This window comes from Acinonyx jubatus, chromosome D4, assembly GCF_027475565.1.
Source record: "Acinonyx jubatus isolate Ajub_Pintada_27869175 chromosome D4, VMU_Ajub_asm_v1.0, whole genome shotgun sequence".
Taxonomy (NCBI): Eukaryota; Metazoa; Chordata; class Mammalia; order Carnivora; family Felidae; genus Acinonyx; species Acinonyx jubatus.
This window is the reverse complement of record NC_069391.1, coordinates 66,075,861-66,140,201: the sequence shown is the minus strand read 5'-3', so window position 1 is coordinate 66,140,201 and position 64,341 is coordinate 66,075,861. Positions and strand designations below refer to the sequence as shown.

The 64,341-nt window shown below is 42.8% G+C and overlaps 2 long non-coding RNA genes across 2 annotated transcripts; one reads left to right on the top strand and one right to left on the bottom strand.

Annotated features, from left to right (window-relative positions):
- Positions 1 to 23,152: 23,152 nt before the first annotated feature.
- On the bottom strand, positions 23,153 to 31,441 carry LOC128312213 (uncharacterized). Its single transcript, XR_008291219.1, has 2 exons — positions 31,156 to 31,441; positions 23,153 to 23,596 (listed from the first exon to the last, which is right to left on the bottom strand). It is a non-coding gene; the product is annotated as an uncharacterized LOC128312213 (long non-coding RNA).
- Positions 31,442 to 40,299: 8,858 nt separating this feature from the next.
- LOC128312214 (uncharacterized) lies at positions 40,300 to 45,952 on the top strand. The gene is made up of 3 exons (XR_008291220.1): positions 40,300 to 40,805; positions 45,055 to 45,144; positions 45,410 to 45,952. It is a non-coding gene; the product is annotated as an uncharacterized LOC128312214 (long non-coding RNA).
- The last annotated feature ends 18,389 nt before the right edge of the window (positions 45,953 to 64,341 follow it).

Genomic DNA, 64,341 nt, shown 5'->3' with positions numbered 1-64,341 from the left:
TCTGTCAGCGTGGGTGCCTCACTTGGCCAAGGAACTTGCTGCTGATTCCCCCGACTCCTTTCTTGCCTGGAGTGTAAATTTTGGTCTATTCCTTTCACATCTCTTTTGTGCCCAGTTTTCTCTTGATTGTGAGCTGGAGTTAAGTCTGACCCATGGGAGTTATGGGGATTTAGTCAAAAGAACAACAACCCCCCCCCACCCCATTCCTCTTCACCCCTCTTTCTTTTATCATGAACTGAAAAAGTGGATCTCTGGATCTTGCCTGGAACTTTTTTCTCAGGTGGCCAGGGTCGCAACACCAGGGGCCAAACTTCAGAGAGATCCTCTGAATGATTCCAGGTTCAAGCACTTCCGGGCGAGGCAGTACCAGGTGCCCAGATTATCATGGTCAGTGTATCTGGAATGTGAACCGAGCCCAGAGTCAGGCTGGTTGAGAAGAAGGCAGATTTGCGTTAGGCGTGGTGGTCAAGAGTTCAAGTTGATTACATTGGCATTTTTCTTTGGAAAGTTGCAAAGCAGTGACATTAAAATATCCTCCCCGCTAATGAAAGGTTTTAATAGAGCAGGGGCAAAGGACGTTAATGAGCATCGTGGCACCCTGGTTGCTGAATTAATGACTAAGTGAGGGAGTCCCAGACGCCAGGCTTATCTGCCATTAGGCATCTCTGAGTGGGCAGGAGGATCAAACTGACAAGCATCACCGTGGAGATGATTGAGTTTCTCAAGCAGCCTGTGTTATTTTAATTAGACCGGGATATTGAGAACATGGTGCATTGATAAACTGAAGAATTAACGAAGGCTGTTTCTTCTCCCTTCGTCTCTTTTCACCCCCTTCAAATGAAGCAATTATTTCCCTGACCTCAGGAACTGAATTTCAAAGAGGTCTGAAGACAGGCTGAGGCCTGCTGCTCTGGTGAATTCTGCGGGGCCCAATTACTGACCTCAGGAGTCAGCATTCCGAAGATTAGAGTCACGGGGAATTTGCTTCACAGACTCACTGCTAATAATATACCTTCCGCGCAGACACCATTAACCTGCCTTTTCCAGTTAGCCGGTCAGGTATGTCTCGGGGCAAAATTGTTATCAGCTCTCAGGGGGTCAGGCCCCGGGCTCTAATTAGAAACAGAGGCACCTGCAAGGGAATGTAATAAAAGCAGCCAGCGAGTAAAGGAGTAAAGGCTGACAGTGAAGGAAGGCAAGGTGAGAAGTCGTTCTCCGCCTTGGAACCCACGGGAACAATGCTCCTCTGGTGCTGAAAGAGTCGCGGATCTTACGGTTTCTCCGGCTTCTTCAGACTAGCTCTGATCTTCCCTGCGAGATTTAGTCCAAGAGGCGGGCAAGGGATATTGTTGATATTGACCTTACTTAGAGGCGACTGAGAACACAGTGAATTCTTCCCCTTGTCCCCACACCTGGACACCTCGCTCGCTTATAGTTGAATGAACATTTGTTGAGAGATGCTGTGGGCTCTGTGCTTGGATGGACAGTGGGCCCTCCCGGGGGGTTCCCTGAGAGAACTGAGCGTGGATGTCCGGGGTGTCCGCAGTGGCTCGGGAATGAGCTCGTTTCCTATGCAACGTGTCCTCCCTGGGAGGATTGAGAACACGTGGACTCTTTTTCTGTAGGGCTTAATTTCTCAGGTAACATCCCCTGTGAAGGCCGGACCACAGGCACAATGCTGTTCCCCGACCCGCCCTGCCATAGCCCAGAGGGACTGGCAGCTGGCCCGGCAATGATGTGGCATGTAAAGGTGACAAAGACCATGGGGTCTGGCAATGATGTGTCATGGGGGTGTGACAAAGATGAGGAGAGGGGGTGCGTGCTGTGGGAGCACACGGATGAAGAGCCAGCTTGCTCAGGGAGGGTAGGAGGGTGAAGGAAAGCCTCTGGATGCTTCCATCTGAAGGAGGTGCAGGAGGTGGTCAGCAGAGGGGAAAGGAGTGTCCAGGCAGGGGGGGAGTGCGACAGCAGGAGTGAAGGGACAGAGAACAGATGATTCTAGGTGGACATTTGGGGACTCCTTGGTATTTAGCACAGAGTCTATGTACATGACACGTAGCAGGTGCTCAATCGACACTTGGGTAAATCAATTGAAGAAGGGAACGAAGTGTGCCTGGAGAAGACAGTGTGGCTGTGGGGAGTGACTAGGAGGGTGGTGAGGGCGGGGAAGGGGTGGGAGGTGAGGGACATGTCTGGAGAAGTCAACAGGAGCCTCGTCAGTCACGTTCAGCAATTCAGGCTTCATCCCAAACGTCCTCAGGGGCTGCTAACTGCAGTGTGGTCATGTAGCCTCTCAGTCATGTGCTGGGAGTATGAGCAAGTATGAAAGCACGCTTCTTCGCTGGAAAGCAGGCCTTGCAATGAGCTGATAACGAATATGCCCTGATCCCCGGCTGAGTCCCCCCTCTGATGGGCCTCTTGAGGTTTCCTTCTCTGTGTGGGCTTTCTGTGTTCTCCCTCTTCTTCTTCTCTCCATCCCTCAGCTTTTCTTACCCCTCTGTTCTCCCCCCAGGGCCCTGGCTCCACCTGGAGAGGAAGAGCCAGAACCTCAGGTCCCGTGGTTTGGGAGAAAGGTCCAGTTCTTCACATTGTATGGCAAAGCAGCTCCGAGTCGACCCCGTAGTGTAACTCTGCTGTGTCACTATGCCCAGGGCCTTATTGAACATTGTATGATTCCACCCCTGTTGTCTCTCCACTTACCAACTTTCCAAAAGTACCAAGTAGGTAATGGCACTGCGTTAGGGCCGTGGAATTAGCAGGAACTCTTCGCAAAGCTGTCACGTTTCTGGGCAGGTTAGCTTTATTTAAACATTCATTTTATAACAGAAGCAGTGTTTCAGAGTGGTTTTTGCCTTCACTGCAGGACTCTGCTCTTTCCAGTGATCAAGAATCTTTTCTTGACCCTTTTATAACATTCACACCGAATTTATTCCATCGCAGACTCTGAGAGACTCTGAGAGACTCTGAGACTTAAGGTTGGCTTCCAAATGGACCCCTAGTGGGGAAGCTGGTCCTGGGGCGGGGGGGGTGAGGGCAGACTCCGGGCGCTCACACCCCTGCTTCGACCACAGGGACTTGGCACTGCTCCGGAGCTACCCTTGGGGTCAGGTTCTGTCAGAGTCCGGGGTTCCACAGTTGAGCAAAGGCTGAGAACCGATGCTCCAGAGAGCAGCTCCAGGCTGACTGCCTGGAAATGGGCAAAGAGCCACTGAAAGTCAGCACCATTGAGTGCCCTGTCTTCAGCCAATGGCCTGGAGCACAAGTGCCCACGAGGTTCACTACAGCTGCACTTTAAGGACCTGCGATCATTCTCCCGTTTCTTCTGAGAAGTCTTGTGACAAACCACCCAAGAGATTTAAGAGATGAATCCAACTGCAGGAAGCAATCAACATTTTTGACCTTTTCTAGGTATCAGGCCTCGTGCTAAATGCTTTATGAGGGTTATTCCTCTTACCTCCCTCAGAAACTGGAGGAAGAAGTTTGGGGAAAGAAGCGGAAGAAATGTGGACGTTAAGTCTAAGAAGTCCTCAACGGAGCACAGATGAGCCAGAAAGAACATGGTTTCAAATTCCTCAATTCGAAGCTGCTAGATTGGAAAGGTCAAATTGGAAGCTACGTCTTTAAACGTTTCAACTTGTCTTTAGTAGGGTCATCAACAACAGATGCCATGGAGCAATGGTGTGCACATTCTAGAATTGAGGCTCTCACATTTTCATCCGTAAATATCACCTGGAAGTGTGACAGAACTAGAGACTTTCAGTCTCCACCCGCAGAGATACTAATTCAGGACACTTATTATCAGGTGAGAATTGCTGGCAGACTGTACTGATAGGAAGGTCAAAGTGACCACCATTAAACCTGCAAGCTGGCTCTGTTTTAAGTTCATTTGCATCCGAGAAAGGCATGGCCGCTAATTACTTCAGAAACCGGATTGATCCACTTTTGGTCATTTTACTGTGAAGCATTGAGCAAGTGTGGCTGGAATTCAGGATGGCCCGGTATGTTCAGCATTTATCTTACTGTGATAGAAATATTCGTCCTTGTCTTCTTTCGTTATTTTCTTATAAGCTGCAAGCTGTGCTAATAAGTAGCCAAGCCTTTCTTCACAGCTGATTATTTTGTGGAATGTGTCCCTGTGCATACAACCAAATCAGCCTTGAAACTATATTTCCCATATCAGTAAGCTTGGAGACCATTTGGGAAGACCCTTTCTTCACTGGGGCCAGAGAACTCCTACTCTTGTTGGTTTTGAATGTTTCTTTGGCTGACCATGCCCTCGTCACCCTGTCAAATCTTATTGATCCTTAAAGGCTTATTACAGATGTCAAGTCCTCCTAAAGCATTTCCTGATTTGCCTCTTCCATATCCCTTTTCCTGAATAGTCAACTCTGACTGTCATTACCTTTGAACCCACAAAACTCGTGGTTATAATTCTTTAATGGAGCATCTTTTCTTTTTTCTTTCCTTTGTTTTGCTTTGCTTTGCTTTGCTTTGCCTTGCCTTGCCTTGTCTTTTCTTTCCTTCTCTTTTTTTCTTGCTTTCTTCCATTTTTATTGCTTTATTCACTTACTTAGAATGCTTATGACAATACTTAAGCGCTACTGAAATAGATATGGTTAGAAGTGAAACCTCAGTCCTTCATGTCAGTTTCACTCCCCACTATAGACCTTTCAAAAGGTATTTGCAATATGTATGTCTCCACATATCCACCCCTTCCTCCTAAACACACACAGACTTATTGTGCTTTTGGGGGGGAGTTTCGATCTATAACAAAGTAGGCTTCCTTTCAGCTGCTCCAGCACGTGTAGAATTTCAAAGAAGGTTCAGTCTGTCCTTTAATTTGGATTTAAACAACAGTGCAACCCATAGATAAATTTGTGCATGGGTTTCCTAGTCTCTCCACCTCGCTTCGACCTTTTTGAGGGCACAAGGCTTTCTCTGTGGGCTCTCCTGGTGCCACCTCCCACCCCCCCAACCCCCCCCCCCCCCCCCCCGCAGATTCTTACAATTGTAGATGACAGTGCTGCCGGGACCGGTTCCTCACCATCTTTCTCTCCCTCCTCAGTTCTTTGGCTTTTTATTCTTCACCTAGGGCTTGGAGAACCTTGTCTGTGAAGGGCCAGCATGTAAACGTGTTAGGCTTTGTGGGCCATGGAGTCTCTGTTGAACTGTTCACCCCAAAAGCAGCGGAGGCAATGTGTAAATGAATGGGGGTGTCTGTCTTCCAATAAGCCTTACTTACAGACACTGAAACTTGAATTTGATTCCTTTTATCTTTTTCCCCATTCGACAATGTGAAAACTGTTCTTAGCCTGTGGGCCATACAAAATTAGGCAGTGGTCCAGTTTGGCCTAAGGAACATAGGTACCAACCCCTGCCCTTCCCCAAACTTCACATCCTTTTGTATCTGGCTCCTGATGAAGTTGCCAACAATTTTCTATTTGCCTTATAATGGGTGGAGCTGGGGCATGGATCTTCAGATTCTGGGGCCTGAAGAGGGAAAGCAGAAGGGCTCTCACAATGTTCTGGCCTTCAGGTAAGTATCTCAGATGCAACAAACAAAAAGCAAGATTAGAACTTCTGATCTTTCTGCTCTTCTGTGTTTTTCTTACATTAAAGGAGTATTTCCTTCCAGTCTTGATTTAAAGCATCATTGTTTATTGTACATATTTTATTCTACTTGACTCCATATAATTAGTTTCCTGAAAATAAGGGCTTTTAAAACCCTAGTGTCTCTGCATCATCCGTCCAAATGTCTGGTACAAATTCAGTCCTCAAATCTTTTGAAAGGAACTGATCGTAAGAATTCCTATCAACCCTTTATTTCTCAACCAACACTCTTTATCCACATTCTATCCATTTCTACTCCTTTCTACTATTCTCTCTATAAATTAGCAAATAGAAAGCAACCAGAACATGTCTTCAAAATTCTTTTACATAGACTTTCTTGGAAACCAAGAAAAAAATGGCATATGATGGATGGAAGATATATCTACCTCTCTAGACATAGTTTCATTTCTTTCCCCAAATCCCAAGGCTGCTCTCCCTGGGAACGCAGGGCACAAATGTGTTCACCTGCTGTCCTGGGATGAACCTCAACATGGTGGATTTGTGTGGGCTTTCTAAAGTGTTCAACACTCACAGCCACTTATATGAAGATGACAATAAGATTGTGCTCGTGCTTTGGTTGAATGTATCTTACATCTGTGACTGAGTCTAACGCTGCTCTGATCCCCCACCTCCACCCTAGATCTGCTTTCCCTGCCTTTCTTGAAAGCAGATGTGGAATTCATAGTAGACAAGGAGTCTTTCTTTATGTGATTCATGTCAGAGTTGTAGTGACCATGGAGAAATGTACATAGATCAGAATGGCAGCAGGGAGTGGACTGGTCAGAGAGAAAGGTGCCCTGACGTACTTAAACATATCTTTGGCTCTGGAATCCAAGCTAACATATCAGGGTCTTCATTTACAAAGTTTTCCCTGGTCAAAAAATAAAACATCTAACAAGCCTAAAGTATACTCAGTAGCCGTATTAAAGTTCTCATAAATCATTTATGAGATGCAAAGTAAACATGCCTGGCTCTTTGTATTTTACTTCCTTGGCATAACACGCGTTTCAGCTGGCCTCACGTCAGCATGAGTATTTTCCTCAAACATTCAAACTCCTCCTTCTAATGTGATATTTTATTTTATTTTATTTTATTTTATTTTATTTTATTATTTTTTTGAAATGAATACTTGACTTTCCATCCTCTAGACAGCCAACCATGTGGCCCATACGGGCAGTTCCAAAATGCAGGCTGCCATTCCTGACAGTGTGATGTCCTACTGCTCGTAAGCCAAAGAGTAAGCACGTGCTATATTTGTCTACACTGGGCCTTTCCTGGACACAGTTGCAAGAAATCATGGAAACCTGTGGCACTTCTTCTTTTTTTTTCATTTAGTTTATTTTTTTAACTCACATACAAATTAGTTAGCATCTAGTGCAACAGTGATTTCAGGAGTAGATTCCTTAATGCCCCTTACCCATTTAGCCCATCCCCCCTCCCACAACCCCTCCAGTAACCCTCGGTTTGTTCTCCATATTTAAGAGTCTCTTATGTTTTGTCCCCCCCCATTTTTATATTATTTTTGCTTCCTTTCTTTTATATTCATCTGTTTTGTATCTTAAAGTTCTCATATGAGTAAAGTCATATGATATTTGTCTTTCTCTGACTAATTTCGCTTAGCATAATACCCTCCAGTTCATCCATGTAGTTGCAAATGGCAAGATTTCATTCTTTTTGATTGCCGAGTAATACTCCATTGCGTGTGTATACCACATCTTCTTTATCCATTCATCCATTGATGGACATTTGAGCTCTTTCCATACTTTGGCTATTGTTGATAGGGCTGCTATAAACATGGGGGTGCATGTGCCCCTTTGAAACAGCATACCTGTATCCCTTGTAAATACCTAGTGGCGAAATTGCTGGGCTGTAGGTAGTTCTATTTTTAATTTTTTTTAAACTTAATTTTTTTTAAATGTCTTATTTATTCTTAAGAGAGAGAGAGAGAGAGAGAGACAGAGCAGGAGCAGGTGAGTGGCAGAGCGAGAGAGGGACACAGAATCTGAAGCAGGCTCCAGGCTCTGAGCTGTCAGCACAGAGCCCGATGCGGAGCTTCAAGTTATAGACTGCGAGATCATGACTTGAGCCAAAGTCGGACACTTAACCGACTGGGCCACCCAGGCGCCCCAACTTTTTAAAATTTTTTGAGGAACCTCCATACTGTTTTCCAGAGTGGCTGCACCAGCTTGCATTCCCACCAACAATGCAAAAGAGATCCTCTTTCTCCATATCCTTGCCAACATCTGTTGTTGCCTGAGTTGTTCATATTAGCCATTCTGACAGATGTGAGGTGGTATCTCATTGTGGTTTTGATTTGTATTTCCCTGATGATGAGTGATGTGGAGCATTTTTTCATGTGTTTGTTTGCCATCTGGATGTCTTCCTTGGAGAAGTGTCTATTTATGTCTTTTGCCCATTTCTTCACTGGATTATTTGTTTTTATCGGTGTTGAGTTTGATAAGTTCTTTACAGATTTTGTATACTAACCCTTTATCCGACATGTCATTTGCAAATATCTTCTCCCATTCCGTCGGTTGCCTTTTAGTTTTGCTGATTGTTTTCTTCGCTGTGCAGAAGCTTTTTATTTTGGTGAGGTCCCAATAGTTCATTTTTGCCTTTGTTTCCCTTGCCTCCAGAGACATGTTGAGTAAAAAGTTGCTGTGGTCAAAGTCAAAGAGGTTTTTCCCTGCTTTCTCCTCGAGGATTTTGATGGCTTCCTGTCTTACATTTAGGTCTTTCATCCATTTCGAGTTTATTTTTGTGTACGGTGTAGGAAAGTGGTCCAGGGTCATTCTTCTACATGTCGTTGTCCAGTTTTCCCAGCATCATTTGCTGAAGAGACTGTCTTTATTCCATTGGATATTCTTTCCTGCTTTGTCCAAGATTAGTTGGCCATACGTTTGCGGGTCCATTTCTGGGTTCTCTATTCTGTTCCATTGACCTGAGTGGCTGTTTTTGTGCCAGTACCATACTGTCTTGATGATTACAGCTTTGTAGCACAGCTTGAATCTGTGTCACTTCTCTTGCCATAATATGGTTAAGAGTGAGTGTTGGCAAATGACAGCAATGTTTGCTTTGTACGGCTCATGAGCTAAGAATGATTTTAATATTTGAAAATTCTTTCCAAAAATCAAAAGAAGAATATTTAGTGATCTGTGGAAACTGCATCAAATTCAAATTTCAGTGTCCACAAATAAAGTTTTGTTGGCTCAGAGCCACCCCCATTTGCTGAAGTTGCTTTTGCTTACCCTGGTGGAGCTTAGACCTTTGGCAAAGGCCTGGAAAGTCCTTCACAGAAAGAGCTTGCTGAACCCTGGTTTAGAGCTTGGGGTTTGGATCAGACTTTCTTGGCTTGAATTCTGGCTCTGCCTCTCACCGTGTGAAACCTGTAAGTTTTTCTTGTCTATAAAGTATTTTCTGGTTTGTAAAAGATGGTCTTCTTCATTGTTTTCTTGTGGGAAAAGAACTAAATGGGCTTCTCTGGTTTCCTCATTCCCTCTAGATGTCACTGTTCCAGTTGGGAGAATTCCACTCCTTCCTGATCAAGTCCCAAATGTTCACTAAGAGACTTTGCTATGTTGTGGACTTAACTGGTATTCAGATTCGTCGAATAACAGCCTGTCAATCATTTGGGGTTGGTTTTCTATCAGGTCAGCTCTAACCTGATAAAGGAATACTTTTAGCACTCACAGAAAAACCATGTTTTTTTCTTTGTTGCCTGGAGGTGGGAATTCCAAGGTTTGTGCATGTATTCTGTAGTTTTAATTCAGCTTGTGCATTCAGAAGCAACCCTCTGGGCCTGTGGTCTTGGCATTCTTCCCCCTGAGCAGCGAACTTCCCAGTTCCTGAGAGCCCACCCACCGTAGGAGTGCTGTGTCCAGGGCCACAGGCACTGGTTTGATCAGGTTCATCAGTGCTTGTCGACCTTCCAGCATCACAGATGGGAATCTCACTTCCTGTGTCCATTTCAGGATGATAATCATGCTTCTTTCCCAGTGTTATTCAGTATTAAGTTATCCCTTATGGTTATTTGTTTGAACACAACAGAAATTCAGTCTGGTAAAAGAACACTTGTTGGAAGGATGCTGCGTGGCAAACCAAACTAAAGGGAAAAAATAAAGAGCTGCCTACCAGGCCTTAAGAAGGAGCCAGGGAAGTTGTGTGAATTGCAGAGCACAGAGCTCATTTCAAGATATTGCTTTCATGACTCACCCCCAGCACTGTTGCTTCTATGACTTCGCAAGACATTGGAGGGTCTCGGAGAGCAAATCTGATGGGCCACCCATGGGGTCAGGAGGGTGGGTCTTGTCACTGAAATCCTCCAGAATCATATTGAGTGGCAGAATGCCCAGTGGTCTCAAATAAGGGGTGTCAACCTCACTCCAGCCTTTAGTTTTTTTTTTTTTGGTGGTGGTGGAGAATAGTGGTGGTGGGGAAGGTAGCTATTAGTTAGAGTGTCTCTAAATTTCAGTTCCCCAAACTACAGAATCCAGATAATAGTATTTATTTTGCGTTGTTGTAAAGAGTAAGTGTAATAATACAAAGTGGTCTATACCATGCTTGACACATAGTCAATGTGCAGTTATTTCCTGATTATTGTTCTCTGCATCAATTCCCATATACAACATTTTTCCATCAAAATATTGTGCTCTCAGCACCAAGGGCTCATAATCTAGAACTCCATTTCAGTTTCTAGCCATAAGCACTCAAAGATAAAAGGAATCGATTGATGCAATAGTTCATTTCTCTGTAAGCAAATTACTTAGGTCACTATCAAAGCTGTCCGTATTGCAGGTACAGGTAGGTAACTATTTCCTGACCTATTTCTATGTTAGATTGAAATCTCTCTCAGGACAAGGCTGTGTCTTCTTTTTTTTTTTTTTTTAAGCTCAACCAATACTCACTGAGCATTTACCACAGGTAAAGCTTACTGCGGGGTGGGCAAGAAGGTGTACAAAGGGAATTCTGTGTTAGTAAGAGTGAGGACATTGTACCTTCATTCTAGAACAATTTCAATGTGGGAGGAAGGGGGTTAATCTAAAGCAGCTGGAAGGCAACTGACTCTGGGGAGTGTTACTGGGGGGCGTTACTGGGCTGTAGGTTCAAGATTACTGTAGTGTCCAGTGGTTCTATTTGAATACAATGTCGTTGAGAAGATGCTATTGTGCTGTGTTTGTTGACATAAAGGGGCTTAAGTGTGTTTTACTCCTGTAGCCAAAATTGTGAGTGGAAAAAAAAAGGATGCCCAATTAGTTGTCTATCTATGCGTTTTACAATACAAAGATTTCTCAAGTCTGTGAGTCTTGACATCAGCCCCCATCCGATGAGTCACTTTAGATAACAAGTTAAATTAAAGATAAAACCGAACGTCCAGTGAAACTATTTTTTCAAGAATGAGGCCAAAATAAAGACATTTTTAGACAAAGACAAGCAAATAAAATAAAACCCCAAGACCCTGCAGGAGACTCCTACCAATAGGTCTTCACTCATGAAAGGCTAAAAAGTATATTTCAGGAAAAAAAAAATGACCCCAGAGGGAGCACCTGAGATGCAAGAAAGAACAAGAATAAATAATATGGTGTATGGCTTGGTAAATGTAAACAAACACTGACTGCATAAGCAATTAAAATTTAATTTACAGTGTATAACATCAGTGTAGAAATAAAACCTTCAAATACATAACATGTAAGTCACAAAGCATGTGATCAATGTTGAAGTGCTCTAAGGTTCATATGGTGCTCAAAATGAAAGTAAAAATATTGATTAACTTCTAGTTTTTAAAGTTACAGATGCATGTTTGTCATTTATAGGACACCACTAACAGAATAGACAACCAAAATGTAATTTTCAAATCAGAAGAGGCAAAAAATGAAATGAGAGAGAGAGAAAAAAACAGCAAAGCTAAAAAGAGGCAAGACAGAGGGACAAAAACTAAAAAGCTCTGGACAAGGAGAAAATACAAAACAAGGTGGTAAAAATCAATCCAAATATATCATTAATCAAAACGAATATTAGTAGACTATAATATGTAGTTAAAAGGCAAATACCGGGGTGCCTGGGTGGCTCAGTCGGTTAAGCATCCAACTTCAGTTCAGGTCATGATCTCACAGTTCTTGAGTTTGAGTCCCTCGTCAGGCTCTGTGCTGACAGCTCAGAGCCTGGAGCCTGCTTTGGATTCTGTGTCTCCCTCTCTCTTTGCCCCTCCCCTGCTCATGCTCTGTCTCTCTCTGTCTCAAAAATAAATAAAAACATTAAAAAAAATTAAAAAAAAGACAAATACTATCACACTGGATGAACAAGCCAACAATAAGAATCAATGCAGTAGATTCAGATATGAACTTTTTTTTTTTAAACGTTTATTTATTTTTGAGAGTCAGAGAGTCAGAACATGAGCGGGGGAGGGGCAGAAAGAGAGAGGCAGACACAGAATTGGAAGCAGGCTCCAGGCCCCGAGCTGTCAGCACAGAGCCCGCCGAGGGACTAGAACTCAAGAGCCGTGAGATCATGACCTAGGCTGAAGTCAGACGCTTAACCAACTCAGCCACTGAGGTGCCCCAGATATGGACTGTTGGTAACAAATACATATCAGTGCAGCAGATGATTCAGATATGGACTATTTATAAGTCCTCATAAAAAGATACTGAAGGTTGAATATAAAAGAATGGAAAAAATTATAACAGACATGTGTACAAACTCCAGATAACTGGAATAGCCAGGTTAATATTCGATAAAAGCTGGTTTTAAGACAAAAGGCATTTGGGAGATCATTATATAATGCCTACTGAGAAAAGATTCACAAGTTGATGAAATTACAAAGTAGACAAAACAACAACGATCCTAGTGGGAGACTTTCAGACTACTCCATCAGATATTTATAGATAAGCCAGATAAACATTCATTAGGTATACAGAGTATTAACAGCATCTAACAGACATTTATGGAACACTTCCCCCAGCAATTGGAGAACATACCGAGGATCTATAAACATTAACCTAGTTTTTAGACGTAAGGCAATCCTCCACAAAAATTAAAATGAGTGTCATTTGAGACCACATTGTGTAAACAGAATGCAAACAGTTAGAAATTGTAACACAAAAGACAACTTGAAGACACAGCATAGGCTGAGAATTTAAAAATGCACTCTGAAACCTCTCATGAATCAAAGAAGCAACCAAAATGGAAATTAGAAATTATGTGAAACTGACAGTTAAGGAAATTGCTGTTCCTGGAAATTGGTGGACAGCTGATATTCAAAGCCAGCTGGTGATGCCATATAGAAATGGGGTCCCAAAGATGCCAGAACTTCTGAGTCTTTTCAGAGGATCCCGGGAACCTGGTATTTTTAATGAGGACTTTCTGATCTTTACAGCACTGTGTGGTTCTCCCCGACCGCCCACTGAAACACTGGCAGGCCTGTTGGTCACCTGTTTGCTCTTCCCAGGGGAAGTGGGAAGTCACTGAAAGTTTATTGAACTGGAGAATGATTTGATCACACTGGTCTGATTCAAAGCACTCCAGATCCAGTAATATTTTATGTATATTATTTCATACATGTAAGTATAATATATATTTACATAAATTATATATTATATAACTTTATATAAAATATATACATATAAGTGATTATATGTATGTGTGCATATATATATATATTTTAATGAATCTGGATCAATCCCTCACTGCCACAGTTGACATAAGGCAGCTATCAGTTGATTGTGGCATTTTTTCACTTTCCCTTGGGTGCACAGAATCCCTGCAGATTCTGTAGCCCAGAAAAATGACAAAGGCCCCTGGTCCTAGGTCTCTGGTGATTGCTGTGGCCATTGTTCCTTTGCTTTGGTCTGTTGGATTTTGACACGTAGTAAGCATCTAGTAAATGTTTGTTGTTGTTGTGGTTGTTATTTATGAGCCCTATTAGCAAAACAGATTTCATAAAACTGACATTGCGGCACAGATCTGGGGTTGTTCAACACTTAGGATCGAGGTCATGACCTAAGCATAGAACCCTTTTAGAGTCTGTTAAATGAATGAATTAAGAAGCCACGAAGCTGGCCAGCTTGATAGAAGGCCTGGTCTGGGAAGGCTGCTTTAACATGGGAACCTTGATCTGTAACAGAGGAAGCAGAGAAGGAAAGGAGCCGTGTATAGGTGGGGAAGGCTCACCCAGATGGGGTGTTCATCTTCCTGAGCCCTCCTGTCATTGAGATTTCAATTTAAAACGTCATCTCAGAACGGACTTGCCTGGTCAGCCAGTTACTCCCATCACATGGCCTTATTCCAAGGATTTGAAAGGGGTTTGTTACAATCTGACATTTTCTTGTTTATTGATTTATTTCCTATTGAGCATGCTTTGCTGGAATAAAAGACAAATGTCTGTCTCGTCCACTGCTGAGTCTCCAGAACCTAGAATGTGCCCTGCACACACAGGTACTCCATTAATATTCATTGTCTGAGTGAGTGTATACTTTGCAAATTTGCCTGAGCCCAGCTTTGTTTTTATTTATGTACATTAGGAAAAAGAGAGTTCACTAACATCTGGATTCTGCAAGATAGGAAACGCAAGTAAGGACACGTTAGCAATTGCATTTATATTCCCCATTTCCCCCCCTGTAAATTTATATGGGCCTTGAAAAAGATTAAGATGGAGGGATTCTTTTTGGAAGTCTCTCGTTTGATGGAAGCCATCGTCTCTACAGAATAGCGCTTATTTCACAATGCAGAGAAACTTCTGGATGTAAAAGGTGGCATAGGCTGCAAACCAAATTCAACAAACTTTGGAGATGTGCAAGTTCCTAAACAGGCATTCTTCCTTTGGTCTCAAATCAGAGAGATTTGCTAACAATGTCATTTCTTCCATTTGGTTTTGCAGCTCAAACAAAACTTTCACTCTTGCCCAAACCCTGACATGCAGAAACGTGGTGTTAAAGCAGTTTTGACAGGAAAGGAAGCTAATTGTCCTCATTTCATGATGAAGCTTTTAGTGTTGTTAGGAGTACCATATTCTGCTCTTCATAGAAGTCTTGATTTCATGTACATTTAACATTCCAAAGTGCTTTTTCCTTTATATTTCATTTCATCCCTGCAGTATTCTTAGGTGTCAGTTATCAGTCCCGTTTTTAGAAGATATGAAAACTACAACTCAGAATGAATACATGCTTTGCCCAGGGGCATTTAGCTACTTATCGGAAGACCTGGGTTTTAGTCTTGGCTTTGCTATAATATATCATGTTCCATGCTCTTATCTCCACTGTGTTCAGCCTCAAAGTTAACTCTCTCCTAAGAAGTCGGAAGCATCCCCAAATCAGAGCAATTAAAATATGGATTTAGGGAATGAGAGGAAATACTCTTGGATTACTTGTTCAAAAAAGGCTACATTTTACAGTTATCCAGGCGTGTACTGATTATCACTGACAACATTAGATGCAACAATTAGCAAATTCTATTTTTTATGGGGCATTATAGATCATAGTTATGGGGGGATAATAATGATACCTTATAATTGTGTTGTGCTTTTATCTTCCCAAAGGACTTTAAAATCTATAAGTTCATTTTATCCTTCCGAGTGATGCCTTAAATTCTTATAATATGGCATTTTCATCAGGCTCTAGAGTCAGGTAACTCTTAATAATATTTGCAAACTACAGCAGAAAGCCCACGCAGTTGTGTACCACAAAAAGGAAGTTGCCCTTAAAAATGTCTGATAGCAAATTAGAAGTGGGGAAAGCAAAATCCTACATGTTTAAACACTCAGCTATCTAATTCCCTTGGGATTTCAGACTCCGTTCATAACAGTGAATATTTTGGAATCAACTCAAACTGCAAGCTGTATTCATTATAGTAGAGAGTGAAATGTCAGTGAGCATTTTTGCATTCGCTTGTTGCTGGGATTAAGACCACATTAGTAATTAGCTATAACTCATTTGCTTCAGTAATTACCCACAATTATTCAGAATCTCATGGGTAATGGAGCACACAGCACAGTTGGCACATGCTGCCTTTTGGGCACTGACCTCTTGGGTGAGAGGTCATCCCAGGCATGAGGAAGGGTGGGCTCTCAGCAGAGTCAGTTGGTCTGGTAGCAACACGTGCAAATAATTTACCAGAGACATGAAGAAAGACATTGTGCATGCAGGGGAAGCTTTATAATTTCTGCTGAAGTGAAGAACAGAAACAATTTTTGGCTTGTTTGTTGTTCGAAAAGAATGTTCTGGAAAACAATATGGCGGGCTTTCCTGGGAGTAGGCAAGACAGACTCAGGCTAGAAAGGAAATCACACGTCTGTTCTGGGTAGAAAACTACATGCGAGAGGGCAATGTGACTGAGGCAAGAGCTCCCTGAGATGGAAACGTGGAGCCTCAGTTCACGGCCCTTTCAGAAGCAAACAACACTCAGGCCTCACGTTACCTCATTCTGTGCAGAACCCTAAAGGTGGTTAACAAATGAATCTCTCCCTGGCTGGGGGGTTGGTTGGAATAATGGGTTTCCAGTAATTATGTCACAGGGGGACAGGTGCAAGACTTCAGTTTCTCTTCTCTTCTCTTCTCTTCTTTTTTCTTTTTTTTTTAGTGAGAGAATGAAGTACTCCTGAACTAATTTTATAGCTTAGATTTCTATTCTATTCTATATCAGAACTGTTAAAAGTAGAGATTTTCGGGGTAACATGGAACGGTGTTCCAGTCCTGGCTCTCCTATACATAAACTGGGCAAATTACTTAGCCTTTCTGAGCCTCAGTTTCCTTTCCTGTAAAGTGGATAAATTAATAAGTACTATCTCATTCGGTTGTTGTGAAGATTCAGGACTAATGTTAAAGCTCTCACCATAGCACTTGGTGTTAAGTACACCATATATCCTTGTTTTTATTATTGCTGTCACTGCCTTAAAAAGTGATACATGTTGTACTATTTGTTCCACACAATCTCCCCGTGAGTGTCCCATCTCCATTTGACAAATGAGAAAACCAAGCCCCAGAAAGGGCATATGCTATGCTGAAGTTAACACGATTAGCACGGTAACCCATAACTCAGAACTCTGGTTGACTATTTTCCATTCAAAAGACCCATTGACTTGAGGTAATTGCATTATATATACTCTATGTTAGCCAGAGCACTAGGCTTTCTCCATATGTAATTGTCAAGGAAAGAATTTCCTTCCCTTTAGCTCCTTCAGCTCTGCCTACAACTCCTTACTACTAACTACTCTTCTTTTTAATTAGTGGAACAGTCTGGTAGGCAGAAAAGTGGCCCATGAAGATACCCATATCTTAATCCCTAGAACCTGTGATTATGTTAGGTTATGCGGAGGATAGAATTAAGGTTGTTAGTCAGCTGACCTTAAAATAAGGAGATTATCCTGGATTATTTGGGCAAACCCAATGTAACAACCAGGATGCTTAAATGTGGAAAAGAGAAGCAGAAGAGAGTCAGAGAAGGACATGTGACAATGAAGAGGTTAGAATGATCTCATATGAGCCAGGATTCCCAGTTTTTGCTGGCTTTGAAGGATGAAGAAGGGGCCATAAGCCAAGAAATACAGGCAGTCTCTAGAAACTGGGAAAGGCAAGGAAATGGATTCTCCCCTAAAGCTTCCAGAGCCACTTTATCCATTTTCCCTATTTTGTGGATGAGAAAAACAAGGTTCAGTTTCCAAAGTCCTGCAGCTGAGATGTGACAGAGCCAGGAGTTAAGCTCAACCCATTTGATTCTGCGCGTTGAGGCTCTTCATTAAAGTGACATCTACCAAAGATATCTTGTTCCTCTGAACTGCTGTACAGAACTAGCTTCTCTACAGAGGACTTATATCATGGACGGAAGAACCTGGCCGTTTAGAGTCAGTTCTACTCAGTTTTCTGCTTTTCATTAGTTTGAGGTTGAGTTTCTTCTTCCTTAAAATTCAAATGACGTCCCCTCAACCACCCCTCACCCCAATCAGACTATTGTATGAATTGCAGATGATGTGTACCGTCTTCAACATGATCACCAACTTGGTTGATGGTCACAATTCATACTTTCTTGAGCACAAACAGTTATTAAATCTCTGTGATTATTTATGTCATTGTTTTAAAGTCACCACAATAGTCCAGTTCTTCCGTCCCATCGTTTTGTATTTTCAAACCTATGACTATTGCTTAAATGTTAGCGTGTGGTTTGGATTTCATTACTTCTATTCCTAAGTGTTGAGTAAGTAAAATGGATAGGTGGTCATTCTCGCTGCAGTACCAGTTTCAGGGATAATCAATTCATCATTTCTGTCCTCAGGAAGCCTAGCTTTACATGGAGTGGCTTGAGGGGGGTGTGTGGCTAAAACAAATACATAATAGACTCATATAATGCCATCAACGATTATGGTAGAAATGTACAAAGTGCTCTGGAGTGTCTGACAGAGGAAAGACCAATTTTATTGGGGTGGTCCTGGAGAGATTTCATAAGGGAGTTAGTACTTGAAATAAGCACTGATAGCATTATAGTTCTTTCAAGGGCAGAGGTGTCCGATTCTGTGTCCTCCTCCCCTCTCTCTGCCTCTCCCCTGCTCATGACCTGTCTCCCTTTCTCTCTCCAAAATAAATAAACATTTAAAAAAATTTTAAAAAGGAAGCAACATGATCCAAAGTATGGGAGGAATCAGAAGTCCTCCAGGTTGACTGGACATGAGCGTCAAGTTCTGAAGTAGGAAGATGTAAGACTGAGGAAGATGTAAGCCTTGTTATTCGAGGCTTGACTGGTGCTTCCAGAAGCACCCCTGGTCAGGAAGTGTAGGATGCACTGGAATGGTGGAGGGAGGGAGGGTTGGGCAGCTGAGGGGGAGAATGAAGTGGAGGCCAGTCAGGATACTTCCGCTTTAGTGTCTCTCATCCTTTTTTTCATTATCACTTCCCTAAGAAGTCTTTTAGACATCCTTCCTTCTAATTGCCAACTCCATGACGTTTTAAATTCAGATATACTGTATGTATGTTTATATAGTGTATCTATATTTGTACTTTAAACATAAAAAGAGACTTAAAAAAAAGATGCTCCCATCGCCCCCAAACCCAATTGTCACCCCCCTCAAGGTGGGCCTGTTGAGAATGTATAGTATAGTAGAGGTGAGGAGAATCTGAATTAGTTAGGTGATACCTCAGAGCATGGAAAGGGGGCAGAAAGGGGAAGGTTTTGAGGAAATACAGGTGACAACTCTTGCAAAAGAGAAGATGTGGAGAGAAGGTAGAGGATCCTGGACCATCCTTCTGAGAAGAAGACACTGTTACACAGACAGGGTCAGCTTTGCTCTCTCTACGCTTTCCTTCAATGTGTCAGCCTTCCTTCTTAGAATGCTGTATTTGGTCCTCACCTCAGCTTGAAGGCTGAGAAGGTAATTCTCCAGAGAATCTTCAGCGCTCCACTGTTCTGATTTTGTAGAGAGGAATGGCTGTCCCTGTCTCTCACACCCATACCTCACGGATCCTGCCCCATTTTGTGTCATGGTCTAGATCAATGGCCCATGGGAAGACTCCCTGAGACAACTGGTCAGAGTTCGGTTTTTTCCCAAGCCCAGAGGGAAGTTCACTCTGAACTAGTTCAGGTCTATCCTAGGAATGGGTGCCCATCCTCATGCCATGGGAGGGGACATTATGGCAACTTCTCAGGGGTCCTGCCTGTGTTGAGGTGTGGATGACGAAATGACACCATTGCCATCTTACCTTTGGTCTAGAATTCTCTTAGAACATTGAAGGTGACCCACACTAATAAAAATAGGGTGTTGGAATGGACAGCATTAGTATGTGGGGCTTAATTATTTGGATTGAGAGAGAGGGACAGCAGATTGTTTTCTATTTGTTTTTCTTTGATTCATAGTTGAAGTTGCCGCCCTGGTAGGTGTATTGGTTTGGTTGTTGGATAGTTAGACTGGAAATGTTCTGAATGATAGGGCAATTGTTAGTGTGGGAGAAACTGCATCATCAATCTGCACATTTTGAATGTAGACTTAATTATACTTGAATGCAGGTTGTTTCTTTCTTGTGCATTTGGTCAACAGCTGATTGACTCCATCTTGCATATTTATGAGATTGGGTATTTCAATTGTTTTGTCAGTGAGAAGAAATGTGGTGTATAAGAAGTTTGTTAGACTATGTGTCAGAAGATTTGATCCCTCATTTTGGCTTTGTCTCTTACCAGCTGTATGACTTTTTTTTTTGTATGATTTTTTTATAAGACACACATTTTCTCCCTTTTAAACAAGACTTAGGACTTACCTACCTGCCTGATGTGATTGTGGTAGGGCTTAACTGATAGAGGTGGTGGTGTTAAGGGAAACTTATCTTGCTGATTCAATGTCTTCAAAGGCCCCCCAAACCAAAAGCAATTAGGACCAAACCAGCTTTATGGAGCATGCTAACAGGTTGGGCAGGCAGCTTCAGAATGTAAAAGGGAAGGCTAGAGGACTGAAGGAAGAACTCAACAGGGAGGAGTTCTTTGGTGAGAGTTGTTGAATACCCACCATGGTGAAAGCAGGAAGTCCTCCAAGTGAGGAGGCACTCAAGAGAACCATCTAGAAAGCTTGATGTCTACCCTTTAGCGTTTGGAGGTTTGAGACTATTAATTGATTTACTCAAGAGAACCTTTAGAGAACTTGATTTCTACCTTTTGGAGTGTGGGGTTTGGTACTATTATTCGATTTACTCAAGAGAACCATCTAGAAAGCTTGACTTCTACTCTTTAGAGTTTGGGGGTTTGGGACTATCACATGATTTACTCAAGAGCACCAACTAGAAAGCTTGCCTCCTGCTCTTTGTAGTTTGAAAGTTTGGGACTATTACTTGATTTATCCCTGGAAAAAAATGGACGGGCTGTGGCTGAAGCTGCCATAATGGCAGAGAAAGGAGACAGGGCTGCAGTGGGAGGGATCTGCACTCCCGCTGAAAGTGCAAATGTATATGCTTTCCTTGGGCCAGTGGAGGAGCCTGTTGAAAGTACTTGCCCGAGGAAGCCAGCATGGCTGGCTGGATGCCACAGGCTAAGAGACGCATATAGGAGATGCAATTTGCTTGGGTTATGCTCATGTTCTGGCCCCCAGCCAGTGAATAGCACCTCTTTCACTCTCAAAGATGAATGTCCCCAGTCAAGATAATTTATAGAACAGCTACTCTAGGTGTACCTAGCAAGTTAGGAAAGGCATTTCAGAGATCAGAGAATTACAAATTGGGGGTTCCCACTGGGTGATCTCCGTGGGTAAGAGTCAGTATTTGGACATCGGGCTCCCTAGAGGACCTCGTGCCAGATACCAGATGTCCCTGTGAGGGAAAGATGAAGGTGACCATAGAATCTAACATCTGAATCAATCAAGGTTTCAGCAGAAAAACAGTACCAGCAGGAGACAGAGAGTAAGAGACTTATTGTAAGGAATTGGTTTACTGATTATGGGGACAGGCTGGGCAAGTTGGAGCCCCTGAAGGTCAGGCCATCAGGAAGGGTAGGTAGGTAGGTAGGGGCTAAAACTGCAGATGACAGGTGCAATTTCTTTGCTGAAAAGCCTCAGTGCTGCTCGTCAAGCTTTCAACTGATTGAGCCAGGCCCACCCAGACTGTCTAGGATAATCTCTCTTAGTTAAAGTCAACTGATTATGGTCTTTTAGTCACATCTACAAAATATCTGCACAGCAACACTTCGATTAATGTTTGATTGACTGACTGAAGACTGTAGTCTAGCCAAGCTGACACATGAAACTGACCACCACATCACCCAAACCAGGGTGCTTTTCAGAGTGAAAGTGGTGGTAAAAATAAGTGAAATTGCATAATTTTTGGAGACATTTTCCTTATTGATCAACAGTACAAATTAGTTTTATCATCTTGGTAGACCTCAAGTTCTATTAAAAAAACTATTTTAAATATAAAACTTCTTTTCACAGAAAAGTAAATGTAACATAGCCATGTTTATATCAATTCTCTGCACATTAAAGAAAACAAAAGCAGGATAATTTATCTGGATACATGTGTACCTAATTTTATCAGCTTTTTAACTGTTTCTGTTTCTAATACTGTATCATTTGTATTTTCTGAAGAATGAAGTTTTCGAAATAGTCTCATTATTTAAAATTTTTTTAATAGTACTACCTGCAATCTTTCTCAAGGCTGAAGTTAAAAATTGGAAGTGTTGAAACACTTTCAAGTGATAATTTTATGACACTATGATCTTTTTGATTGAGAAAATGCTCTGACTACATCAGGCAAGAAGTGGTAAGTGCACAAAAAATTCAGTTAAATGGAAGATAGTCTGAATTCTAGCTTTTAAAATATTTAAATTTGAGAATATTTGCAAATTCTCAAACTATTTTCAGAGCAATACATTTCTTCAATTAATATTTTATAGGACAAAACTCATAAAATGAATGGCTTCTACTTATGATTCGTGTAAATGTTTCACCAACTTAGAGATGTGAAAATTTGGGGCATTCTTGGTTTCTTTTTATTCTGATAAAGAATAGAAATTCATCTATTTAAAAATAGAAGCTTCCTCAAAATATACTTCTTACATGTTGAGAAGTCCAAAATACAATTATAGATATCGCTGAATTTGTATGCTACCTGAGCTCTTTTAATATGTGAGTTGCTTTTTTATTTTCATTTACATTTTTTTTAATGTTTAATGTTTATTTATTTTTGAGATAGAGAGAAACAGAGCACGAGCAGGGGAGGGGCAGAGAGAGAGGGAGACACAGAATCTGAAGCAGGTTCCAGGCTCTGAGCTGTCAGCATAGAGCCCGACGCGGGGCCCAAACTCAAGAACAAAGAGATCATGACCTGAGCTGAAGTTGGACACTTAACTGGTGGAGCCACCCAGGTGTCCCTGTTTAGTTGCTTTTTTGCCTTTACAGTGATAAATGTTACCGACTGCCTGTTTGCAAAATTTTTTTCAATGATTATAATTTCTTAAAAACTTTAAATGCTGAAGCTTTTGGCCTTATACTTATTGAATAGTTTGAAGAAAGATCCTCATCTGTTTTCTCATTTATTTATTTTTTATTTGAGAGAGAGAGAGAGAGAGAGAGAATTCGCTAGCTGGGGTGGGGGGCAAAGGGTGAGAGAGAGAAAATCTCAACCAGGCTGCATGCTCAGCGCGGAACCCGATGCAGGGCTCGATCCCACCAGCCTGGGATCATGACCAGAGCCAAAATCAAAGGCTGGATGCTCAACCGGCTCAGCCACCCGAGCATCCCTCCCCACCTGACCTTAAATAAATCCAACCAAAACTTAACTTATTTACATAGAAGCTCAATACAAATGTTGGACATTTATGTCAATTTGCAAAATAACCCTTCAAAATTTCAAACATTTATAAAACTGAGCAGCAAAGAAAAAAAGTGTGCACTATCATGCTGCATTTTTGTTTTTTTTTCTTTTGAATTCAGCATCGACTTTGTCACAAAAATTTTAAGATTCAGTTTGTCTAGCTGGGAATATATCTTTGTAAATTTTTGTAACTCTAGCTTCTATATTGATGGTAACATGTTGGATGCAATTAAATTGTGCGTGCCCTACAACCGAGACAAAATATCTTCTGATCGGTGGGATTTTTAAAGAAAGTTTTTATTTTGAAATAATTTTCAAATTGCAAAACTGCAAGTTGAAAAAATTGTTCAGAGTTCGCTTCCCCTAATGTTAATACCTTTGATAACCACAGTACTGTGGTCCAAACCAAGATATGAACATTTGTACGATGTTAACTAAATTGCAGACTCCATGCAAATTTCAAGAGAGAGCCCTTTCACCCCCTTTCCTGTTCCAGGATGAAACCCCATGACCTTCATTTGCTGTGTCATCTCGGCCTCCCCCAGTCGTGACAGCTGTACATTCTTGGTCTTTCATGATCTTCCCACTCTTGACGAGTACAGGTCACTTGTTTGGTAGAACGACTCTCAGTTTGAGTTCGTCTGATGTTTTCTCGTGATCATATTGAAGATGTGCATTTTGGGCAGGAATATCTCAGAAGTGTTGTGTGTCCTTCTTAGGGCATCCTGTCAGGGCATGCATGATATTAACATTTTTTTTTTTGTTACTCCAGATATTAACCTCAATCAGTTGGTTAGGGTGTCTGTTGGGTTTGTCTATTGTAAAGTTACTATTTTCCCGTATATAACTGATAAATATCTTGGGTGAGATACTTTGAAACAATGTTGGTATCTTGAATCTCCTCAAATTTTGCTCAATGGTTTTTGCATCATACATTGATACCTCTTGCCTGTGACAATTATTACTGCAGCATTTGCCTAATGGTGATTTTTTGAAGAGTCTATTTATTTATTTTGAGAGAGAGAGAGAGAGAGAGAGAGAGCGAGCATGTGAGGGAGCAGGGGAGGAGCAGAGACAGAGAGGAAGGGAGAGAGAGAGAGAGAGAGAGAGAGAGAGAGAGAGAGAGAGAGAGAGAGATTCCCAAGCAGGTCAGGTCCTAAGCAGCTGTCAACTCAAAGCCTGATGCAGGGCTCAAACTCAAACTGTGAGATCATGACCTGAGCCAAAACCGAGAGTTGGATGCCTAAAGGACTGAGCCACCCAGGTGCCCCCTTAGCGGTGACTTTTTTATTTCCCTGGTTCCTTCTACATTTATAAATTGGGATTCTTCTGTAAAGAAGAACTCCCCCCCCTTTATTGATTCAATAATTCCTTAATATTATTGTGCATTTATAGATAATTATTTTATTCTATGGGTTATAACCCAGTACTATAATTATTTTTTTAAATCAAATTGTTGCAGCTCTGACCATGGGGAGTCCCCTAGGTTGTGTCCTTGCCCTTAAATTTTTTTTTTTTTGAGTATAGTTGGCACACCATGTTATTTTACATTCAGGTGTGCAACACAGTGATTCAATTTCTCTATACGTTATGCTATGCTCACCATAAATGTAGCCACCATCTGTCATTGTACAAGGCGACTATAATATCATTGACTATATTCTCTATGCTGTGCTTTTTATTTTGTGACTTATTGATTTCATAACTGGAAACCTGCATCTCCCACACTGCTCCGCCATTTTGCCCACCCCCCTACTTCCCTCTCCTCTGGCAAGCATCAATTTGTTCTCTGTATTTATTCTCTGATTCTAATTTTTGTTTCTTTCTTTATTCATTTGTTTGTTTGTTAGATTCCAAATATGAGTTACATTGTATGGCATTTACAATAACCAAGATATGGAAGCAACCTAAGTGTCTATAGATAGACAAATGGATAAGGAAGATGTCTTACACACACACACACACACACACACACATGCACACACACTGGAATGTGTCCTTGCCTTTTGATCTGCCCCTCTCCTTTCAAACACTTCCTTATTTTCTGGCACCACAAGATCGTCCAGGCTCTTGTGTTTTTCCTGGCCCACCTCTAGAATCAATTCTTTCCCCCAGGGAGCTCTGATTCCTTTTATTGGAGAATGGAATATAGAAACCAAGATCTGGTGCCAGGTGTGCTCAGACTGCTGGAAGATAGTGTTTCTAGGCTCTCTCAGTAGACAGAACTAGGAAACGTATATATAAGCAAACAGATATACATTTCTATACCTATATATTTGTATATATATGAGTTCATACTGAGTACACGCGTTCATAACTTGATTCCAATCCAACAAATAAGTTCATTCTAGTTTCTCCCTTTCCTTAACTTTTACTTCTGTCCACAACAGTGAGAAATCTGGCTCTTGTTATTTACAATACAGGAATAACATAAATAGTGGCTGATTTGTACTATATAATACATAGGAAACCTTAGCTTTCACACTACTCTCTACACATCAAGATTTCTTAGCCCCTGTTTCTCATGCATAGTTCACATGCACGCAGCCTATTATTTTCAGCGTTTCCACCGATCCTTCCATTTGGTAGCCTAATGGCTTTCAGTATGTTGAAGGCTGTTAGTATAATTTATGTCATGGGCCACAGCATAGCTACCTGGTATACCAAGATGCCGGTAGGGTCATCCCTAACTATGCACTGCATGCTGTCCCCATAGAGGGAGGGTCACTTTGTGTCCAAAAAAGGTCAGGTCCCCATTCAGATTTGGCTATGTATTTCTCTCATGCTATCAGATAAAACCATGGCAGGAACTGGAAGTAGATAGAGGTCAGAGGTCCACCAGACCCCTTCTCATGAATTTTGTGTAACTGTTCATAACAAACACCTCATAGAAATATCGCAGACAACAGCCATGACTGGGAGCCCCCAAAGTAAGCTGGGACTGTCTTGAATGAACTGGCTGTAAGATCAGCCTGATAAGACCTTTCTCTCTCTCTTAATCCTTACCTCACTCCAAACTTGGAGAAGCCAGAGGAAGTAGAAGGATGGGAGGAGGAGAAGAGAAAGAGCAAGGTTAAAAAAAAAAATCACAGAAAAACTCATCCTATCCCTTCCACCTTTGTCGACATCCAAGCTGGTTCAGACACAAGCAGAGGTATGCGATTTTAAATGGCGTAAGACTGTGGCAGTTTGACTTTACGTTTAAGTGACTTTTTAAAAAAAGTTTATTTTTGAGAGAGAAAGAGAGGGGGAGGGAGAGAGAGAGAGAGAGACAGAGACAGAGAGAATCCCAAGCAGGCTGCGCACTGTCAGTGTGGAGCCTGATGTGGGGCTCAAACTCACAAACCGTGAAATCATGACCTGAGCTGAGATCGAGAGTCAGATGCTTAACCAACTGAGTCACCTAGATAGTCCTTAACTGGCTTTTTGATACCTGAAAAATCACTAGAAAAGTTATCGAATCTGCCTGGTATTTCATCTAGAGCAGAGAAGAATGCTCTAGCAAAATTTGATTGAAAGCATTTTGTAAATGATAATGAGCTATATGCCCTATTCCCTTATTTGAAGACATTTCTTTCTTCATATTATATATACATTATACATATATAAAATATGTATATATACACATATATGTGTATACACACACACACGCACACACACACACACACACACACACATATATATATATATATATATATATATATATATATATATATATTCTTCTGAAATTGGGATGCATCTTAACCCCAGTGTACATTTATGGAGGTGATATCTTTCTTCCTTCTTTCTCCCCCCCCACATTTCTTCTGAATAGCTGCTATTAAATCTATAATGTATCTTATACCAGAACTGAGAAATTACTGCAGGTTTTTCTGTGTCATCCAGGATTCCTGAACTATGTATACAATTTTCCTAATGAAAAATTGCTTCTTAAGCATGTATATTGAAGCATAAAGCTCTTCCTTGATTTCTTTTTTGTTGCCAGGTCAATAATTTTATACCAAACTAAGAAATGAGAAGGCACATTTCCCCATCTTTAGCTTTCTTTTATCTTATCTAAAGACAGATACCATTTTTTAGGCAAAACACGTTGCCTATAGTGTATTTGCCTTTTTCAATATGGCCCCAGATAGGGAAAGGAAAGAACAGGTCATTTCTGTAGGAAAAATTGGAACCAAGCTGAGAGCCTATCTATTAACTCTGCCTTTTTCTCCCTCCCTCCCTCCCTCCCTCTCTCCCTTCCTTCCTTCCTTCCTTCCTTCCTTCCTTCCTTCCTTCCTTTCTTCTTTCCTTCCTTCCTTCCTTCCTCCCTTCCTTCCTCCCTTCCTCCCTCCCTCCCTCCTTTCCTTCCATCCTTCCTTCCTTCCTCCCTTCCTCCTTTCCTCCCTTCCTCCCTTCCTCCCTTCCTCCCTCCCTTCCTTCCTTCCTTCCTTCCTTCCTTCCTTCCTTCCCTCCTTCCTTCCTCTTTCTTTCTTTCTTTTTTGGTACAGTAAATGTTAGATCCGGATTGAGGTTATTCCAATCTGAAGAGCAAAACAATAACAGGGAGAACCAGCACAAAACATCCTCCTTTTGGCAGTGCTACATGCAAGTTTCTAATTTATGTAACTGAAAAAGGAGATTTAGAGAGTTCTGAAAAAAAAATGGAGTTTCTACTGGAAAGACTGACAGACTCTAAACTACAAGGGTGTTGCCAGGCGCCACCATAATAAAAGGTGGCAAGCTTCCAGAAGTCCTCGCAGCTGCATGCCTGAACGTTATTAAATATCTAACTATAGTTTGCAGGCCCTGGCCAGCTTGTAACTCATTTCTGGCTGACACATTCCGGCTCATAATTAGTGTAGTACTTCTATGGCCCTTACTTTTAATTCTTTTCCTGTAAAACAGGTCTGTTCCAAAAGACAAAGGTGCACTTCACTCGGCAGTAGGGGAAATCCATGCGGTTGGGATTCTTCAGGTGGTCATGTGTGGCTGGGATCCACAGGGAAGGGAATTCTGTCTTCTTCGGACTCTCTGCAAAATGGCACGCAGATCCCCGGATTTTATTTCAGCCTTTGTCACCAGCCTCTTCCCTTACAAAATCTTAAGTTTTTTCGTTGACCTGCTAAGATGTAGAAACTTGACCACCTCGCTCCCTTGATCTTACTCCTCATGGACAAGCGTGGAAAGACATGGTCTGGCAAATGGAATGACCAGGATGTGCGCAGATCAAACATTTCGACAATGGGTCCGCAACCGACAAATTTCACGCTTGTCATTTGTCCTGGGTTGGTAGCATGTGTGCTCCGCTCAGGTGCTTCCCAGATTTCTCCACCTGCATAGTTCCGGGCTGGCGGGGCTGCAAGGTGTGGGAAGACGAAGCGATGTTTGGCAGTGTTCTTTTTAACCCTGGAAGCTGGGGGCAGAGCTCTGGTGCTGCTGTTGCTCTCACACACGTGGCCGCTCGTCTTCCTGGTCAGTAGCTTCTCCAGATCCACTGGGTTATCCTTCAACTTCTTCAACTTCTGGGCCAAGTACATTTCGCCCTCTGATGAAAGGCACCGGAGTCACATAATGTAATTCGACATTTTGGAGAGACCGGTGTGGATTTCGGTTTGCCTTCATGGGTTCCAGCTCAGTATCAGGGGTTCCAGTTTGTCCTTGCCACACCCCCCTTCTCCTCCATCTTTCTTTCCCAGCTGCCCGCGCTGCTGACTATAGGGTCATCGCCACACAGCACAGCCTTACATGGACTGTTTAATCATCACCCAGAATTGTGTAAGATCAAATCCCCATAATAAATCCCTTATTTTATATCACCCTTGGTGTTAGTGATTCTGCTCCTCTGATCATACTCTACTTGGTACAGTTGCATAGCTGTTGACAAGCTAAACCCAAGAGAGTGTTCAAGAAGAATTCAGTTTTCTTTGCTGAGGAAGACAGTTAAGGCATCTTTCTTTTCTTTTTTGAACAGCTGAAGGAACTGTGAGCGTAGAGAGTCAGTGACTTGACACAGCAGAAAATACCAGAGATGACATTTGAACTCAGACGTTTCTGAGACTGTACCCAGTGAGCTGTGAGCAGGCACTACATGTAAACGGAAATCAAAGAGGTGTGTGTGAAAAGGTGTCCCATGTCACTGGTAATCAGGGTCATGCAATAAGATGCTACTTTCCACCCAGCTGGGTGGCAAAAGGTTTTAAGGTTTAGCATCAGCAAGAATATTCTCCATGAAAAAGGGAACTCTCATGAATGGCTGGTATTCACTGGTCTAGCAATTTTGGAGGATGATTTGGTATTTCCCCAAATCTAAAGGATTCACGTCCATGACCCAGAAAATTCATTTGCACTGTCTACTCCAGCATACGTTTTCATGTGTGCCCAAGGAGGCATTTTCAAAGATGTTCAGTAGAACAAGTCCATGTTCATTAATGTGAGTGTGACCCCAAAGCATGGTGGTACATCCACAGAATGGAATGAGGTAGATCTGTAGGCACTGAAGAGCTTCTCGTATATTGTGGAATAAATAAAAAGGAAATCACAGAATGATATGTTTCATAGAGTACAACTCCTGTGAAAATACACAAACAGAACAGGGCTATCTATTTCCCAGGAGCAAATAGGTGTAAGTAAAAATATTTACAAAGTTGGCAAGCTAATACTGGCGATTAAAAGAGATGAGAAGAAAACTGGGATTGTAAGTGGTGAAGTTGAGTTTAATTTATGATGTTTTATTTCTTTTACAAAGAAAATATCTTCATGTATTACCCATGTAATTCATATTTTTTGCTGTAGAAAAATAAAGGCAATGTGTCTGAAAGATGCGTTATAGACCGTACGGCATATTAAAAGAGGGATGGTGTATTTGCAAAATGTTAATTTAGTTAATACTTTTCATTTTATGGCAAGGAAATTGGGGCTCAGAGACATGAAATGATTGGCTGAAGGCAGACTCCAATAAAAATTTGAAATCAGATTGGCCTGGAAAAATTGGTAACAGTTTCTGGAATTTTTTGTTAATAATCTCAGAAATACTTTGATGAAACCAGAGTTTACTTAGGGCCACCATCCTGGGGACCTTCTGAACAAACCAGATTCAGCTTCAACATTCATGATTTGGTCTTTTAACCATGTTGCCCATGGATTCTGTTAAGATCGTGCCAACACCACATTATCAGTGTTGAGTCTTGCAGCCTATGGCTAAAGCTACAAGTTTTTCGAACACCTTCACCCTCTGTTGCCTCAGTAAATTCATGTTTTCTGCAGCATATCCAAAAACACTTTGGTCCTTGTCCTTCTTTAAGATGGTTCACATCTGTGATATTTCCCAGGAAGGCAGAAAACTCAGAGACAGTTCCCTACAAAGCCATTCTTTAAATCAACAGAAATATAATGGTGGTATTCTGAGTCCATTTGTTCTGATGTCCCAGGAAAGAAAGAATTGGTTTCTGCTTCTACGAATGTATTTTCATCTGGCCTTCTCAAGGATGGGAAATAACCACAGAACAGTCCAACACATGCAAGTCTCTTTGGCCCAGAGCCTAATTCCAGTCTGCTTGTAGGGATCTGCTTGGTTAATAGAATCTGAAAGTCCTAAATGTTACCCATCATTTAAGTCCTATTTATGTTATCCCTGATAATAAAGGTCTTCTCCTAATCCCTGATTCTTGCTCATTTCTCTACCTCAGGTGCTCCACTCCTGATGACCGGGGTGGCCACCTTGCATTATAATGATCTACTTTGGGTTTTTCTCTTATGCTATATTGTGAGCAGGGGGAGAGCTAGGGGGATCTGGGGCTGGTAGAAATAGGTTCACAGATAAGGGACCTTATCTCTACCTTCTCTGTGGGTCTCAGAATCTTCTATCACTGTCTTTCGCACAGTGATAAAAGAGCTATCTTTTTATCGAAGCTCCAACAACAACCATAGCAGTGTGGTACCCAAACAAACTTGTTTTACAGATGCCACTTTTGGAGAATATTCAGAGAGAACTTGTTGGCTCCCTCCTTCTCCCTAGCTACCTGATCACCTATTTCCCCATCTTGGGCAGCAGAATCTTTCTGAGGGCCTCATTTCCTCCTCTACCATCCTGTCCTCAAGGACAGCAAAACCCCTCATGGCTGCTGCCAGAAATAACTCTACTCCTCTCGTTTGAATCTGAGCCCCTCTCCTCAAGCATGGCTCCATGATGCAGAAGTAAAAACACGGAAGCAATTGTAGCTGCGTCCAGCCTTCAGAGAATACTTTCTTCCATTAACTGTTTTCAGGAGTTTCTCTCTCCTCCCCAGAAAAATGAAATACTTACTTTTTTCTGTGTGTTGATAGCCAGGAGTGTGATGTTACACTAGATGCCTTGTCCATTCTCTGAAAATTAGGAGGGGCAGGTCATGGCCTCTGCTTCTTCTCTGTGCTGAATCTCAGAAGAGTTGGAAACTGAGATTGTCCAACAGCCACGCTCCTCCAAGTCTTGTTCATTTTAGTGTGACATTTCTGAGCTTTTGTTCCACAAGTATTCAACACACACACAGATGTTATTCATATTCTTCAATCTACTGAAAAGAAAAATACCCAAGTCTACTGTGTTACCGGAACTGAAGTAAACATTGGCAGCAAGTGTGGAAGGACTGACTGACCCGGTGGTTTAATATTTTTCCACTTCAAGCCCTTAATGTGCGTCGTGTGAATCATCTAACAACAAAATGTCATGCTCTCCGTGAGGTTTCTCTGCTAATTACCCAGTGAGTTTTGCTTTCCCAGTTTTATGTTTGGTGTGATTGTGTGTGTGTGTGTGTGTGTGTGTGTGTGTGTGTGATTTTCTCCCATTCCTATTGATGTATAATTGACAAATAAAATTGTATGTCCTTGAAGTGTGCCACTTGATGTTTTGATATACGTATAGGTTGTGGGTTGTGGGAGATAATGGCCACAATCAAGCTAGTTAACGAATCCATTACATCACATAGATTTTCTTTTTCTTTTTTTCTTGTAGTAAGAACACTTAAGATTTACTCTCCTAGTAAATCTCAAGTATACCATACAGTATTGTTAAGTATAGTCACATTGCTGTACATTAGATCTTCAGAAATGAAATTTTATACCCCTTACCACCTCCCCCCACACCCCTGGCAATCACCATTCTACTCTCTGCTTCTATGAGTTTGATTCTTTTAGATTCCATATATAAGTAAAATCACGTGGTATTTGTTTTTCTTTGTCTTGCTTTTTTTTACTTAGCCAAATGTCCTCCTGATTCATCCATGTTGTTGCAAATGGCAGAATTTTTTTTCTCTTGTAGAGCTGAATAGAATTCCATGATTTTTAAATTTCATGGGTTCCATTGCTTAATTCTTGGGTGCATTTATTGGAAAATGGAGCTCTCGATCCCTGACCTATCCACCTTAGTGGTTTGAGATTTGATTTACAATACTTACAAGAAAGAGAAATCCCACAAATGATGTAAATGGATATAATCTTCTGTAAGGAGATGATGGAGAAAGAAGAAAATTAGTTGATACTTGACCAGAAGTAGCTTATTCTACTACTAATAAAATCAATTAAAGATGTACAAATATCTCTTTTGAGCTAGGTATTTTGGGAATAGAAATCATAAATAAAAGATGGTCCCAGCTCCAGCTGGCCTCCTTTCTTTATGCAGCATGATGACCCCTCTCCTGTAAGGCCTGGCTCAGGCCCAGAGAGGTTTACAAGCCTTACCTTCCACCTTGGCAATTAACAAGGTATTGAACTCAACTTATGGCTGCTTCCTAGAAGAGATCCTAGTGCCATGTGAAGATCATAAAATGTTCTTTTTCTTACCACATCTATATCCTCACTCACATTTTCTTTTTTTATGTTTACTTATTTTTGAGAGAGAGAGAGAGAGAGAGAGAACATGAGTGGAGGAGGGACAGAAAGAGAGGGGGAGACAGAGGATTTGAAGTGGGCTCTGTAGGCTGGCAGTAGTGAGCCTGATGTGGGGCTCCAACTCATGAGATCATGACCTGAGCCTAAATCAGAAGCTCAACCAACTGAGCCACCCAAACGCCCCCTCACTCACATCTTCTAGTGTAATATTGCTAAGGACTTTTGGAAGAAAAAAATTTAACTGCCCACTATCCCAATGGTTTCCTGTTTTGGAAGGAATTCCAGGATGGGTGGAAGTTGAGTCAGATACTGAATCTCCAGAGGGTCTTTGTGATCAGGGTTGTTGGAGACTAGTCCTGGGTGCAGCTGCAGGGACTAGTGTCCAGCACCATGGACTGGAGGGGCTTTTGGTGGAGCGGTGATGACAGCAAGTGTCCATTGTCCCTGGCGCCATTGGGCATGCAGTAAGGAGATTCTGGTGGCTAGATTGTGGCTGTCCTTTGCCTTCCTAGGTTCTCTCCAACTCTTGTTCTCTGGGCTTCTCCTAGGTTCCTTGAGATACCTAACACCCATTCGATGAATCCCTTGTTTTGCTTGAGTCAATCAGTGCCTATTTCTGTTTGCCATCAAGAACCCAGACTGCTACCAACATTTTGCATATGCCTCGCATCTCAAAATCTTTTTAGATAAATATTTTGAATGCTTAAAATGATCAAAGTGATCATGATGGTCTTTCTTATCATTTGGGTAGTATCAACCTGATCAACACTATCCTATGTTTCCCCCTCATCCTCATGTTTTATCTTCTGTATATTTAGGACTGAAGTAAAATTTTTATTTGACTATAAAACAGCTTTTTTTTTTTTAAAAAATAACTCTAAGAGAGGTTAAAATATTTAGGTGTTATTGACTCAGAAGATGCATTAATTCCTGCTATCGTAGTTAACTAAGAGATGTGTCTGGGTATATATTTAACCTATTTTCATGAATGAACTAGCCTGCTTCTACACAAAGGATTGAGCAAAAGTCCCCAAGCTACTAGCAAACATTAGTCTCCCCTAACTGCTTTATAAGTTCCTTATTTTGGCACGCCTGCAATATGCCATCCAAAGATGTTGAAGGGAATGTCTGTGGACAAAAAACAGCTCGAAACTCTTGATTTTAAGATTTTATTTAGGTGGTTCTTATAGCAAGAGCTTAAAAACTGTGCTCTGCAGAGTCCTAGGGGCTTCATGGAATCCCTTTGGGGATTTCAGGAGAGGTATGCATGAAGGAAGTGACAAGGGCTAGAATGTCTTCATGCAGAACAACATCTTTTTCTTTAAGTGTCAGGTTTTCACACAAACCACTGGACCTCTTTGAAACACAGTGAAACTTTTGGATCCCTATTCTCCAGAAAAATTCACATACAAGACATAGAGAAAATTTTCGCATGTAATTTTTAGGGTGTTCATAGATTCTGATGATCTTTTTGGATCTTTATTCTATAGGTTCCCAGATCAAGAACCTTTGAGGAAAGCTTTCTTAGTTGAAGTTTTCTTTTACTTGAGAAAGGAAAAAAAAAAAAAGAAAGAAAAAAAGCCACCATCTGTCTATACTCACGTGTTTGGGTTTTCTCCAAATCTCCATATGTAGGCAGTTCCAAAGAGCTGTCTTTTCATGGCCCTTTGAAATGGGTTTTCCTTGCACACAACGATGTGTGTAAAGAAGCTTTGTCCTCAGACAAGACCAGGCCATTTACCTGTTTCACATCCAGAAGACTGCTAAGAAAAGTTTCGCTGCAAAATATGTCTTCTTGAATACCCTTGAGCTGGGTATTCAATATCCTTGAGATGACTTTTCATAGGGAAAGGTTGGAATAAGGAGCTCATGGCTGGAAGACATCTTCAAGAGTCCTTAGACTCAAAGGAGCTAAGAGATCTAGATCAATAGCCAAGGAAAGCCCAGAGAAAATGCTGAGAGAGGTACGGGGAAAGAAGGGAAGAATACGGAGAACCACAGAAGGAGGGGGAATGATCTTGATAAGGGTCAGAGAGTGGTTCAAGCACTTTCTCCTTCCTCAGGATCTGTGTGCATCTTGCTCCCACTGCCTGGTCTTGTCATCCTTCTTCTCATCCACTTCACTCTGTGAGTCTTAGATGAAAAGTCCCCTCTTTTTCCTCACTGCTCAATATAGGGTGGATTTCCTCAGTTATTCTTTCTCCTAAAACTTAAAAAATTATTCTTATAGCACATATCATAATTTAATATTATATATAGAGAGACATACATATATAATACAGGCTTTGAGGGTGAATATGTATGTGTATATATAATTGAGTTACACATGAAATATAATATTTAATAATATATATGTCTACAATATAAAATACATACTATATTAGTGTTTGTCCTTGTTTATTGTCTGTCTCTAGAAGCCACTGTAGGGTCAAGGACTGTGTCTATTTTGTGCTTGACAAAGAGTATGATTGTTAATAAATAGTTGTTGAGTGAGTGAATGATCACTAGAAATTATGGTTCTCCCTAGATGAGGCAAAGAGCTATGCCACCCATTGGCCTAAGGATGGGTGACTTAGACATAGGGAATGAAGAATTGGTTGAAAGTAGAGAATATGAATTTTTAGAGGAGGGATCTGCTCAGAAGAAAAAGCTGAACTCAGGAATTGCCTTGTTCTGGATTTCTGTTTCAAAACCCCAAAGTGAATACCACCTGTAAGTCAGACACAGCCTGTTCCTGCTGGTGATCCCCACTTCCACCTCTAGTTTAGAAGGGGCTCTACTTCTGAGAAGGGGTGAGAAGGATGGGAAAGAGAAGAAAATCACTTTCTGCAGTCCACAGTGTTGAGGTAGCACCTCCTAAGACCTCTCCTGCAGGCAGTGGAAGAAGACAACCATGCTTACCTTCCCTTGGCTGTAGATGGTGTAGTCCCTGCACTTATGTGTAGCTCAAGGCATGGGCAGCCCAGGAAAAGGAAACACTGTTGAGGGTGAGTAAGTAAGAACTTTCCAGTGAGTGTGTGGTTTCTATATTCATTGGAGTCTGCTTCTGGGCCTTAAATTTTACTTGGAAGTGCAAGCCTCTGAGGAAGGCATTCTGCGCTGTGAGCGGAAACTGGAAATGTTCCCTTTTGCTAGGACTAACGCAATGAAAAAAGGAGCTGAGGGCTAGAAAGGCAAATATTCTTTCTGGAACGATGACCATGAGACCAGTTATATTCAGGAGATTTCACATTTTGTAGTACCTTTCTCGAAGTGTATTAACTTTCTTATAAATAGTGAGATAAATAACATAAAAGCCCACAGCCTTACATTTTCTTGGTTGGAGTTCACATGAGTTGACTTTTCTTTATCAGTTAGAGGGAAAATAATCCTCTCATCTTGCCTGAATTGCCTGAACATTCTAGAGAGTGATCTAACTTTCTGTTTCACTTCCTGCTCTGTAGAGGTGGCACTGACAAACTATATATATATTCTCTGCAGTAAAAACCCCAAGAATACTTGGCTTTTGAAGGACCCTGAATGCAAGGAGGCAGAAACTTGGTTTGGAGTCCAGACCTGCCACTTACAAAGCAGATGATCTCAGAGAAGTGACAGAGCGGCTGGCATTTATGACTGAGAAGATTTAGATGGTCTCCAAGCTCCTGTTACAAGATTGTGTGACATTCTTAATGAACCCAAGAATCTATGTTGAGGTCCCGTCTGTCCTGTAATTTAAAGGAGAGGGAGGCTAACTAGTGAATATAAATGATTTTTGTTCTACAGTTTACCTACTCCAGGGGTCAGCACTATAGGGTAGGTGTGCATCTCCTTATTTGTTCTAGAATGCTCCTCGGGGAGGGCCAAGACCTATTCAGCAAGGGGCTTCATCCATCCTGATGAAACATTTGGGGAGAGGAGAGGGGGTTTATGTGTGTTTGTTGAGTAAACCAAGTTTATAAGAAACTTTGTCTAAATCCTAGATTCCATTTCAGCTTATATAGCCAGAGAATGTGCTAAAGAGTTGAAACAGACAACTCCACCCACGAGAGAATTTCACAATGAAATCTCTTGCGTGCTGCAGCGAAGTCACAGACAGCGCTGTTTCACAATGTAATGATGTGGAGGTAGAGGCCAAATTTATATGCAGAACAGATGGGCCCATAGCTAGAAGAAAGGGAAAGACTGCTCCAAAATAAGCTTGTTAACTATTATTATCTCTGAATATAAGCAGGGAGAAAATGCAGTGTTTGGGACAAGCTAAAAGTATCTTAGGACCTTTTGAGTTTATAGTCATTTTTTTCCTCACATATTTGTAAAAGGGCTATAGACGATGGGATGCCATCCCATCTGATGAGTACACTTAGCATGATTTTAATTAGTAAATTCGGCAATCCCTTAGAAAGAATTCTACCCAAAGGTGTTGTCTCTGAAATATCAAAAAACCTAAGGACACCTGAGGAAACATGGACCCACGTTGGCTTTTCATATCTGTTGGATGGGTCAGTGATGACTCATTTAGAAGTCAAAAATTTCCCTTTACTCCTCCCAAATATTTTCTGCCCTATATGCTCACAGATTCTTGAAATTTCTTCTTCAGTGACTTCCTTTCATTTTACCATTTAAAAATGAGATATGAGAGACAAGTACTTCTACAGATGTAGCACTTTGACTACAGTTCTTACTAAATAGTAAATGACTGATACAAAATTCATTTTCAAAGGTGAATTCCAATGGGATAGCTGGGAAAGATCATGTAATGAGGGCACAGGCTACCCAGGAAAGTGGAGAGGGTACAACACACAGTAAGCTTGGACTGGGCTGGAGCAAGACAAATGTTACCTATTTTGCTTTTTCTGTAGATGCATAGTTTTAGTGAATATAGGAGAGTTAGATAATTATTAAACTTTTGCCAAAGCTGAGTCTTTAGCACTGACTTTAAAGGAAATATCTGATCTGTAAGGTGTGAAATATCCCAGTGTGATATTTGGAATACTAAGAAAAAAAGTAGTGGTCCCATAAATACTTCTTAGCCCATCAGTTAATATGAGGAATTCTTCGACCACATGCATAGAGGGAGGGATAGGAAGAAAGGATTGATAAGAGGGGGGTAGAAAAAAAGCTGTAACTAGGTGTCTGAGAGGGGAATGGAAACTAATAAGAACCCCCCACCCCATCCCAAGTGCAGACATAGTAATAAAATATAGCACGTTGTGTGGTTTCTATACTCCAGGCACTCTTTTGAGTATTTTACATATATTAACTCATCTAGAGAACACATTTGTCAATATCATCACATAAATATCTGTTCTTAAGTTATTCATTCAATAGACCTTCGCTGAGAGTCGATTATGTACCTAACACTTTACCAAAGTTTGGAGTTACAGAGGTTAACAGAAAAAGGCAAGGCTGGTGCTTCCATGGAATTCACAACTTAGTGGGGGAAAATAAGCAGAGAATAAATAAGTAAATCGACAAATACCATTATTCTAGATGATGATGAGCTCTATGTGCTATCAGCACAGTATAATAGAGAGTAACCAGTGTCCAGGGGATGATGGAGTGGTCGGGAGGCACCTCTCTGGGGAGGAGACGAGTGACCTTCCACCTGAACGATGAGCAATCAGTCACATGAAGTGGGCAAGGGAGGCTGGGCACGAGGCACAACACTTGCAAAGGCCCTGGGGTGGGATACGTGTGGTTTGTTCGAGGGACTGAAGAAGGATCAGTGTATGTGGAGCACAGTGAGCACAGACGAGAGGTAGAAGGTGAGTGAGGTCAGCTGGGAGGAGGAAATGCTCTGTGTGGCCCGTCATTTGGATTTTAGACAAAGTGAGAGGAAGCACTTAGCATCTGGTAGGTTCTGAAGATGAAAGGCATATAAGATTGAGCGCCTGTCTCATGGGTTCACCAACTAGCATTATCTTTCTAGAGCCCGCTTGTTTGGCCCTTCGCCTGACTTAACGTTTGTTGTGGTTCTAAGAAAGCAGCACACCTAAGTGTGAGAATGGTCAAGAGAGTCTCTGTGGTGGAAGCTAAGCATGTGCTGGTCATGCAGAGAAGGGGAGTGGAGAAAGGAAATCCACGAGCTAGAGTCTGGCTGCCGTCAGCTCGTTCTCAGTACCTCTAATAGGCAGCACTCACTTTTCTTACCGATTTTTACCTTCGCTTGAACATACTTTGTTTATCTGGAACTCTCATGTTCCCTGAGGGTGCGTGCATGCACTTACGTAAGAGCGTGTGTGTGTGTGTGTGTGTGTGTGTGTGTGTGTGTGTGTGTGTGTTGGGGCACTCTACATTCTTTGGAGCCAAAAGACATTTGGTGGAAAGCTTATTAACTTTCTTGGCTCCACCAGTTGAAGTAGTACCTTGTAGTACCTTGTAGTACCGTATAAGCTTTTTAGGGATGAAAATTTTCATTTCATCTTAGATATTTGCTATCTTGGTCCCATAGACAGATGTCTAGAACCTTTGAGGTAGTGGTACATGCTCAGTTCAGTTCACCAAACATTTGCCCACGGCCTACTCTATGCCAAGTGCTGGGTGAGGCCCTGTCTCAACAAAGATGGGCAATTTGCATGCCTCGCCTTCATGGAGCATGTCTGAAACCAGAATCAAGTTTCACGTGTCAGCTAATTCTGCCTTTTCGCTTCCCCTGTGCTTTACTTCAGGTCCTAGAAGTCCACCTGCACACGAGCTCACCCCCGTGCAAGCCGGGCTCCAACCTAATCCACAGAGGCTCTACGTTGCTCTCAGTGAGCCACATTACCAGGACGGCATGCAAGAATCAAGGGGCCAGAGTCAAGAGCTGCGTTCCATTGTAATTCTCCAGCGGTCATGGATAGCTGGAGCCTTTGAAATGGACACAGATGATTTACGGGCAGAAAGCATTGAGAGGATAAAGTCTCAGGAATGAAAATCCAAGAGGAGAAATAAATGGGGAATGCATCCCAGGGAGAGGAATAATATTTACTAGAGTATGTTTGTTTCAAGGCGGATTCCTAAGTTTTACTGCTTAGAGTGGTAACCTTTGTGAGAAATTTCAGGCCAGAAGAAAGGACTTGAGAAGCCAGTCTGACCTGTGAAATGCTACATCCTTGGCATCTGTCTGCTGGGGGAGGGGGCTGGCTGGCCTTTACGGGGCATGATATTCTTCCATTTGCCTAAGAAGCGGTCTCTTTCCTCCCTCAATTCCCTTAGAAGCTTTCCCTTTAACAAGTGTTTTCCTAAGCACCAATTCGGTACCCAGAACTAGGCCAAGCAAAGGGGATACGGTGACGAGCAAGATATACCCAGGCCAGCTTGGGGAGACAAATGAGGTAAATGGTCACCAAGTGGTTAAGTGATTTTGCCTGCGATAAATACCACGGACGTCATGAAGGAGAAACATGCGGCGATAAATGTTTTGGCCACCTTGGTATGACGATGAAAGTTTTTCTGATTGTGTCTCGGGTTCCAGGCCTGGGTGTGTCTTTGACTGTGAGCAGGATTTGGTCAGGTTGAGCTTGGACAAGGAGGACTCTATCCCCTAATGCGCTCCTCCAGACCTGCTTTTTCTCCATGTCCTCTTTTTCACTTATTCCCACCCTTCGCCTCTTCTGCACAGTCTGGGAACTCCTTTAGGTCAGGGATCATGGTCTTAGCTCCGAGTCGCAATGCTCTGTGCAGTGACTGGTACATGACAGGTGCCAAATTCATGTACACTGAGTTGAACTATAGACCCTTCTACAGCATCTCTGCTTCCAAGTATAGGCTTCAGCTGGGCAGAGGGGCTGTGGGTCCTACCTGGGTGTCATTCTTCAGTGCAGCGAGGATTCTTGACCGCAGCGTCTGGCTAAGGGGCTGAGACAGGAGCAGGACAGTGAAGATGGCTGCGAAAGCAGGGGATTTCTGCTCCAAGCGCTCCCCGTCCTCCATCGAATGATGTAGGTTTCACACAGATCCTTTCCACTCTGCTCTCAAGGGATGCGAAAGATTCGGATGTCAGCTTTCCTCCCGAAGGGTTTCAGAATCAGACTGATTGCTCTGTCTCGGCCAGTACCTTCCAGATTCTCTCAGAGGGACCTCCTGATGGTGTTCAGATGGAAGGTGTCAGTGTTTCACAGCAAACGCAATGTAATACAACCTTGACTCTACATGCCCCCCCGCCCCCAACAAAAACGGCACTGTTTTCCCTTGCATTCTTTAGGTTGCTACCATCCACCCCGCAGCATTGCTGCTACCCTAGAATCCAACTTGCTTTCCACCACTAATTGCCTTGCCTCCGTGCTCGCATGTGCTATCTTGTCTCCTCCTAAATATATTATGTATTTCTCCCTCCTCTCAGTCTCAGTTACAGATTCCTTAAAACAAACAACTGGTCACCCTGCCTCAAGTTCATGCTGTTTCCAGAGATAACTTCTCGAGACACAGATTTATAGTCACTGCCTCGGAGAGCATGCTTGTCACCCACGGTGTACGTGCAGAACCCTTAGGAGGGCATAAAAAGCCTTCGAAATCTGATCTCAGGGCACCTGACCGCGTTTTCACTCCGTTCTCTCTTTTCAGATATACTGTGCTCCCATGGAACCAAGCCATGTGCAGTTCTGAACCCCATTACGTTCTTTGGGCCTCGAGGCATGATGTGTCATCGTCTAGAATACGCCTCCAGCCTCTTGCCATGCCCTTTCTCCATGTCAGCCTTGTCAACACCTACTCAGTGTTCACGATCCAGCTCAAGCATCCCGGCTTCTGAGAACTTCTCCTCTCTCCCTTTCCCATCCATGCACCCGACCCAGTTATTCACACCCTTTTCTGGGACAGCAGTTTCCACCTGACTCTACTCTGGGATCTATCATAGGGCGCCGGAATTTTCGCTGTCTACCCTTTTGTTCTTCACCCGTGTCTCGTTCAGGTTTAGGTTCCCTGCACCTTACACTCAACTTCCTGTTAACTCCGTGGCTTTGGAGACATTAGATAACCTCCCCCGGCCCCCCCCCCCCCCACATTCAGGGGCCCACTTCACAGATTGTTATGAGGGGTTAACACGATACCTACAGCACAATGCCTGGCACATTGTAATTATCTAATAAACGGTGCTGTCTGTTGATGTTATCTATTAGCCTAACATCGATGCAGATAAGAATTGTCTGCTGGAGATGTCAGGGACTGTGTATGTATGTCACCAGAAGGAAGGGTTTCTTCTGTGCTTTGGGCTTGACGTAATGGATTTCGAGGAGAGGGTACAGGTCCACTGTTACTTTCAGCTGCTGAAGGGAGATTTTCACTTAGGGCCCATGGTCATCCTGGAGGAAAGAGAGGCGTGAGCTTTGCCTGGGACTAGTCTGGAGCTGTTGGTATGGAGGGTGTGGGGTGCGTGCAGAATGAACAGGTTGCTGTGTTACTTGTGCTGTCATAGGATTTTCAAGGCAAGACGGTTACAAACTGGACGGAATCATAAAAAATCTTACCTAGATATATTTTATGGTTTGAGCCAACTATTAAATGGCTACTTTGAATCTAGCACAAAAGAAGCTCAAGGCATTGTTTTGGCCTTAGGTTATTCGCCTCCTCCCTCTTCCTGCCCCACCATGAGGAAAGGAAGCTACTTTCATTTTGGCATTAATGCATAGTCCCAGTCATGCGTGATCCAGTGTGGTGCGACAGAGACTCAATTCTCTCAGAGCGCAGTGAAACGTGAGGTCAGCATGCACAGAGACCTGGGAAAAACAAACTGATTTAAGGCACTACACTGGGAAACTCTGTTCCATTTCCTTCTGAATGGAGTCCACAGTGGTGCTGGAAAACCATCTGGAGAAACCCAGCCCCAGGAGAAATAGCATGTTGTAATGCATTTGATTAAAAAAAGAAAGGGAAAAACCATGGTGTGTGTTATCCTCATGCTAAGACCGGGGGGGAGCCAACAGCCTGCGAGTGGTGGTCTACAGAGATTTCGCCTGGATTACTTTAAAAGCACTTTTGCAGAGCCAGGCAAATGAAAGTCATGTGTTTATTCATTAAGGAGACCTTCTCTTGGGGATATTTTATTTGCAGTTCTATAAAGAGGCAAAACCTCCACATTTTTAATCTTCCGTGCAAGAACTTCTAAGCACTGGAAAAGCAGTCACAGGAAGAATGAGTTTGGATGTCTCAGAAATCCTGATAAAGTTTGGGAACTTGTCCAGGCTCTTTGAACTTTTTGGCTGTGTCATATCGGATTCTGTCTGTGGTAGCAAGTTCACTTGCAGCGTGTACATTTCTCAGGCTATTTTGGTGTTTTTATCAAGGGCTGGGCCCAGCCCCAGAGGAGCAAAGCACTGAGAGAGTCCTGAGCATGGGGATGTCTGGATACCCCCAAATTTCCTCAGCCTTCAGTGGGAGTTTGAGAGACACGCGGGGGTCATTTATTCCATCCGGGGGGAAGTGTTCTACTGATCACAAGTGGTCAGTCTCCAAGCCTCTTAGTCAAGTGCTACCAGTCCAGTACAAAGGGTCTTGCCATAACATTCAAGGCCTAGTGGGATGAGACCTTCTCTTTTATTGTTTGGAAATTTTGGAAGGTTGAAGCTCCCACTCAAGAACTCAACACTGCTTTGTGTCTTTGGTCTGGACTATGGGAAAATGAATTCAAACACAGACAGTCAACTTCAGCTCTTTGTGATTCTTTGTACAGGCATGGTGATCAGACAGGGCACTTGGTAAATGTTTTTAAATGTGTCGAATCCAGAGAAGGATGGAAAGGGGCTTTTATGTCCCTGTCCCACTTAATTTTGTATGCCATTGGACACACAAGGGCAAATGGAATTGCTTTTGAGGGAATATGATTTAGGAGAAAAACATGTGCATCAGTGATCTAATTTCGCATACATTTAGCAGATTAAAACAACAAAGAGTTATTGCGTGGTTTCTGTGGATCAGAATTTAGGGTGGCAACGCTGGGTGGTTCTGGCTCATGGTGTCTCACGAGGCTGCAGTCACAATGTCAGCTGGGGTTGTGGTCATTTGAGGGCTTGGCTGGGGCTGGAAGATCTGCTTCCAAGGTGGCTCTGTCACAGGGCTGTCGCAGGAATTCTCTGCTCCTTGTCACATGGGCCTCTCCATGGCGCTGCTTGAGTGTCCTCATGATATGGCAGCCCGCTTCCCCCAGAGTGAACTGAGGAGAGATGGAGAGCAAGCGGGAAGCCACAGTGGCTTGACCTAATTTTGGGAGTCACACACCCGCCTTCCGCCATATTCTCTTTATTAGAAACGAGCCGCTAAGCACAATGTACTTTTAAGGGGAGAAAAATTAGCATCCGCCTTTGCTGAGAGAAGTATGAAAGCATTTGTAGACATATTTTAAAACCAACACACTACGAGCCTCAGAGCTCATTGATATTGACGTGAATCTCAAGTCCGCCACTTAATAACTGCATTGCTGGGGGCAAGTTGATGAATCTCTGGGACTTAACTTCTCATTTATGAAGTGATATCCAATAAACCTGCTTTGAAGTGTTATTGACACGATTAGAAATTATGCTTATAAAATACTTCAAATAAAAACCAGGTCATATTTACAATGAACATTGTAGCTATGATTAATGTCATAAATTCTAACATTGTTAGAGCATACCCACTGAGAAAAAAAGGGGAATCCCACTTTTAAAATTATTTTTGAAAAATGTTTGTGTATTCACTTTGAGAGAGAGAGAGAAAGAGAGAGAGCACACGCATGAGCAAGTGGGGGAGGGGCAGAAAGAGAGGGAGAGAGGGAATCCCAAGCAGGCTCCGTGCTGTCAGCACAGAGTCCAAAGTGGGGCTTGATCTCATGAAATCTGAGCTGAAATCAAGAGTCAGACACTTAACCAACTGAGCCACCCAGGGGACTCACATTTTAAAATCTACTCATCTAGAGAAAAGGGTTCGTCCCTCCTGCATTAGAGGCACCATCTTGTCCCACGATTCACTGCGCTGATTGGTTGTTCTGTGTCAGTGAGTCTCTTCAGGGCATTGTACCTGGAGATGACATCTGTCACACCCTCTTTCGAAGAGCTGATCATAAAACACACACGGACACACACCCCACTCTTTCAGTGAGTGTGCCATTTAATACATTCCCATCATCTGAAAACAATTATCTTGTGGACAGTGATGGGACCGGATATGGAAAGAGATGGAAAATGTCAGAATGAGGCATTTGATGGCAGATGGTTTTTACTGTTTCACAACGATGCTTCCCCCAGAAGCCAGGGTATGACAATGAGGCCAAACAGTTGCCCGGTATGAGGTTGTTGCTCAATGGAGTGATTAGACCTCATCCCCCAGCCTTGGAACAGTAGCAGGGTGGCCCAATTGGCACTTTTATTTTTATTTATTTATTTATTTATTTATTTATTTATTTATTTAGAACGAGGCCCCATGCTTCCCAAGAACCATTAAATTCAACTGGATTTCAGCAACTGGTGAGGTTACCTCAGCAAAGGCTTGTTTACATGCGGTAAGTTCAAGGTTTCTGGAATTTAAGGTGAAACTGGCAAAGCCACCATTAATCCAGGAAGCGAGGGAAAAGCAGTATATCCGTGGTGCAAATGTGGGAACAATAAAGAACAAAGACCATGATCTTCCTGCCCTGGGAAGACACTGTTACCCTCCTTTCTACCTCCTACTAGTCAAAGGCAGGGAGGCGGCGGGGGGGGGGGGGGGTGGGGGGGGGGAAGGTTCCAGTTTTCCCTGGAATGAATTGTCAAAACTTTCCCCTCCAGGCTTGAAACGGGTTCCCCTCTGAGCAGTTCAGCACATTGTCAAACCAGTCTTGACTTGAAAGACATATGGCATCAGCATGGAAGATGTCATGTAAGTTGCCCCCACCCCCACCCCCAAGATTTTCGAAAGATGTTACATCCTGCATCTGGGGCCTGCAGAGCTGAGGTGGTGGAGAGCAGGCAGCTCTGCAGGGGAAGCTGCCAGGGGGCCGGAGACCCCATCTGGAGAAGGTCCTGAGCTGGTTTCTGTGGAGCAAATGAAGGAGAAAAACAACTGACCGGGCGGGGGGTGGGAAGACAAAGCAGGCGACGGGAAACGTTGGTTTTATGGAGCTTGCAAACCTGAACTCAAATATTAAAAATGCTTTCATCAGTCTCCTTAATCCAGAGAAATTCTTTTTGGCTTAGATGGGAGGAAAAATCAGTCCCTTAAGGGGAAAGCGAGAGGAGAAGGAGGTAAGGATATGAGTCAGATTCACGGAATTGCCGGCAAATGACTTCGTTTTAGGAGGTGGAGGGGGACTGTTCGCAGCTGATCCAATGTTGCAGGCCACAGATCATGCCCGCCTGCCTTTTACAGATTTCTCTCTCTACTTCAGAAAAGAGTTTGACTCCATTAAGTGGGGGGAAAGGTGAGGGGGGGGGAAAAAAAGCTATTCTCTCTTGTTTTCTTTTTTCTCCGGGGAGTAAGCAACGCTTGGGCTCCAAAGCTGTGTTTTTCTTCGGGTTTCGCCTTTTAATAGGGGTTGAAGAAAGTGGTTATAGACATTCGAAGGGAAATAAAGCCTGCGGTTTATTAACAGGGCTGGTTTTAATCAGCAGTGATTTGACTAGGGTAACATTAGAGCTACAACACTGATAACCGATACTATGATTTTCTATGCTTTTAACCCCAAACTGAAGTCTTGCGGATTCACTGACAGACACGCATTTGTTTCCCTGGCCAGGCTGTGGGGAGTGAGTGTTTTGTGAGGACAGCATCCGCTGAGGACAGAAGTAGTGGGGCGGGGGAGTCTTCTCAGCTGGAATGCCAGCTTCAAACCTTGGGGACGCGAGGGCTGCTCAGTGAGGCCAGCGGAGGCGAGAGGGAAGAGTGGAAGGCAGGTTCTAGCTTGGAAGCCAGATAGATCTGGCCACTCCGGGTCAGGGCGCAGATGGTCAAGTATTCACGAATACTTCTTCAACAGACCTGAGGTGACATCTCAGGTCGTGACACCTTACAATTTCCAGATGTTGTTTTTCCTCCTCCTTTTAGGAAAGTTGAAAAAGTCTAGGCCACTTCTCAGGCAGAAGGCTGCTCTTTGGGGTAACTCAATCCTGTCCTATGTGGAACAAAATGTTCTGGATCTCTCCCTCCGGTTAGCATGGCCTCCGCCCAAATCACTGCCAAGATCCCAGTGAATTTCCAGTTTGACCTTAAAAATCAAGGTCAAACTCCTGGACTAGTCAGCAACTCTGGTTTGCCGTATTTATAGCCAGCGGTAGCAATAAGGTTTCTAGGCAGGTTCCCTGCAAGAGGAAGGCACTTTGTTTTTCAGTGTATTTTTTTTTAATTGTTTTAAATGTTTATTTTTGACAGAGAGAGAGAGACAGAGCATGAGTGGGGGAGGGGCAGAGAGAGAGGGAGACACAGAATCCGAAGCAGGCTCCAGGCTGTGAGCTGTCAGCACAGAGCCCAACGCGGAGCTCGAACTCACAGACCGTGAGATCATTACCTAAGCCGAAGTCGGACGCTCAACCGACTGAGCCACCCAGGCGCCCCTTTCAGTGTATTTTTTTTATCTATCTATCTATCTATCTATCATCCATCTATCATCATCTGTCATCTATTTTTAGCAAGCTCTTTTATCAGTCTTCTTAATCCACAGGGGTGGGATTTGAACTCAGGACCCTGAGATCAAGAGTTACATACTCTACCGACTGAGCCAGCCAGGTGCTCCCACTGTATTTTATAAAAGGAGAAACAGAGGCCCAGCATTTACCTTTCTCCTACTGATTGCTTAAAAGACAAATGAGATGATGCACCAAGTTCCTGGAGAAAGTGACAGGTGAGGGTGGTGAGGGGAGTAGACCCATCCCCCAGCCAGTCGTCCTCACATTTCTGTAATGTTTCGTGGTTCTTGTTTACATGGATACAAATTACTCTCTCAGCCTAGAGAGTGCTTTGGGCGCGTAGAGTTTCTTTCTTGTTCTCATGCCAGAGAGGCAGTAGCCAATCCCCAGTCTCTCCCTCGATGTTCCTTGTGAAAGGGGGCACATATCCAGGAGACGGCTGCCCAAGGTGATGGTGGAACCATGGCATGGAACCAGGCATGTGGCCAGGAAGGAATCAGAATGAGTCTGCGTCAGTGTTGGCTCAGATCCACCTACCCAGCACCCCTGGCTTCCTCTTGCCTCTCCCTCTGACCACACTGCCCTTGTGTCCCTCTTTAGTGGGCATCCCTGGGGGAGGCTGCCCAGTTCACAGTACCAGCTCCTGGGGACCTGCCCCTGACTCAGATGGGTGGGGCTGTGGAAGCCATGTCTTACCACCCTGGGCTGAGAAGCAGACAGCTCAGCTCTGGAGCAATAGATTCTCTCTCTTGGGAATATGAAATCATACTGAGAATCACAGAGACTCAGGTTTGTTAGAGCCGAGTCTCATGAATGACAGCCTTTTGGAACAGTGGTTGCCAGATATTGTTTTCATTACGGGTGGGTTAAAAAATGGGACATGTATTCCCACTCTATTTATATATTTGTAGATTATATACATGTATACTTTTACTGGCTAATATCTCAAGGCACACTATATTCTTAGGGTTTTTTTTAAATGAAAAGTAAAGATGGCCTTGGTAGTAACAAGCACACCCAATGCCCGAATCTTGGTTTCGAATACCATTCTCCAATGAAAGGAAGCAGGACTCCTTGGGTTAATGGTTGATTCTTGGACCGGGGTATTGAAATGCAGAAGATTAGCCAAGAGCATCTTGTAGTGCCAGAAAGTAGGGAAACACTCAAACAAAACAAAACAACCTAATAATGGGGGTATGCCACAGGGACACAGGAGCCAACTGAAAGAGCTCCCAATGGCCAAAACTGGAAAAAATGGAGCATCAAAATAATATGGCATTATATCCAGAACATAAAATAAATATCCGTGAGTCCAGGTTGATATAAACAAATGATTAAGTAAGTAAGTGAAGAGGAAGAGGCAAATTTCATTTGGAGTGCTGAAGCATTCCAAGTAATTTATGTAGATAATCCAGGAGGTGGAGCATAATTCCTTGCTTCTTAAGTGTGGGCCACACGTGGTGACTTCCTTCGAAGGGGACAGTATGGAAAAAGGAGGCAGGGGGAAGCAGCTTTCCAATGGAGAAACTTGAAAATCTCTGCCTCCACCAGGTGATCAGGTCAACATCAATAGTCATTAAGTCAGGTTGATGGTATTTGAGATGATGTGATGAAAACGGTGCTTTATTTCTATTGGTCTTTCCTCTAAAAATGCATAACCCCAGACTAGTCATGAGAGAAACATCAGACAAATCCCAATTGAGAAACACTGGGCAAAGCACCTGCCCAATACTCCTCCAACTGTCAAAGTCATCAAAACGAAGACGAGTCTGAGAAACTATCACAGCCAAGGGAAACTGAGGAAGAACAAGGATATATATATATAACTAAATATAATGTACTATACTGGATGCCATGATCAAATAGAAAAAGGGCACTAGATGAAAACTAAGGAAATCTGAATTAAGTTTGGACTGCAGTTAATAATAATCTACTAATATTGATTCATTAATTACAATAAATGTACCATGCTGGTAAAAGCTGTTAATCATAGGGAAATTGAGGGTGGATCATATGGGACCTCCCCATCCTATCTTTATGATTTTTCTGTAAATCTAAAGCCGTTCTAAAAAGAGAAGCTTATTGTTATGGGATGAATTGGTTAAAACATCATCCTTCAGGGGCCCCTGGATGGCTCCATTGGTTAAGCATTCGACTTTGGCTCAGGTCATGATCTCCTGGTTCATGAGTTCAAGCCCCCCATCCGGCTCTGTGAAGACAGCTCGGAGCCTGGAGCCTGTTTCAGATTCTGTGTCTCCCTCTTTCTGCTCCTCCCCTGCTCATGCCCTGCCTCTCTCTGTCTCAAAAATAAGTGAACGTTAAAAATATTTTTTAAAATCCCATCATCCGTCAGCAGCATCCCTGGCCTCTACCTAGTAGATGCCTATAGCATCCTTCCAGTTGTGACGATACAAATGTCACAAGTGTTAGCAAATCCGCCCCCCCCCCCCCGCGGGGGGGGGGGGTGCAGATCTTCCCCAGTTGAGAACCATTTTGCCTTAAAGAAAGGCTTGATTGAGTGGGAGGGCCGGTATGAGATAGAAAGTTAAAGAACTTTCTCACAAATAAAAAACGGCCCCTCTAATTTTGCCAGCTACGTATTTGTGTGCGTGCGTGTACTTACTCATCATTGTTGGCTGAATTAGAGGAAAGTAGACAAGCTGATTCTTCATGCTATAAGGAGCTGGTGCAGAGGATGAGACGACAAGGTCATAGGAAGGTCGGAAAGAACAAACAGCGGAAGACCTCAGAAGCGTGAGGAGCAGAGACAACAAGCAGCAGCGGCACAGGTAATCGAGGGTCTGACGTGGGTGATGTAGCTCCACGCGCTGGGGGGAGGAGCTCCTGCATCCTCCCTACTAAACTCAATTACACAGGTATGTATTGACCGCTTGCTCTGAACTAGGCTCGTGCTAAATGCCAGGCTTCTAGGTCACCCTCCTTCACGGGCCGGTTGCTTCTCCCAAGCTCGTTCCTTCCCTTAAGGTGCTCAGGATGCTGCCCGGAGGCCCGGGCCACCCTCCAGGCTCGGCAGTTGGGCTCCGCCTCCTCAGAGACAAACCACTTGCTCAGGTCTCTCCCTGTCAATAAAATTGTCCAAGACCCCTCATCTCTGGCCTTTGCTGCGCACACACACACTATTATTTGACACAGTATATGCATATAATTATATATTATGCATATATTATATAATAATTATACACATGTTATATGCATGAAAGATATGTATATGTAATATGTTATGCATGTGTATATGTTACATTATATAGTATTAATATATAATATATTAATATATATTGTATATATACACAAAATACATACATATATTGCATGTATTAATAATGTATATATTATATGTAATTATATACACTATTAATTATAGACACACACTATTATTATGCACTATTAATTATATGCACACACAAGTATTATACACAGTATATAAATATTATTACCTAAATATATTATTATACATATAATACATATATATGTATAATATATGTATGTAATATATTAGATACATGAATAGAATATATCACATTATACATTATTAATATATACAACATATAATATATAATTATATATAAATTATGATGTAATTATATATAAAATTGCCTACACTTACACTATCACATATACATTTAATTTATATATTTAATTGTATAAGCTACATTGGTTATCTTCTTTCTAGCTTTATTGAGATATAATTGACCTAGAGCATTGTGTAAGTTTAAAGTGTACAACATATTGATTTGATGCACTTAGTATATTGTGAAATGATTAGCGCTGTAGAGTTAACTAACACGTCCATTACCTCAGTTAATTACCATTTCTTTTTGTGGTGGGAATATTTACGATCTCCTTTCTTAGCAACTTTCTTCCCGCCCCCCCTTTTTTTTTCAATATATGAAGTTTATTGTCAGATTGGTTTCCATACAACACCCAGTGCTCATCCCAAAAGGTGCCCTCCTCAATACCCATCACCCACCCTCCCCTCCCTCCCACCCCCCATCAACCCTCAGTTTGTTCTCAGTTTTTTAAGAGTCTCTTATGCTTTGGCTCTCTTCCACTCTAACCTCTTTTTTTTTTTTCCCTTCCCCTCCCCCATGGGTTTCTGTTAAGTTTCTCAGGATGCAACTTTCAAGTATACAATGGAGTTTTGTTAATTAACTATAGGCACCATGCTATGCACTGCATCCCAGGATGTATTCATCTTATAACTGGAGGTTTGCGTGCTTTGACCAACATCTCCTCATTCGGCCTGCTCCTCCCTCTTCTCCCCAGCCCCTGGCAATCACCACTCTCCTCTCTGTTTCCATGAATTCAGCTTTTTTAGATTCCACGTGTAAGTGCCAGCATATAGTATTTGTCTTTCTCTGTCTGACTTATTTCACTTAGCATAATGGGCTCAGGGTCCATCCATGTTGCAAATGACAGGATATCCTCCTTTCTCGTGGCTGAATCATATGCCACTGTATACGTATACCAGGTTTTTTTTTTTTTTTTTTAATCCATTCATCCACTGATGGGCACTTAGGTTATTTCCATATGTTGGCTATTTTGAATAATGCTGCAATGGATCCAGGGGTGCAGATACCTCTTTGAGATCTGGATTTCATTCCTTTTGGATGGATACCCTATATGGGTTATCTCTGTCCTTCTAAATCTTCAGTGCACTTGAATATCCCTGATCAAATGTCACTTTTGCTATGAATACTTCCCAGTTTTACCAGTCACAAGTAGTTTCTTTTTCTGCTGATTTCCATTGCTCTCCCAGTTCCTTGACAAAGGTACAAAAAGCCTACATGTCTCTTCCCTAAAAGATTGCACTCTGCTGTTGTCATGAGAGTGTAATCATTGTTGTGTTATTTTAATCTTTGTACCCTTTGTTAACCCTGTGGTCAAAAATTATTACTTAACTACAAAGCTATTTTAACTGAGGTCTAGATTATTAAAAATAAATTAATATCTTACCCTGTCATCCTTTTGACATATTTGCATTTCAACAGGAACTTTCTAGAGAAACACAATGCTGAACTTACAAGATTTGAGGGTGGCCATTTAAGGTACGAAGCCAGGTTAGTCATATTAATTAGGGGCAAGTTTTATCTCGGACTCCAAATCTCATTCTGTGGGTGGAGGCCTCATCTACTTATGCCTGAGACTTGCTCTGCCTTTATTCTTAATACATGGGGATCAAGATTGAAGAGTTGGATTTTTATGGAAAATACTCCTCTTGGACATTTTCTGTTAGCCTTTCCTGTATACAAAGCACCCCCAAACTTAGTGACTTAAGATGGTTAAGATGGTAATAAGATATTATTTTTAAGCTTCTGTGGTTGGCAAAGCAGTTCTTCTGTTGGTTTTGTATGAGGTCATTCACGTAGGGGGTCAGCTGGGCCAGAGGTCCAAGATGGCGGGTGATACTGGCTCTTGTCCTGAATACCCGGTTTCTCCTCTATGTGCTCTCCCATCCTCCAGGAGGCTAGACCAGCTTCCTGACATGGTAGCCACAAGGTAGCATTCCAAAATGGCAAGGGCAGAAGCTACAATGTTTCTTTATTCCAAGGCTCCAGATTTCACACAACAGGAATTCCATCACATGCTATTGATCAAGTCAACTCACATGCCAGCTGATAGTGGAAAGATGGGGAAACAGATGCCACTTTCAACGGGAGGAGCTGCGAAGACTCCTATGGGTCTCCTGCGAAGACTCCTATGGGTCTCCTGCGAAGACTCCTATGGCTGCGAAGCCCTATGAAATCGACCAGACAGCTGTGTCACATCTCCAGTGACCCAGACCCGAGGGACTGAGGCTACCACCCCACGCTATGCAGAAGTCCTCTACTTATTCTCCTCTCAAAGGGACAGAGGAAGGATATGCTATCTTCAAAGACTTCTCTCTGCCCAGAGGTGGGAGACAAATGATTTCCCAATACAATGCTACACTGGACTGACCCGAATTAACCAATGGTATGATATCCTCGAAGATTTCTTTCTTTGCCCAGAAGTAGGAGAATTTGAACTGTCTCATCTGTGGGGAAGAACACTGTGTTGGCTGACCACCATGTATTTCTGGAAAATTAACCACTTACCTCTAAGTGATGGCAGGAGGCTGCCCACATTGCCAAACCATTTCTTGCAGGTGGTAGTAACTTCCTAAAGCCTAAGAATGTGAAGTAGCTGGCAAAGCATCATCCTAAAACTATCTTTAAAGAATGCTGAGCTTGCCCGAGTGGAATTTAGAGGGGAGATTCTATCATCTGTAGAAAGTTAAACAGTCCCCCCCACCCCCCCACCCCCACCACCACAATACAGTCTTTCCTCTGCCCCAAAAGTTTGTAATAAGAATGAGTAAGATGCTGTGGATTCCCTGCACTCAAACACGAGGGAGCATTTCTTATAACATCCTTTTGCCTGGTCAGGGAGGGGAGATGTTTGAGGAATTCACCGAGCACCACATTCCACACTCACAACCACGCTCAGAGGGAAGAATTGGCATTGCACAGCTCAGGAAATGGCATCGGAGGGGCTAAGAAATCGTCTACTATCTCACAGCTAGTAAGAACTGGAACTGGAATTCATGCTTAATTCCAGGTCTGTCTGAGGGGAGACTCACCACCACCGCCCTCTCTCCCAGGAGGATGTACACACAAGATCTGCCAGATAGATCATGCCTTGGATAAAGGAATACAAGAAACCAGGGACTTGTAGAATCCCAGAGAGGAAAGCGTTGGAGGAAGTTTGGGGATGGCCTGGAAGCATGATGTTACTCCATTCCTGTCTTTAGAAGAAAGGTCCAATGAAGAAAGATTATTGAAGTAAGAGATAGATAGAGATAGAGATAGAGATGATAGAGATAGAGGTAGATAGAGATAGAGACATAGAGATGGAAGTGGAGTTAGAGGTGGAGGTGGAGTTAGAGAGAGAGAGAGAGAGAAGGAAGGGCTGCACCCTGAAAATGTGCACTCTGGCTTCAACAAAGGCTTGGTGACCCAGAGGCATTTCTCATTCGCCAAGGGGAAGTTGGCCTTGAAGTCGCCAAGGCCTGTAGTGCAGGCCAGCCTGGGCTTTCCAGCCAAGCATGTGCTATGACCTGGGAAAAGCTGTTGTTAATTCTATTCAGTTCAGTCTAGCATTATGTAGGGAAATCATTTGTCTTAAATAAGACCCTGTGTTTTGCAAGGTACTGTCATCTTGTTACCACATATTCACAAATACCCGGGGATTACCTATCGAGGTATTTTTTGCCTTGTTTCACATTGGCTGGGCATGTCAAAGACCCAAGCCCACCCCACATCTCCCAGGAGGGGTCAATTCCACTGAGGGAATGTCTAGTGGTTGCCTGGGGACTGATGTCCAATACTCAAGCCTTGAAAGGGGAAGGGAGAGGCTCCCATTGCCCAGTCTGGGGCTGAACTCCTCCACATCTTGAAAACCTTTGTATTATTTTTGCCTATCCATTGTGTGCTTATGACTGACTCGTGATAAATGTGGGCTTACTCAGCAGCAGGCTTATAAGCAGAAGAAGGGAGAGAACCCGGTGTCCCATAGACTAGGGGCCAAGATAACAAGGGACTCTTCTCTAATGTGATGGGGGACAGAAGGAAACCCACAAATACAGGCATCAGATGTTCTGCTAGTCACATAAGTAGGAGCCTGCAACCAGATTTATTTGCTCTGGAGAAATAAGAAAGTGGTACATTTCTTATACTCAAGCATTGTTGGGCAAATTAACACTCATTATATATATACCTGCCAGATAGGTGTGTGTGTATATATATATATTATATATATTATATATATAATATATATAATATACATATATACATATACATATATATATATATATAATATGCTCTCTTATGGCATTTTCTGATGATTTTGTGTTCTTTAGTCTTACTTCTGCCAAGTTGTTAGAGAGACTAAGATAATTTCTTATTGTTGCATATTTCTTGGACCTAGGCTCACGCTATGTCCTTAGTGGACATGTGTGTCTTTTGACGCTTGCAACATATTGAAAGCTTATTAAAGATTACTAAAAGACTCTTAAATTTCCCAACTAGTTTAATGAGAAGAACCAACCTAATAGTGCAGCCGAGGGACACTCGGCTAGTCCTAACAGCGGGCACGTGATTCTCAATACTGCCCTGCATTTAAAATGGCAGGTGTCTTGGCACATTCTCGGCACAAGCCAGTTGACTCACCCCAAAGAGCCAGCCCAGTGTCTGCGGCATCCCTGATTGCCTAGAGAGATTTCTGTTTGGTGTGTGTCTTTAGAAAATACACTGTCCCATTAGTAACAGCCTCCTCACCCTTTCTTTCATTCCAGCTGTAGCTGACGGCCCCAATCCTCTACAAAACAGCACTGACCTAGCAGTTTAGGATTCTCTGTAGAGTGTCTTTTTCAGTGGAAGGGTTAAAATGCATTACATTACATTGAGTTAGTCTGCTGTGTCCTCCGTGTGTTAGCAAGGCAGCCTGGGCTCTCCTGCAGTTTTCATTAATATGAAGTGAGTGGTGGGTGCAGGGGTGGGCGTGGATAGAGCAGGCTCCACTAGTCCTCAGAGACCGCATTTCCACAGTGGGCTTCGGGAAGCCATGGCTGTCAAAATGAGCCACTCAGGATGATACCTTCTCCATTCTCCAGTGTGAGTGTGTGCGTGTGTGTGTGTGTGCGCGCGCGTGTGTAGGGGAGTTCAGAGTCCATTCCTCCACTTGGTCTGAAAGTATTTGATAAGTGGAGACACAGAAGTTTAAAGAGGAAGAGGTTTTCAACAAGCTCACATAGGCTGAACTTCAGCAGACTTGGCAAATGGGCTTTCCATTTGGGAAATGAGGAAGTAGGGCAATTTGCTCATTGTTCTGTTATCCAAGCATGTAAGTCATATATTTTTATTGTAGAAAATTTAGAAGAACCAAAAAAATACAAGGACACAATTAAAAGCACCTAAATTACACTATTAATATTTGTGTGTAAGATGAAATTAAATACTATATATGTATAGTTGGTGAGGTATTTAATATGATGTGATATGTAACATTTTATAAAATGTATTGCATTATATTACTATTTTTTTCTACAAAAGTATGAAAATATATGTATATACTCTATTGAACTTAAGTGGTATGTAATTTCAGACTCTCAAATGTGATTAACGTAAGTATTTTAAGGAGGAATAAATGAAGTTTTACATTAATGAACAAATGCGTGAGTAGGTTCATTTTCCACTTGGTGGGGCGGGGCTTACAATCCTTCCCCAAATTTTAAACTAGAGGAAATCTGAGAGATTCACACTAGCCTCTTCATAATGGAATGATAGTTCACCTCATCCTGACTCTGTCACCAAAACATGCCAACCAACACATGCACACACACCCATCATTTAAATACACAGTTTATCTCACTGTGAACTTGGCCTGGGACAGGAAGTCTGGTTCTATAGGTTCAACTCTCAAAAATACAAGCAATGAAACTCTCTGTTTTTCATTTCTTTCTCTTAAACGCCCTCTGCTCTCTTTTATACACACACACACATCACCACCACCACCGTTCTGCAGCATAAATAAATCCCTCATGTGGGAAGGTCTTATGTAATCCCTGAGATTTCCACATTGCTTATGTTGGGCTGAATGTTAGGTGTTATCTTTTTTTTTTCTTTTTTGCAGCGTAATCTTTCTCTTCAGAGATGAACTATGATTTAACAAATAAAGCTTCAAATAAAAACCCGGCCAGTTCTTTTGAGGTCCACTGCATCTGACTCAAAATTGCTTTGAGACTTTAGTTGTACATCTCTGACTTCCAGATATTGCAGAAAGGTGAAAAGTGGGAAAGAAACATAAGCCAAAAACATGGGACATTTCAATCAAATCTCATTTTCTTCTCCACCACTTTTGTGTACAGGTTAAGAACAGGGTTCTGATGCCCAAGGCCTGACCTGAATCCTGACTTTGCCACACTCAGCCAGGTGACCTTGAACTCTTAAAGTTCCAGTTTCCTCATTAATAAAATGGCTTAATAATAGTCCTCTTTTACAAAATTATTGTGAAGGTTAATCAAGATAATGGGTGTTTAATACTTACAACAGGGACTTTTAAACACTAAGTGCTAAATGTTAAGCAATTATAATTCTATTATCATCACTGGTCTTTTTGAAAAAAAAATTTTGTTTGTTTTTGAGAGAGAGAGAGAGAGCACATGCCCCCATGTGTGTACCTGTGCCTGTGAGCAGTGAGGGGCAGAGAGAAAGGGAGACAGAAGATCTGAAACAGGCTCTGCATGGACAGCAGTGAGCCTGATGCAGGGCTCGAATTCACGAGGCATGAGATCATGAGCAGAAAGTTGGACACTTAACCGACTGAACCACCCAATTTCCCCATCATAATTGGTCTTTTCTTAATATCAGTATTACTGGGCTAGCATTGAACTTGAAACTAAAAAAAATTGTAGAATGAGCTGCAAAGCTCAACATAAATTTCCTCCTGAAATACTAATTTATTTTTCTTCTAAATTTAAAATAAATACAAGCATATATAACACCCATGAAGGGGTGGCGGCAAGCATTCAGGAAATTTCCTGCTTATAAAAGAAATCTAACCTGGTAAAAATAAATGAATATGCAATTAGACTTTCCTAGGATTTCTAACTACAGCATGTCATGATCTGTAATGCTGTATTGTCTGTCCGTTTCAGTACAATACCCAGATTATAAATTATGACCTTCATAGGCGAATTATCCAGTGCAGCCAATATTGCTCGAGAGAGTGGTTGTGAGAGAAACCTAATTCTGTTAAAGATTCAGTTACAAAGGAGAACGTCAAAGCCAATGAGGTATGATGCTGTCATGGGATTGGGGTTTAGTACCATGAAACTGATCATCCATGAGTCAGTTTTTGGCTCAAATGTGGGGAGCCTCCAGGGAACACTAATAGGATTCGCAAGTGTTCTGGCACCATCTCAGTGCTGCGTAAACCATGAGACCAGGGCAAGAGAGCTCAAGAGGGATAGTATTTCCTGGCTTCTTTCTTTCTGGCATGTTCAGGGTATCAGAGCTTGGGAGCACACTGTGTTGACCAGTGTTTAGTGTTGAATGAGGCGGGATGGGAAGAGAGGACAAAAGGGTAGTTTCTCCCTTCCAGAGATCTTACCAGCCATTCCTGAAAGGGATCCGGGATCGGGTTTGGGGGCAAGAGGAATCCCCCCAGGTCTCCCAAGAGTTGATAGGACATGTAAAATAGACAATAGTCTGAAGGAAGAGACTACGGCCAGATCCTGAAGCATCCATCACGAATGCACATTCCATGGCTCCTCCTGAAGGTCTGTGAGATCCCTCTGAGCCATCTGAGGACAGTGAAACTAGTTTCCCCATAGACGAAGCTGAAATTGAACTGAATATGACAGCACATTTGCCTTGCTCATTTTTCTTCTTCATAAACGTGTCTGCTGTCCCCTGGCCATCTTGGTCTGCTCTCTCCAGCCTGCCAGAAATGGCATTCTTTGTTACAGGGACTCTCAACTGTAGGTTTGTCAGTGTGACTGTTCCCATAGTGAGCACGACAGAATCCCCTGGGTTCTGCTCCTTTTATAACATATTTGTGTTATCTGTAAATGGGATGAATTCATTGCTTGAACTGGGGGTGGGGGGCATTTCTCCATGGACAGGCATATTATCTATGTGTTTAATTCTCAGCTAGAAAATATCAAATGGCTCACACCTTGAAGAAGGATAGCCCATCAGTCAGATGGAGATCATGAGGGTCTGGCATGAAAGCCACTGAGTTCCACCATAGCTTTCCAATGTACCTTTACAAGTAAGCTACTTAATTTCTCCGGATCTCAGTTTGTGGAGAGAGTTGAGCTGCGTCCCAATTGTACCTTTAAGATCAAATTTTAATTGCTGATTGTTTGATATTATATATATACATCCATCAACCAAGAAAAGTATACATGTTTCTTGACCGTCTTGAGGATTAAAGAGATATGGGCGTAATGTCCCATAAGTACAATGCCTAGTGCATGAGAGTCACTCAATAAACACATCATGACTGCGTTGTTGTTTTTATGCACATAAACATGCATATTACTCAAGCCAACCCTGAGTTTTAAACTCAGTTGAGCTCAATCCTTGTACATGAACATAATAACTGAAGGGATCCAGCTGCTTCCCTTGACCATGCACGATTGCCGGTTTTCATGCTGGATACTTTGGAGCCTTCCCATCTGGTCCCATGGCACTGTTGGAACCTTGGGAGTTTGAGGCAGTTCATCCCCACCCCCCCCCACCCCCCCAGTCCACTCAACATAGGAGGGTGAGAGCCTGTCCTCCAGCTGGGGCAACATTGGGAGTAGGTAAGTTCCTGGCAATCTGACTTGCTCCTTGGAATGAGTTTTCCTGTAGGACAATATGTTACATGGTATCTGGTTTCTTGGAGCAGTCCACAAAAGAATCTTGTGTGAGTCAGGGAGGAAACACATGGCACATTCAAATGGGGAATCTGGGAGGGTTTAGTAAAAAGATTGTTTACAAAGATGTGGGCAGGGTGTAGAGAAATCACCAACGATAGTGTATCAGCCTGGAGACTTGGAATGGGAAGGCTTAGGTGCCATGGCAGGAATATGTATCAAAACATGGAAACAGAGCCAGGCCCCTACAGCACAGAGACATGACTAGCTTGTGTTCCTTGGGCAGGGAGCCAGGGGAATCAATATCCCCTCCTCAATCTCTTATTCCCCATTGAGTGAACCCAACCAGAAGTCAAAGAACCAGGAACCAATCTGTGTAGACAATTCAAAATCTTTTTTTTTTTTTTTTATGTTTATTTATTTTGAGGGAGAGAGAGACAGAGTGTGAGCAGGGGAGGGGCAGAGAGAGAGGGAGATACAAGCCCCCAGCTGTCAGCACAGAGCCCGATGCGGGGCTTGAACTCATGAACCATGAGATCATGACCTGAACTGATGTTGGAAGCTTAACTGACTGAGCCAACTAGGTGCCCCCATGTAGACAATTCAGATCAGCCTTTTAGGGTGGAGCAGGCTGGAAGCCTGTAGAGTGAAGATCCCCAATCATAACGTGGTTTTCTAATCATGAATCCAATCACAATTGTTCCTAAGCCACAAATATAGTATAAAATTTTCTCGGAGCCACATTTAAAAAATAAAGAAATTAATTTTAATAACATCCTATTTAAATTTACATACCTAAAATATTGAATTCTACCATGTAATCATTATAAAATTTACTAATACAGTATATTATATTTTTTTAAACCAGTCTTCAGAATCTGATGTATATTTTATACTTCTAGCAAGACTATCTCAATTCAACTAGTCACATTTTAAGTACTGAACAGTCCTGGGGGGCTGGTAGCTACTCCGTTGGACAGTGTAGGTCTAATATATTTTAAATGCTGAATAAATGCCAGGTATTATTATTACAAAGGGCGGGAATTGAGAAACATGCTTTGCCTGGGTTTGGGGGGGGAGGTGATGGAGGCTTTGGAGGCTTGTGTCAAAGGCCCGACGGTCCCATCTGCCGGTGTCCTCCCTGTGCCTTGACATGCCTCACATGGCCGTCTCATTTACAGTCCCAGATTCTTAAACTCAAAGTGACGGTAGAGATGGGCCCTCCTGGGAGAGATCTGAGGCCAGGCTGTGGGTGACTTGAGAGGACAGGAATGTGAGTTCCCCATCTCCTGGGACTCATCCGTCCCCATCATCCCATTCCTGCTACCTCACATCTCACCCCCCCAGCGGGCCACTTCATCCAGGCCTCTGCTTTGGCTTATGTCACATCCAGAATTTCTGCCCGTGGAGTTTCTCTGAAGAAGGTGACTGGTTTCAAGAGCCGGGCTGTGTTTTCAAATGACAGTTCAGCCCCTTTGAGAGTGACATCATGGCAAGAGTGATGGTATTAACTCCAGTGTTGGTACCAGAGGATGGCAGGGACTCAGATGCCTGGTGAGCTGGCCCCACCTCTTAGCTGTGTTTTTCCACTAAAGATTTAATTAAACCACTGCTGTGTCAATATTCCTAACATACCGCCAGTCTCTTACCCTTGCACTAAACGTTCCCGGGTCTCCAAGCATGGATTCATAGGGAATTGGGTGCGGTGGGGGGTCCTGGGAGGGAACCTGGTGTCGACAGGCAATTTGGTGAGGGGCTTTGGTTGCTCTGTGTGGGTCCGAGCGGCTCAGGCTCAGTTTGCAGCTGCACCACAGACCCGGAATAAGGGCAGGCCCTGCTTCAAAGTCTTTGGTCAGAATGACTTCACAGCCTTTTCCTCCTCCACCAGTTTCTCTTTCTTCCTCTCAGGAAAGAATGGCCTGCGTACCAGCTGGGGTTGCCACCCTGGAACCACGACGCTTAGCCCTTCTTCTGTTACGAGACTGTGGAGACTGTTGGAGTCTCAAGGCTACGAGGGGCGTGGTTTTAGCCTCATTTTAAATGGTCGTGGAAACAGGATTGAGAGGGTAAGTAACTTTGCTTGAGGTCACTAAGCCTCACATTTGGGATTTGACTTGACTGTGCCACTTTTCAAAGTAATCGTAATAATGACAAAAATAATAGTGGCAATATGGAATAAGCACCCAATAAAAGGAAGCCATTATTGTCACACAAGTAAGAGAAATGTACAATTGGCATGTGATCAGCTCCCTCTTCCTGCTCCTGGGCCAGAAATGGTAGCATTATATGGACTTGCTTTGTCCTTTAGTGGATGAAAGCAGATTCCCAAGGAAGTGGTGTCTCCTTCAGGGTCTATTAATTCTTTTTTTTTTTAAGTTTATTTATTTATTTTGAGAGGGAGAGAGAGGGAAAAAGTGCGAGTGGGGGAGGAGCAGCGGGAGGGAGAGAGATGAGTGATGGAGAGCCGAGTCCTGAGGAAATGAGACAGAGGAGAAGCTTGAGTTAGCAGAGGAAAGGTGGATGGGAAAGGGACACGGGTGGCTGGGTGGGAAGGGTTCCAGGATTGATTCCCTCCCTTCTATTGTGCACATGGCCCACGGTGGCAGAGATGGTGGGTGTTCACTGAACAGTCCACATGTGCCCCTGCACTTTCCAGACCCCCTTGGATTTTCTCACTTTCTGCCCTTTGCCACATCTCCATTAATGGGACTACTATCTGAACAATTGAGCAGACCCTAATCTGAGAGTCGCCTGGGGCTCCTCTCCCTCCCTTACCTTCCATATGCAATCTATCACCAAGTTCTTTCAAGGGTAGCTCCAAAATACATATCCTGACTTATTCCTTATCTCATGTCTTCCTAGCTTCAAAGCTACCGACCTCGTCCCAGAAACCACATCCTTTTACCTGGGCTGTGCCTCTTGTTTGGTGTGCCTGTTCCCAGCCTTATTTCCCCCTTCATTCTTTGTATAGCATGCTCTTTAAAAACATAAATCAGGCTTAGGATACCTAGTGGTTTTTCGTGGCATTTTGAACAATAATCTAAATACCATAAAATATAGTTACCTATAGGGTATTTACCTATACCCTCCTTAATTTAGTGTTGGCAACCTCTCTGTCCTCACCTCCTGCCCTTTTGCTCACTAGGCTAAGCCCACTGGCTTTCCTTCTGTTAATCCAATACCATAAGCTTTCTCCTGCCTTGGGTCCTTTGCACCTGTTATCCCCTCTGCCTCCAGGACTTCACAAGGCTGGGTCCACCTTGATGTTTAGGCCTTAGCTCAAATATCACCTCCTCAAAGAGGTCTTTCCTGAACACTCAACATAAATGAGCCTGCTGATCCCCATTCTATCACACAAACCCTGCTTTAATAGCTTCACAGTGCTTATCATCACCTGTCTAGTTACCATGGCATGGAGAAAGAATATAAGTGCCGTGAAAGCAAGGACTGTCTTCTTAGCCTTGTTTCTCCTTTATAAGTGCACTTGACATGTAGTTGATGGTTGGAAAAATACTCGCTGAATAAATGAATGAAAGTATCTACTTGAGTTCGATTCCCAATAGTAGTCTGTAAGTTTACCAGCCAGATGAGAGGACTTCCCCTGAGAAATTCTGCCCTCGCTTAGACCTGGGCAAGGGACCTCTGTTGTAAGACCCTTGCTTTATAGGGCTCTACTCTGATCTTCCTCTAGCCTTGTTCTTTCTCGTAAGATGAAGACATCAGGAGGTTCAGGGGATGTGCCCTCCCAGAATGCAGTCTAGAAGGGAGTATAACATTTCCAGAATTCCCTTCTAGAGTGCCCCTCTTTTAGACCCCAGAATTCCCTATCCAGTGATCTTGAGCCTACTTCCAGAGCCTACATGGGACTCTTTTCCATGTCTGTCCTCCTTGGGCAGACCAGCGTGCATGGCCCTATGCCTGGTGGTGGCACAGGGGCAGTTGTCTGATGTTAGGTGTGGACAGATCTTAGATGTGCAGGCTGGGGAGTCCACTCAGCTCTGCGTGCTGTGGAATGGAGTTCGAGTGGTAAGAGAGGAAGGGCAGGTGGAGAGCCGAGGCTTGCTTCTCCTCATTGCCAGTTTTAGCATGGAACACCAAGGAATCTGAGAAGCCTGCATTGAAACCCGGCCTCTGGAGCATGACGGAAGGAGGAGAGGAGGAGATTACATATTGAGCAATACGTGAGCTTGGTTTGTAACTTCTAAGTAGTTACGTGGCATCTCCATTTGGACTCTCCCCAGCCTACAAATGCTCTGGGCAGGCCTCCCGAGCTGCGTGGAGTCCTGGTTCCCTTTGCATTGATTTAAGATTGAGTGAAGGCCCTGGAGCGTTCCCTCCATCATTGAAACAGAGGGGCCCCCAAGAGAGAACCAGGAACTCCTGGTGGTGCAGTAAGCCATGTTCCTTCCCCATCGTTGTATTTGTGCTTGCTTTCCCCAAGGTCATTAACAGGATTAACGGTAGAGGGTTTATGAGCAAGATTAATGCCCCATAACAGGGGTTTAGATAAATCAATCAAGTACATACATGCAATGCTATACTCTGTACCTATGAAAACATTTTAGATAAATAATTGGAATAACAATCCTATAACTACTAATAATCATAACAATGACAGATCTTCCTCCTTGAGCACTGGGTCTCTGTCCGTCAGCATGTGCAGCAGCTCAAACTCACCATCTCACTCAGGCCCCCA